This window comes from Epinephelus lanceolatus, chromosome 14 (assembly GCF_041903045.1).
Source record: "Epinephelus lanceolatus isolate andai-2023 chromosome 14, ASM4190304v1, whole genome shotgun sequence".
Taxonomy (NCBI): domain Eukaryota; kingdom Metazoa; phylum Chordata; class Actinopteri; order Perciformes; family Serranidae; genus Epinephelus; species Epinephelus lanceolatus.
In genome coordinates, this window is record NC_135747.1 from 23,312,229 (window position 1) to 23,369,574 (window position 57,346).

A 57,346-nucleotide genomic window follows, 5' to 3' on the forward strand; every position below is an offset into this window, starting at 1 on the left:
CATATGACTCACAGTTTACCCATGAAGACAAACCTTGTGAATCCCCACGATGGACCCTCTCACCCTCCACAAACTGCACTCGGTGCACTGTGCATGTCACCTCCAAGTGTGCTAGGTACCCCAACAGAGGGATGATGAAAAATGGTGATGGTAAGGAGAGGCTCTATTGGTACCATCCACAACTTCTCATAATGTAAATGGAAAAATTACTGTTCTACTGTATATCAGACTGAACTGAACCAGACTGCTTGGTGCATCACGCACTTTGCAGCTGCCAACCAGTTTTCACGTGCAGGTTTTCTGTGACTCAGTTTGTGGTAAGTTGATCTAACACATTTCGCTCACTCTTGAAAATATGGACAAATCCTTATTTTTTTGTATTTGTCAGTCTTCAATTATGCTGGGAAAATATATTTTAAAAGATCAAAGTCTTGACTATTAAACCTTGTAATGGGCCCACCTCCCAGTGATTTCAGTTTTTTCTTAAATAGCATACATGATTGATGTATGCTATTTAAGAAAAAGCATACATCAATCATGTATGCTATTTAAGAAAAAGCATACATGATTGATGTCAGGGGTATAATCTGATGGAGTTACTGTCTTATGGAGTTGACAAAACTTTATATATTTATTGATTTCACAGCAGTCATAGTGACTAGTCATTTTAATTTTTGAAGTTGCAAAGAGTTAATGCTAATCAAAATACTCATTTTAAACCCTAAGTCTCATTTAGTGGAACACACTCCCAGACCACATCAGACAGTGTACCACTTACCGCTCCTTTTCACGAAGTCTGAAAACCTGGTTTACCCAGAACTATGTATGCCTTCATGACTAATCCTGCCTGCCTACCCTGTCTGTCTGCTTTAGCTTGTCCCAGGTTTTGTTGCATGCTTTATTGTTGCATTCTGGCTGCATGTATTACTGGCTGATTCTCTGTTTGTCCTTGAATAGGAAATGGTTTGTTTCCTGTGGTGTTATTCTATTTAAGTCGCTTTTATTTGACATCTCTCCCTTCCTCTGCCTCCTCTACCCCTCTCTCTCTTCTCTCTCTCTTCCCTGTGTGCTTACAGTTCTATTGCATGTGCTCCCATGTACTGTCTGGCTATTTGTATTGTTTATTCGTGTAAGTCTCTCCTTGAATTACTGCATGCTTGTTTTATATACCTCCTTGTTTTCAATGGCAATTCAATCAGGCCCAGGGACAGCAGCTGAAAATAAGCTAAAGCGAATGCTGATGCATTTACAGCAATGTGTAAATGTTGTCATTGATTAATGTGTATTGTCCCTGCACAAATAAATCAATTAAAAAAAAAGATTTAGAAGGTCTACAGAGTTAACCTGTTATGGCTGAAACATACCCAATATCAATATCATTTAATGAACAAGGAAGTGAGACAGGAGTTTTTAAGATATAGCTAACCCCCTTTTATGCCTGATTAAATTATGTTTTTGTAGAAATCTGACAAAGTTGACAAAATTCAGGGACACATTTTTATAAGGGCCAACATTTTCATAAAAAATGTATTTTAAAACAAAGATGAATATAACACTACATTTTTACACCTATGCTATCAGTATGTGCTGTTAGTTATAGATTTCGAAGGCTTTTAACACATTTTTTAATTGTATGAAGTTGTGAATTCTTGTCTGAGACAAGTTTTCAGTTTTCTGGCACGGGGGTGCCAGTTTAGAAATTAAAAGAATGAAAGCAGATCAAAAATATTTTTCAAATAATATTCATTTCCTATAAGTAAATAATTTTAGAATTATGTTTCACCCAAGAAACAGAATCATGGTGTTGATAAGTTATTATTTTATTTTATTTTTTGGCAGGACATGATTTGTCCAGTTCTCCAGAATGGGTGATTTACATAGGAATATGCACACTGCACCATGTGAGGCACAATATCACCCTAAAATGACTTAGATCCAACACTAGATTTCCACACAACCCCACAGGGAGGACTATTCTCAGTTAAAATTTTACTGTATTTGTGTGAATTCACTTGCAATTGTGCAAAAGCAGATGCATGAATTGAAAACATGCAGTGGGGTGGAGCCCTGAGGCAGTTGGTAATGCAATAGAGTAGAAAAAAAAGCCACCTCTGTCCTCTAATGTGTCTACCTGGATGATTAATAATGAGATGTATAGCCATGCAGTAGACATGTGTGCAGTGCTCCAACAGCAGCCACACAGGGCTGCACCACAGCGGAAGTACTGGGAACCAGGAACAGCAGGAGCCACGGCGCTGTCATGTTCTGGTGGAGAGACGCCTGCTAACTAACTCCGTTAACCCACCCTGACACACACATCCAGGGGACCATGGGAGGGTCTTCAAGCGTCGAGATACCGGGTGGAGGGACTGAAGGCTACCACGTCCTCAGAGTAAGAGCAGTTTAATGTCCTGGTGACACGCAGTGCGTTTTCTGTGGAGGCAGACAGACCTGATGTTAGCTGCAGACACAGAGGAGGGGGCTCTGCTAGCTAACCTCTTAGCTAATGTTGGTGCTACAGCTAAATATTATTATATCTTCACTCAGTGGAGTTATTTGATTATGACACATGAGAGGTTTCGCTAACATCTAATTGCCTGTAGTAGCTAGCTAACTGTCAGCAGCTAGTTGTGATGTATGTGAGTGTGTTTGTTGTAGGTTAGCATGTCGTTAAGGTGTATTCTCAGTGACCTGTCAGCCTGTTATATGTTAGCCTCCTTATCATTTATGTTAGCAATTTGTCAGGTTGTGTTTAAACTGCATGAATTCATATGACTTGACGTGGTATTTAGTGTTACAGCATGCGCAGTCGTCCTAACAAACAGATAATTACCTGTGTCTGCTGAAACCTCCATGATGCCTGAAGAACCGGTGTGGCTACTAACCGCAGGACACAACCACTCAACATGGGTGTGTGTACCTTCATATAGGAAACCCCTCATTGTTTTAATATAAAAGGTCATTAAAGTTCACCTTTATGTCACTTTTTTCCCAATGATGGAAGAAGAATTCAGATCCTTTATTTAAAGTACTAATACCACACTTTCAAAATACTCCACTGCACATATACGCCCTGCGTTCAAAACCTTACTTAAGTATAAGAATGTAAATATAAACAGCAAAATGTACTTAATGGCAAACTTAAACACTCTTCAACTCTGACCCTAGTCTTATGTTTTTGTGTCTAAGAAGGCATTCACACTGGTGCTATTTGGTCCACTTTAAACGAACCCTGGTCCGCTTCCACGGATAGTTCGGTTCATTTGGAGTAGTGTGAATGCCCGTTCGAACTCTGGTGTGGACCAAACGAGCGACCCCTGGTCCGCTTAAAAACTGGGGGTCTCACTTCACTTGCAAGTGAACCCTAGTGCGGTTCGCTAACAGTGGGAAATGCAAATGGACTATCCAGCGAACCAAAGAGAGTAAGTGACGTAGAGTGCATTTTGGGTAGAAAAAAACAAAGCCAACAGCGCAAACTGGGAGAAGCAGAGGTAAAAAAAGAAAAAGTCGGAAAATGTTTCATGGGCAGACGTGGAGTAGTGAGGAGGTGCATAAATGCATAAGTTTGGTGTTGCTACATTGTTGTTGTGGTGACCAAGCCGGCTGAAGGGGATGGATTTCCGTTTTCGGTCCTAGCCAACTGATGAACCGGGTTTTCTTCTTCCTTATGCTTTTCTCTTCCTGGTCAGTGGTCGTTTCGGGCCTCACCGCCCCCAAACGAGCAGCTGTTGTAACTGTGTGACATTGTCCAGGTAGTTTGGTCCGCTTTAAAAAGTGCAGTGTTAGGGGTGTAATGGTACATAAAAATCTCGGTTCGGTACGTACCTCGGTACACAAGTCACGGTTCGTTTTTTTTCGGTACAGTAATGAAAAAAATAGACAACTATTAAATATCTTTTACTTATTGGTAACCTTATTAAAACATACCACCACAGCAGTTAACTCTTTTTACACAATTTTGCTGCTGTTTTTTTAACACATTTTTTGAATGAAAAATATAAATATACATTTCTGCTTTAACAGTTTTACTCAATTAAAATAAAAAGTATAGTGCAGTAAACAAAACATGCTTATATCTAAAGTGCAGCTTAAACAATTTTACTCAACTCCAATGGCGTTGATTATTTCTTTAGCGCAATGGTCAGGGAAACGCTCTTTCTATTTAAACAACAACGATATCGTAGTTTGCACCAGATTGCTTTTTCTAGTCGTGCCGGTTGGGTCCATGTCATTGGTTCGACAGCCCATTGGTTCGACATCCCATTAGTCCGACTGTCCGCGGTGCTGAACGGCTTGCGGCGGGCATATGGTGCGCCGCGACCAGCTTGAGGCGGAGCAGGCTCACGGCTTATGTGTTTGTCACTTTCTTTTTCATTTTAACCCACACCATGATCTTTTCCTAACCCTAACCAAGTGGTTTTTGTGCCTAAACCTAACCAGACCTTAACCACAGGGCATCATGATGATTTCGGAATGGACTTCGAACAATGAGTTTAATATGGTCAGAACAATGATATGTCGAACCAATGGGCAGTTCCCGTGCCGGTTAACATTCAAACTCGGGTGGTGTCGCTTTAGATGCGTTAGCATGTTAGACGTGTTTCCAAGTACATACCCGACCGCTGTTCTGCAGTGCCGGCACACTGCTTTTGTCTTTTCAACTTGTTTATTTCCATCTTCGTATTTTACCTGAAACCAAAGTGTTCCCAAACGGAGGACTGTTTGCGGGTGGGTCTTCAGGTTCGTCAGGCTCACTTGCCATGTTGTCAAAATGCGAGAATGCGCTGCACAAAGTGAAAGCGGAGATTTACGGGACTCGGTCCGTCACTCAATTATGTCTGTCGGGGAACTAGATATTTTAAATGGTTCGGCTCGCAAAAATGGAATTAAAATAAAACAAAATAAAATAAAATAATATCCTGCGCCCAATAATTCGGTACAGGGTCATGCCGAACCGAAAGTCGCGTACCGAACGGTTCGACACAAATACATGTACCGTTACGGCCCTATGCAGTGTGAAAGTGAACCGAACCAACTGAAGGTGTGAAATTTTTTGGCATTCCCCACCCAATCGAACTGACTCCCCTGGACTATCCTGCTGTGAATGTGCCCCAAGAGACTAATGGAGATAACATTCTTTTGAAAGTGGTTCAGTATTGAGTGAGGCCGCTGCACCCAGCAGTGACGAAACCGGCTCCAGTGTAACCATTGGGGGTATTTGCATCAATTTATGTCCCCTAAAAGGGCTTATTTTTGCCACTGACGGGGTCAAATTGTTATTTGAAGTGTCTGACAACATTATGGATTGTAAATCTCACTCCATTCAAAGTTTACAGAAACAAAATAAAATTCACGAAAGCCATCTGAGTTCATCATTCTGCTGTTTCAACAATCACTAACTCTGGTTTAGTTATTCACCCAGTTATTTGCAAACATATGCTCTATACATGCTAAAATTACTCTTTATTTTAATGGAGTCTGTGAGTTTGGTGATAGCAATTATGTGGCTGTTTCTGGTTAAACATAAAGGATTATACTCAGGGTTGAAATTAACTTTTTTGTTTACCTGCCACTGTGGCTGCTGGATTCCAGCATCTACCAGCCACTCAATAGATCACTGTTGTTTATTTGGCTTGTGAGTGAAGCTAATCCAGCTGACAGCATTTGACTGGTGCTCACGTCCAACCCTGATTATTATCTTTGTGAAATAGGTCTATCTCTGTATGGATCTTTTCCATAATGTTGTCAGATACTTAAAATAACAATCTGAGCCTGTTAGTGGCAAAAACAAACACTTGAAGGGGACATAAATTGACAGTGCACAAATGCTCCAAGTTGTTACATTGCAGCCTGTTTAGCCACTGCCTGCTGCAGCCTCTTCACTCAATGCTGAACCAATTTCAAAACTGTTGTCATCATTACTCACTTAGACACAAAGACATGAGGAAATAGGACCAAGGTTAAAAAAAAAAGTTTCCCTTAAAGTATGTGAAGTAAAAGTACTCATTGTACAGTAAAATGTTCCCTCACAGTCTAGGATGTTTTAGGATTATTATTACTGCTGCATTAATGTGTATTTTGCATTCTGCTGCTATAGATGTTTAAGGTGGTCTAAGCTCAGTACACGGATCTTAAATGTAGGATAAAGAGAGAGCACTAGTATTGGCGCTGGAGTGCTGTTTCAAGAAACAACTGATTCCAATCTGTGACTTTCAGGAGGCAGCCCTTAACACGACGAACGATGTAATATAATCTAACAGAGAACGACTTTGTGTCCCTCCTGATCTGCCTCGTTCGTTTTTCCAATGATATTTCATTGGCCTTTACTCACAGCTTCTGACCACCAGCTGTAATTATTCGGTAATTATTTATCTTGTAGCTACACCTCAGGATGAACACTTTCATATTAGTGTCTGACCATTTTGGCTATTGGTAAAGCGCTAGTGTCTTATTGTTATGATTTTACAGGTGCAAGAGAATTCCCCCGGTCATTGTGCAGGACTGGAGCCTTTCTTTGATTTCATCATTTCCATTAGTGACACTAGACTGGTGAGTATAACCTGCTCTAACAATGACAGAGGACTGCTTTATGACAGATGATCGGAACATTGTGATCTCTGACAGAACAAGGACAATGACACCTTAAAAGAGCTGCTGAAGATGAACGTGGAGAGGCCCGTCAAGATAACGTTATACAGTAGCAAGACGCTGGCAGTGAGGGAGACGACCGTCACACCAAGCAACATGTGGGGCGGACAGGGGCTGCTGGGAGTCAGCATTCGCTTCTGCAGCTTTGAAGGAGCCAATGAGAATGTTTGGCATGTTTTGGTGAGTGTGCCGCTCTGATGAGGAAATATCCTGAAAGCTGCTGAGATATAATACTGGATATGATTTTTGGATGTTTAACCATTCGCAAGCTTGGAAATTTAACACAGAAATGTAATTGTCATTCAAGATAAATATAAATGAGCTTTCATTGCTGTCACCTAATGTGTTTGTACATGGTGTTGGAGTCCAGGAAGTGGAGCCAAACTCCCCTGCAGCTGTTGCTGGTTTGAGGGCTCATACTGACTACATTATAGGAGCTGACACCGTCATGTGCGAGGTATTTGCTTTCATGTGTAAGATATTTGCTTTCCAGATCAGTAGTAATATTGACTTAACAGGTGAATAACTCTTGTTCTTTCAACAGGGTGAAGATCTGTTCTCTGTAGTGGAAACACATGAAGGGAAGGAGCTGAAGCTTTATGTTTACAACACAGATACGGACAACTGCCGCGAGGTGGTCATCACTCCAAACTGTGATTGGGGTGGAGAGGGCAGGTAGGAGGAATTTTTACATCTGAAGTCAGTCGAAAACTGTGAATCGTGGTATAATATTGTTTTCTATCAGTTAACAAAATGTTGGACATACAAAACCCTTAAAGAATGCACTGTACAGTCCTTCCTACTGGCAACACGCATACAGCACCATGAAACCATAAAGTTTCAGGTGTAAATCCAGCCCTCAACTTTTGCCGCATGACTATCACACACCTCCTTAACATCTTTAGATGACAGAAAATAATCCCAAATAGTATAATTTTCACATAAATGCTTGGTTTTACCTGATAAAAATCAAGTATTGGTCAGGACACTTTTCATAAGAGAGAAATGGTTGTAGATAATTTATGTTTATACACTTAAAGGTCTTGTCAGCGATTCTATTCCAACACAGTTAAATTCAGCGAATATCTCCTCACAGTCGCTAGCTGACAGTTGTGTGTGTGCACAGAAAAATATCTGCTCTTTATATGCAGCCCTGCCTCTGTAAATGTAGCGTGTCTGCAGGTCCTTAAAAAAGTCTTAAATTCAATTTTATAAATATAAGGCTTTACAAGCAGTTTAATAGTCTAGTCTAACAATGATTTTATTTATTCCTCTTTTGATTTATTTTTGTAAAAACGAGTCAAGCTCAATTCTGCATTAAAGTTCACATGTCTGATGTTGCAAATATTTAAACCTACCACTGGACCTAATACTGTCTTTTAACTTTATACTTGCACTTACCTGTTGGCAACATGTACATTAACTTAACTCACTCCTTTAACCATATTCCTACATAAAACATACCTCTGCAAGGGACCACATACACACCACTTACCTCGATACTTACCTGCAGTGCACGAATAAGAAAGATATGCTTTGTAGCTCAGACTGAGCTACACAACATTATGTCGGCTGCTCTTCCACATTCTTGCCCATGTGGAGCAGAGCTACACCATGATGGGAATGAAACATAAATAACATTGAGATATTTCTGACACTTCTGAAGGAGCACCTGGTTGAGTTGAGTTCAAGTGTCATCAGTCTTTCACCTGAACCATTTCCTGTTTCAGTCCACAATATGTCTTCATTTTGGGTTTGGTAGTTTTGTTAAGGTTATTTTCACTTCTTAATTCAGTATTTTTAATAACGGTGTTCACAATTCAATTTTTTATAATTGCAATGTTGTGTATTGTTCCTAAAAATAACATTTATATAAATTTGTCAATCATTATTTAGTCGAGATTATATTGAATCCTATTTGACCCTGAAAAAAAACATAAAAACAGTTGTGTATCGTTTTACTGAATTTTAGTTTCATACAGACTTGTTTTTTCAGTCGTCTGTTACATATTTTACTTTTAGATCCCCTTTCTTTTTCTGAGTAAATTTTACGGAAACTTACAGTAAAGTTAATTTTCTCGTCTAATGACAGATGGACTCAACAACAATAGCGTATTCATGGAAAATAGTCACTGACTGAATGGGTTTTTAAATTATAGCATGCTAAGCAGCTACCGTACCATCATCTTTTAAAGTCACATGTTGCAATTTGTATCCCCCAGAGTGGAAGGTTGTTATCGCATATCATCTTTAAGGGCACTATGAACTCTCTGTGTGAACATTTTCCTCTCCAATATTTCCATCTCTTCAGTCTAGGATGTGGGATTGGCTATGGCTACCTGCACAGGATACCTACACTGCCATTTGAAGAGGGCAAGAAAACCAGTTTCTCTGCACAGACTCCCAGTGAGCCAGTAACTCCTCCGAAAGATGGCTTCACAGAGGTAGCTCAGCATCTTAAAGAAAAGACGTAATTGTCTACACACCTTGTGAACATTTACTGAGATGATGTAATTTTGGTTACCAGGTCCATCTCTCTGCTGTCATTCCAACCGTTCCAGTTGCTGCGTCTTCTTCTGCTACGACTAGATTAGAGCAGTCACTCGCTGGCTTGTCAGTGAGCTCTAATCTGACCGCTGTTGTTAGCGATCTACCGACAGGTACACAATCATCTCTAAATTTTCAAAACATCCTGTTGACCTAAATTCAACAACATATTACTTTAAGAACTAAAAAGAATTGACAGTGCAAACAAACAGAATAACGGTTTTGTTAAAAATTTTCAGGAGCTCCTACTGTCCCTCTGCCCAGCCATGTCCCCTCCTCACAAAGCGCTCCCCTGTCTGTCAGTCCTGCCGCCACACTACCAGGTTAGTAGAAAATATTTTGGGAGGCTCTGGCTCCTCAGGTGTGGCACCAAAGCCAGCTACTCTGAAGCCAAACATGCATGACATCTGCTAATTTAACACTGTCTAATATACATCATATTTGTTGCACAGGTTTAATGCCCTTACCTGGAGGTCTTCCACCCTTTCCTCATTTACCAAATCTAAATATCACCTTGCCACCTGGTGGATTACAACATACAGGTATTGTTTTGTTCTCTGGAATGTACTGGGGTTGGTTTAGATAATCCTGAGGTCTGGTGTTATTCGATATTTTTCTTACTGTCCACAAATCCCATAAAAAGACGAAAACCTAGGATGAATTGTTTGTATACTAATAAGTAATACATGTTTAGCCAAAGCATGGTATAACTCAGTGGTTCCCAACTGGTGGGTTGTGGTCTCATTCTGGATGGACCCCAGGTGACTCGCAAACGTGTCAAGTAAAAGGGTTATTCTGCTGCAAGTTATGACTTTAAAGACATCTGTACAGTAATAGTAATGGTCTGTTTGTGTTGTGCTCTACAGGTCTTCCACCCCTCACCCTGCCAAGTGTGGTCCCTGGTGTAACTCTGCCTCCACCTGACTTTGTTCTTCCCCCCGTCGCTGCAAATGCACCTCCTGCTGTTACAATGAATACCACATACCCCCCCTCTGCTATCCAAATGAACAGTTCACTGACCAGAACCCCCGTCGCACCATCAGTGGCCACCCCTGAATCAATAAATATCACAATAACTGCTGACTCATCTTAGCAGAGAGCGCTGTTAAAAGTTGTCGGCTTACACAATATAGCCAGTCTATTAGCTGCATCACTCAGTTGACAAATTGCTCCTACATGCCGTTACGATTGTCGTACGAGCTCTGGTATCTGGAGGATACTTGGAGCTGGTGCTGGTCTGCTCACATGAAGCGTGAATGTGTGTCCGGCAGAAGCTGGCTTGTTGATGGCAGTAAAAAGAAAATTACAAGAATAATTCAAGCCTCTCAGCAGAGTTCAAATATTCACTCTGCTGCAGAGCAACTTTTAAAATAGCTCATAACTCAATAGTAATAGGTATTAACACAAACTATGTGGGCTTTTTTAAGCTTGGCTGAAAGAAAAGGTGTAAAATATGTGGGAACAGGTTACTTTTAAGTGTGTGGGTCAGTATGTTGGCTTTTTTTTTTAGGACTACGGAGCCTTTGAAGGGTCATAATTACCCCTTTTCCACCACATGGAACCAGTTCTGTTCTGGTTCCCATTTAATTTTGAACCGTTCAGAGCATTTCCATCAAAAAGTTGGTTCTCAGGTCAGGCCAAAAAATAGGTTTTCCTTAAATTGAAGTGCCAATTGTCACCACATCAGTGGGCGTGTCATTTTCTACAGGTTGGAAAGGGAGGATGGGGGCAGCAGTGATGGAGAGGTCACGTGAGAAATCAAAGAGCGTGCAGTGGTCTCATGAATAATTAGTCCATGCGTGTTTTTGGGGGGGGGGGGTAAGACATATCTGTACTAACAGAACAAAAGTTTGCAGGTAATGAATGTAATCAGCCATTTTGCTGCAATTGTTTACTTCCATAGTGCATTATGCGACCTCTTCTGTTGATGACACATCCTTCATTGCAATGGTCCTGCTCAAAACTGGTGGCAATGCAGGCTGCCTCACAAGATATACCATGAATTGAACCAGTTAAGGACCCAGAGCTAATTTGGTGGAAAAGGGGTAAATGTTTTTTTTCCCCCTCAACTACTTTTGTGCTTCCTAGCAATGTTTTTGCAGTCTCCCTGATCCACAGGAACATTTTGTATATTGGTCCAGTCAGTTTTAAAGCACAGTTTAGGGAAATATTGTGCAGATACTACAGAATGGAGACCTGATTGCTCATTACTCCTCTTAAAAGAGCTTAGCTCCAACAGTATGCAGCCACTTCCTGTGAGTGCAGCTGCTCTTCCTGGCTGTGAATATGGTAATTGCTTAGACTAAGGTTGCAGTTTTGGTTGTAACTATGATGCTGTGAATATGGCTACTGTAGCTGTAAAGTGACTACTCTTTACTGCTCCTGTTAATGCTTTCACAGCTAATGCTAACCACACAGGATATAATAGATGTATTTAACACCACACTTAGCCAGCATAACCATGTCAGTTCACTGCAAACATTCCACCCCTGCATGCAGATATTGTTACACTATTATATAGATTAACTTGTCATAATCATGATGACCAAGGTATATACATGGCTACATCCAAAACCACAGCTACCGTCTGTCTCAATCAGACTTGGCAGCAGTCAGTGAGAAAGCTGTGTCGACTAGCTCTGCTCTATCCAGCTGCAATGATAGACCGGGCGACATACAGCTAAGGGTACACCCACACGAGGTGCTCCCAACTAGCAGCGGTCATGTAATACATAATAGTGTATTCATAATACAGCTCAGCCTCTCTATGGATCAGAAGAAATGCAGAACATATTGCGAGGTAACACAAAAAAGGAGAGAAAAGGTGGCTCTTTAAATTACTGGAGGTCTTCAGGGGAAGGAAGAGTGGTAACTTATACTACTGGGGATTTCTCTTAGAAAAGCAGGTTTGCTTGCTGCAGCGCTGTAGCCATTAAAAATGTATAATGGTGTTGATTTTGTACAAAAAATGATTTGTATAGTGTTATATCGTTACCTTGATTAAACTGATGTATTTTCTCTATCTCAGCCTCTTGTCTCCACTTCATATTCCTGTGCTCATCTCATCATCCTTGCTACACCCTGTAACAGTGCAGTACCAGACAAAGCCACAGAGTGTCAGTGTGATTTCAGAAAATGGAGACAAATGGCAGCAGATTGCAGCCTAAACTGTTCAGTGGGTCATCAAGTGAATACGGATGTTAACTTTAGAATGAACAGGCTGATTTTACAGTACCATTCAGTGGGAGAGAAAAACGTTTCCTGGCATTTATTATTCACTCTTTGCAGAACTGTACAATTTGTACCCGAAGTGGAACATACAGCCCTTGAAAAAGTAAGAGCAACAAAGCAGCAAAATGAAACACTCCAGGAAACTAGTTTTGCATGGGGAAATTTTAACTCTTTGTACACATTACTGCTGCAGTTCAAAATTTGAAAATTCACCTGTACAGCATATACAGTTTCCAATTTATCTGTTAATTAATATTCCTGCATAGGATTCTATACATTGTCATTTTTCTACATTTGGTTACTTTGTGCATTAAACGTTAAGTACGCTGCCCCAACCTACATGTCACTAGATGCCACTTTTATGCTACACATTACATTCTCATGGATAAGTAACTCAAATTAAAGCCTAACATTTGTGAAAAACAGAACATTTAGCCAAATCAATAGTGAAATCTTTGTAGTTCTACATTAACAATGACTGTCCTCACAGTAAATTAACTTCTAGCAGCTGAATCATTTGCACCCTGGCAGGACCATGTTATTTCAACTAAACGGCGGGCTGCCAAGTCTCCCTTCGGCCCGTTAAGGCTTTATCCATCTGCAACATCTGAACAGAGTGTCCAGTCACATTTTCTTCAAGGTTCGTCGTCAGTTTCAGTGCTTTTATCGGACCCTCAGGAGATCCTTTTACCCATGTCCTTTTAAAACATCCCCTCACCGTCCCTCCGTTAATCAAGCCCTGGTAAACAAGTAGAAGCCTGGCACAAGTCAGAGGAGGCCAGGTGAGATCTCCCCCATCGGTGTCCTGCTCCGCCTGTTGCTGGCTGCTTTCCTCTCCCACGAGCCAGAGCCTCTGAGAAGCTCTGCAGGCGTGGGTGCAACTTGGTCAGTTTGCCTTTTTGTCACAGTACGTGGCTGTCAGTATGAGATGATGCTGGAGGAGGCAGGTCCTGAGCCAGCAGCATTCATCTGCAGGTTCCCAGAGGAGCTTGACCTCCGCATGTGAGGGAGCAGGTAGGGGTCGCTTCCCAACTGGTGAACGTCGATCCTGTCCTCCTTCCTGTATGCCAGGCACCGCCTTATGAAGGCCTGGAGGGGGAGGAATAGTATTAATTTGCAGGTCAACAAGATATTTTAAAGGGGACCTACTATGCTCATTTTTTAGGTTCATACTTGTATATTCAAGTTCACCCCTACCTTTGCTTCATTACTGGAGACCGGCTTGACAGGGAACTGAACGTCTGTAGCTTTCAGTATGGTGTTCTCCTGCAGGATGTCCTGTTGTGACTGATTGTGGCCAAAAGGCTGAAAGAAAAAAGGGACGAGCAATGCTTTATAATTACGCAAGAAATTACAGAAACATTCAAAGGTAGAATCTGTATCGCCCTCCTTACCTTCCTTCCATAGAGACACTGAAAAAAGATAACGCCCACAGACCACACGTCCACCTTGTTGGAGATCTTTGGAGGTTCTTTACCAACTACAAAACATTCAGGAGGCAGGTACCTGGACAGAATAATAAAAAACATCAAGTGAAAAGTAACTTGGCACACTTACACTGTAAGTACTGTCTGCTTTATGCTGCTACATTTATTTAACAGTTGTTACTGGTTACTTTTTATACCAAGATTTTACACATAAAACATGGCTTTAAAAAATACGATGCAGATATGAAATTAAACTACCCCAGAGTACATACATCAATTTAACTTGGCCCCACCACGACCAACTACAACATTAAAGTATTGCTTACATGTTGATTATATAAAATAAAAGTGAAAGGGACCACTTTGCATGACCAGTGCTGTTACTTCAGATACTTATTGATAATACTTACGCACTTTTAATTAAAGAACGGGTCTTATTTATTTCTAAGTATTTTTATCATTCTGTAGTTTTCCAGTGCTCCTTTTAGTTGACGTGTCTATGTTTTAGCATCAAAATGCTATTTTCTCAAACATTCTGCAAACATTTTTCAACTTGACCTGACGTGGGTTTCTGCACGATGACGTTGCTACATATAAACCCCCTAGCCTGCCCAATGTGCCACTTCATCACTAAGCCTAACTGTGTATTATCAATCTTCAAAATTAGCTATATGACATTATCTAACCCCCTAACTGGCACAGAGGCTACTGCGTGGACACCACGTCAGTTGGGATTCATCAAAATGACTAAGACAGTGGTAGACAAGTACCTCCCATGTTTCCTGAGGCATAATTACTTTTTTTTTTTGTCAAAAGGAGTCTGGTGGCTTTAAAGATGGATGAAGATAAATGGATATCATGGCTTCTTACCGGTCAAAAAGGGCTGTCTGACGGCAAGGTAATGATATAGTGATATAAATATTACACTGGCACCTCACACAAACCCACTTACAAAAATCCAAACTAAACCTTAAGACGACGTGCCTGCCCACACTATCTTTCAGTTGTTGTTTGTTAATTCTGTTGATTGTGCAATGCTATTTCGGTTATTTTTTTGAAGATATTGTAAGCTTTTATCATTTACTTATATTCTGTTATTTATGATTGTTTTTATTTGTTCATTCCTGCTTTTTAATTTGATCATGCCTCTGTTTTAATTAATTTGTTTGGGAAGCACTTAGGTCAGTGTTCATTGTTTATAAATGTGCTCTATAAATAAATCTGACTTGAAATGACTTTTAGTCATCATCTTATCAGCGCTTGCCACTCTAACGTACATCACAGCTTTTCTGCTAATGGCTGAGCAGACCTTTCCATTTGAAAAACCTGGAAAAGACGCGGAAGGACCCACTCTTTCAGTGAAAAAAACCAACGCAAATTCACTATAGCTCTGACCATGTACACACACACACACACACACACACACACACACACACACACACACACACACACACACACACACACACACACACACGTACGTACACGTACACACACACACACACACACACACACACACACACACACACACACGTCTCTGGTCAAATGATGCTTCCCTACAACAACTGAGTTATGAAAGGAGAAGTGGCAAAATGGTGTGTGTTTCCACAAAGTCATTATCAGTGAATTCAATGTGAGGTTAGGTGCCCAAGTGACCTATAGAGGTGCTGGTCGCAGGTCCAAATTGAACACTAAATCATTACTTAGAGTATCTTTATTGTGTGGTATTGCTACATTGTATGTGGTGTGTGTATATGGGACATTGTTTCTCACCAGTAGGTCCCTGCACCCTGTGATGTCAGGTCCATGCCATCCACGCCATAGTTGTCATCATCCATGATTTTTGACAGACCAAAGTCTGTGATTTTGATTTCCCCACAGGCTGTGCCGTCCACCAACAAGATATTGCCTGGAAATCAAAGTAACAGAAGTTAGTACTAAAGAGGAAATGGCGCACTATCAGTTATATGACTGCAGCCCACCACACAACTGACACTCAGTTGGCACAATATGATTTAATGTAGAGTAACTGATATTATTGAATTAATATGTCATCAGTTACCCAGAGGGGCGTGTTTACCTGGCTTAAGGTCATAATGGATGATGGGGGGTTTGATTTCATTCAGGTATCTTAGTGCGTTCACAATCTGCATGACTATAGACCGTGCCTCCTTCTCAGACATTAGCTTATGCTGTTTCAAGTAGAAATCCAAGTCATTGCCTTCGCAGTACTCCATGACAGTGCAAAACCTATTGAACGGGAAAAGACTTGTTAAGAATTATGACCCACATTGAACAGAAATGAGCTGAAAAGTGCTGGAAATGGATGAACAAGAATACATCGAGTGCACTAACGTGTCTGTGTCCAGTGAGAAGTAGTCGTAAAGTTTCACGATTCTGGGGTGGTCCAGCTCCTTGTGTATTCTGTACTCTCGACATGCATGCCTGTGGAGAGGAAGGTAATTATGCTTGTATTAGCTATAAAGCATGAAGGTGGAGGTGCTGTCTCCTGCACTGACAGCCCAGGGTTGGGGCTTATGGAGAGGAATAACAATACGCTGAATGTAAAAGACATCAGAACAGCTTGTCAAAGTGTGTCACAACAGTTTAAACATTAATAATAGTATACTGCAGGTGAGGTTATACATTTCCACATTAGTCTACATACTTGTGATAGTTCTCCTTTTTCTCTTCTCTCCAGTTCTTGTTAAGTTGGTGGATTTTCACAGCAGCATATCGTTGCTCAATCAAGTCAAAAGCCTGCACAACATACGGACAAAACATTGGCTTATACTTGAAAAGCAATACCTGCTAAGAATATTATTTCACTTTAACACCCCTGACGTCAACATTTAATTACTTACCTTGTAAACTTCACTGAAGCCCCCTCGTCCTAGAAGGTGTAGGAGCAGATATCGTTCATTCAACGTTGGGTGATCTTTAAATCTTTGGATGGAAAAAACAACAGAGAAAATAAGCTTTGCTGAGCCAATACATGATCAATGTGGAAAAACACAAAAGAGCTTCATGCAGTGGGCAGTCACTTAATATTACCACTATGGATGAGGATATTGGCCCTGTGTGCACATCATGTTCCAATGTCAATGCAGCAACTGTCAGAGAAATTGATTCAGACTCACTGTGAGCTGTCTTCATTATTAATTCTCTTCAGCTCCCGAATGTGAAGGTTGCGCACTCTCTCCAGACGCTCCAGCTCCGCCTGGATCTCAGCTTCTTCCTATAAATGATTCAAACACGCAAACACACAAATGCACAGAGAGAACTTCAGAACTCTCGACTACAAGGAGAGGAGCTCATCAAAACCCACTTGTACACAGCCGACTAGTTCTGTATAAAATATTAACGGTTGACTTAGTACAGAGTCTGTCAGGGGCTGCCTGTGATGCTTATTCATCGGGAAAACAATGAATACATCGACAAATTACAGGCTCGCTCCATCTTTGGGGAGATTCACACAAAAGTGAACAGTGGTTCAGCTCAGGAAGCAGGAGAATCAGGCTGAATATGTTCAATTATCTTTATGTTAAGGACAAATATTTGCTACATGTAACAAGATACAGACTCCAACAAGGGTTTAATTTCTAAACTGTGTAAAAGCACCCTTTATCATATACTAGGTCCTGGAGAGGATTAGGTTCCAAACTCTGCACTTTTTTTGAGAGATATTTTTTGTGGCTTATCTCTATTTGATAGGAGAGCTATAGTGTGAAAGGGAGGGAGAAAGGGGTAATGACATACAGCAAAGGGCCCTAGGTTGGAATCAAACCCGCAGCCGCTGCGGCAAGGACACAACCTTTGTGCATAGGCGCGTGTTCTACCTGGAGCACGTGGGCGCCCCTAAACTCTGTACTTTCAAGGGTACCGACTGTGTTACATCAGTAATACTGAGTACCAATTCACATTACGTAAATCGGTGCCAAATTTTGGCACCCAAGAGTTCACCTGAGTGAAAACATCAGGCTCAGACAGGAGGCAGAAGTATCGTGAAGCACCCCAAAGTGAAGACGCCTTCTGCGGAACACCATGCCCTGCTTCTGTGCTTTGGGGAACTTCACAGTGGAGCTGCTGGGGAATTTGTCTTCCTGTGCAGTACAGGCACATGACCTCATGTATTGATTCATTTCACAAGTTTCTCACTTTATCCAGGACTAGGGTTGGGCCTACTAAGCTCTGCAGAGCCGCAGGCTTGAGAAAGGAGGCGGAGGTGCGGCTGAGTGCTCTTCAGCCTTGAAGCCAGAAGGCCACAGAGCTCCAGTGGCTCCTAGTGAGCCAAAACTCTAATTGAAGCACCGATAGTTTTGGTCTATTTTCGATTTTAGAAATAGCCAAGTATCACTACTTGTTTTGATGTTGTTGTTTTTTTTAAATTATATACCATTTCCACATATTTGTCAGTCAGACAAGCACAAAGACATACAGACACTTAACTCTATGTGTAATAAGAGAAGAGAGAAGGAGCAGGATCACTTGTTGCGAAAAAACAGTACAGTTTAGTACCGGTGCCGAATTCAAGGTACTGGCATCAGTACTGCTTTTGGTTTAAATGTGAACGGTATCCTCGTCCTAGACAAATTGAGTAACTTGTGAAATAAATTAATACATACATAATTAATGCCTGTAATGCACAGGAAGTCAAATTACCCACTGAAACAAAAAAAATGTTTGAATAAATTGGGCAAACCTTTTTGAGATGTCCAAGTCGCAGTTTGAAGATCTCTTCCTGTTCATGGTACTCTGCTAATGTCAGCCTTTTCGGGATGAGAGAGAGAAAAGTTTCTTAGATTACTACATTCAGTTATTCACTTACTGCCCATACAGTCCTGTTAAACGTGCTTTACAACAGCAGAGTATGCAAAGGAGTAATAATAATAATAATAATAATAAGTAATGCCAGGAGTAAGCTGAACCTACAGCTGAGGTAGGCTGGGTTTTAGAAAGGGATCACTTTCTGCTCCATTCACCGCCTTGGTTTTGCGTTGCTTTGGCTCTGAGTTTGTGGTTGGTGCTTGGGAGTTGCTGGAGGACGGAGGTTTCCTCTTGGCCAGAAGTTTTCTCTGCCTTTCAATGTCCTCTCTCTGTTGGTTTATCGACTCTTGCTGTCTGCAGATGGAAAGCAGTGCTTTTTGTTAGATGAGATTATTTCCATTTCCATACCTGCGCTCCACTAAAAAGTCTAGTCAAAACATTTAATCTGACACCATGATAAATATAATCAGCAGTTCTGAAAGTTGTAATGTTACTTTTGGGCTGCGCCTAGAACATAATTTTCCAAGCTGAATCTGATTCAGATCAATTACATGCCTTGAGAGAAGCAGCCAGACACTAGTGGTGGGAATCTCTAAGCACTAGCCTATATAATTTTTACTTTTTCTTTTTTCCCCTCATAGTGTGATTACTTGCTACCTTTCAAACAGCATATTTGTAATGATCTATAATTAAAATAAAAAGGACGAATTTATTTCTATTATGTATTATTAATACAACAGAAGTAACAAATAGAAGAGGAAGGTTACATTCGCCAACATATTCACTGCTGTTCCTATTATTTATTTCGTGGAAGCTTTGATGTCACATATTCGATTCTCTGGTTGGCAGCATCTACAACAAGCTGTTTTTCTTACAACCACAAAAGCAACACGAAATATGGTTTCTCATGTTTACTGTGTTTCCCAAATATTTTAGTTTAGTCAGGCACAGCTTGCAAACAGTGTGGCTTTCATCCAGATCCCCTTTCCTTTCAACTTCATAGAAACCAAAACGCTTTCATTCGCTAGCTTTTAAGCCAAGGGGTGCCAGTCAGACTCTAGTCTAACTCACCAGGGGACTCATTTATAAAACAATGCGTAGGATCCGTACTAAAAATGTACGTACAGACAAAAGCCAAAAAATATTAGAAATCCTACAATCAGGTTTCCACCTCACCATCTCTGTTGCCTATTTCCTGTCTCCAAAATGTTCGTAAGCAAGGGTCAAAGTTTGTCCCATCAAGTCTGATCGCATGTGAAGTGGCATATGCCTCTTTCAGGCCTTATTTTATGCGTATGCAATGTTTATGAACAAGACCCCAGATATGGACTGTAGATATAAACCTGCCACTGGTCAGCTGATTTAGGCTGGCATTGTCCCTCCCTTCCACTATCTGCATGTTACCATATTCAAAATAGTTTTGATAGGTAAGATCTGGATCATGCAATAGAACATGCCTGCGTTGCTGTTTCGGTTAACTGCTGTCAAGATCTACAACAAAGATAACAAACTGAGGGAAGCCCAGACTCCATCTTGCAGGAGCCTCATGTCTGATGTTGATCCGTTTTCTGTCACGGCCAGTTGGAGTGGATTTGCCACATGTTGTAACTCTGGCAGCAACATGCCCCAGTGACACTGACTTAACTGATGTACCTATCTGTTCCACTCCACATGAGCTTTGGTGATATCATTAGGTTAGCAAATACGTTGCTGGCAAATATGTTTCACCAGCCATTTTGTTCAGTCATAAGGGAATGTACAGCCTGGTCAAAGTTCCGAATTGTTTGAGAGAATTGCGCTACACAAGAACTAATTTTTTCCTCCACCCCTACCGCTGAATTGTTACAGCCTACATGTGACATGGATGTTTCTGAAAAAGAGAGTGTTGCTCCAAGTATAACTAAAGCTTAAAAATTAAAAATGTAGTAACAAAAATAATCCTAAAACAACTAGAAAAGGACAACATCAGTCAGTCAATTTCAGTAAAATCCTCTTACTTCACAAGGTTCTGAAAGGCATAGCCATCAGTCCACTGCTCTGTGAATGACGCTCCATGTCTCACTGTAGTGAAATGGCCTAAACGAAGTCTGTCCTGCATGCTTTTCTCCCGACAGGCCTGCTTCTCTTGGGTGCTCTGAAGAACAACACAAAGTAGGGGTTTGCAGACATACAGTAAATGCTGTGTGTTTATAAAGCGTTAAGAAAATTTACCTTCTCTATGAGCAACTTCTTGCTCATGGTGATGCATTTATTCAAGCGTTCCTTGTACTTTTCAAGTAATTTTTGTTGTTCATCTATCTGTCTCCTGAGATCACAGTTTGCCTGTGAAGCAGAAAAAATGGAATCAGCAGCTGTACAAATTTTATTATTTCTCCAATCCATCACTTACTTACAAAACTTAAAAAATACCAAACATCACCTTTTCAAACATTGTCCAATTTATCTGCGTTTAAGTTACACCGCAGCCCAGTCAAGCCTTTCAGCAAGGTAGTGAACAGAGTTACACCTTCTCCTTACCCTTAGCAAATCGTCTATTCTCCCCTCCTTCTTCTCAAGGTCTAGATTCTTTGTGCTTTCAAGGGCAGCCAACTTCAACACTGTGAGGTCAGTCTAAAGTGGAAAACGACAAGAAAAATGTTTTAAAAACTTGCCCAGACACATTTGAGAGCATTTGCAAAGAGCCGGTGGCGTTCAGGCGATCTACAATCACCTCTCCTCACCTGAACAAATTTGACCGCTAGTTGCTTTGGATGCGTCATGTGGTCCCCAAAAGACAGACTAGTAGGAGATGAGCTATTTTGTCTAACCTGCAGCAGAAGAGAGAGCATTTGTCTATGACAGGGCAACACCAAATGGAGCAGCAAAGAAGATCTTGAGTACAAGTTTTGGCGTAACTTACAGCAATACCCTGAGCGGAGTGGGAATGTGAGTTCTGGGGCGAACGAATCACTGGTGGGAGACCTCTCACAGGACTGGACCCGTTTCCTCCCTGGAACTAAAAGGTTAAAAGAGGAAAGGTGACATCACTGCCAAACATTTGATAACAGCAGACCCACTAGTGATTCTTTTTCTATCACATTACTGTTATTTTAGAGACAGGAAACGGATTATGCCTCAGTGGCTGAAAAAACGAATACAGCACACATCATTCACTCAACACTTCCTTTCAATGCACACATCACAAAACTGAAAACTTACATCAAAATAATCACTTATTTTGGGTCCTCGCACAATTGATTTCCCTGTGAAGGTAAAAGAGGAAAAAGAATGCTCCTTAATAAAATATTTCACAGTAATACTATTAACAAGATCGGAAGCGTAACAAGTTTAACACACTTACCTTGGCTACTCTCTGATTGGATCTCAGGTTTCCTTTTTCTGCCTCTGGTTGTTTCTGACTGCTTCTTCTCTGGGGTCTGAAAGAGAAATTTTATTTGACGATGTTTATTAAAGCAATAACTCCACAAAACGGCTGTTTTGACTTTTAGACTTGCTGCAGCAAAGAGGACAGAGGGGACAGTTTAAACTAGAGATGTCACCAGAACCAATACGTGCGTATCATGTCAATGCCAACTTTCTGAAAACGTGAAGGTACTCATTTTTCTCCTGTACCGTAAGTACCAGGGATGCAATTCTTCCAGACCTGAGGGGGCAGCATGTACGCCTACAAGTGTTCTAGTCAGCCGTTAAATGTCAAAAGAAGAAGATGAACGCCTACAAGCATGAAAGGAGAACTTGTTGAAGACAGCGACAAGTGCAGCTGAAGTGACCGCTCTGCATCGACTCGTCGCAGTTTTGTCTTGAGGTCAGCATAATTTTTTTACTGCCAACTCAGCACTGCACGTTTGGCATTGTGTACTGGTCATCCAGAGTTAAAAAATGTTCAACTTTGGGTAAAACGCTACACTCGTCACTGTCAACCACTCTTTCAATCACAGTGGAGGAGGGGCGGGACAAATAGCCTACCATAAACGCTGTCACATCATACACGCACTGAACAACATCAATAGAAAAGAAATGTGTTAACATACTGTATATATATTGATATATTTCTGGACTAGTACTTTGCATTTGTTTAAATTACATAAAATTCAATTTTTTTTCACTCTTTTTGTCATTAACACACAGGTCCGAAAGACACACACATGCACAAACAGGACCTATACATGCTCAAAGTAGAGAGATGTCAGAGTGGGGAGCTGCCTTGGTCAGGCGCCCCGAGCAGTTGGGGGGTTCAGTGCCTTGCTCAAGGGTACCTCGGCAGTGCCCAGGATGTCAACTGGCACCTCTCCAGCCACCAGTCCATGCTCCATATTTGGTCTGGACGGGGACTCGAACAGGCAACCCTCCAGTTCCCAACCCAAGTCCCTATGGACTGAGCTACTGCCGCCCCAAATGTATTTAGTAAAGAAATATATGTTTAACTACATGAGATTAATTGTTTTGTTCTTTACCATGGTATCGCATTGGGTATAAAGAATTATAGAATTTCACTGGCATTGGTATTGACTACTAACTGCCTGGTAGACTAAACAGACTCAATTATTGATTTGTTATTTAGTTACCACAACCGATTTTAGCCATAACATTAACTGATTTTACTCTGACTTGTGTGACTGTTCTGATTGCAGTTTTGTCCAGTGTTTATGTTACCCATAACTATGGAAAATACAACAGCTCTTATCAGGACTACTTTTAGCTGTAAGATTTCATCATATACTCACCGAATAAGCAGGAGAACTGCCTCTTTTCACATCTGACCCCTGTGTAAGTGAGAAAGACAAGAACTTCAGACAAATAACATGAAAAGGAGCAGCTACACATAGCGGAAGGCATTTTACTACATCAGTACTTTATTAAAAATAGACTCAACAGTATTCTTAAACAATTGAATAATTAAACAGCATGTTTCTCAAAATCATAGATTGCCCTCTTGACTTTTTTTCATCACAAGAACTACCATTTCAGACACTTTGTGATGACCAAAACCAACCAACTTTGTGCCTCCAAAGCATTTGACAACAGGTGCTGGTCATCCCTCGTGCCTCATTATAAACCATGTCATGGGGGACTGCACAGCAACAGACGTTTACAGTTTTTATAAATATAGCAGAGTGTAAAGGTTAATTCAACTGGTCAAAATACTGGATCAAAAATGCTACAAAATGCTGCTTAAATATGTTATTCCAGCCTTAGATGAATTCAGATGAACAATACAGAGGCAAAGTCTCTCCCCTTCCAGTGTTTCCCCTATGGGATATTATGATATGGTAGTCAACAGCGGAAAACACATTTTTGATCCCATCTGAATTGTGCCATGAATTACAGTGTGTTGTTTGCCAATTTAAAAGATAATTTTGCAAGTTAAGAAATTTGCAGATTGTTGTGGGTTTGTTGTACTGCCACTTCGCTTTGTGTGAAACCACTTGATGGACCACATCTCTCTTCTCACCAACACCAACATGGTCGTTACCTGGGCACATTTCACTTCAACGAGGGAAAAAGTATTAAAAATTAAAAGAGGTGAAAATCAATGTCTGGCCATGCTGAGAGCTGCAGCCATGGGAGAGGAGAGTAAGTTCTGTAGGTAGATCCCAATACCAAACACAGGTATAGTGGCCTCAGCGAGAGGAGGTCATGACGTGACTTTTTTAACTTGCAAAACTATCTTTTAGACTGACAAACATCATGATGTAATTCATAACACAATTCAAACGGGATCAAAAAAGTACTTGTGTCTCTTAACTACTGTACATATGTTCTACGAAATAAGGTCCTGGTGTTCCACCAGAAGGGGAGCGACTTCGCCTCTCTATAACACTACTGCAAAACAAGACATGAGGTAGCAGTGAATTGGGAGTGCTGCTACAGTGTATAAGAAGAACATAAAACATGAGCATGGAAATACAGTTTAAGGCTTATTAAATACTGGGACACAACATGGTGGTTTGCGTCACACACTGTGCCAATGCAGGGAACTAAGATGGAAAGGAAGTCTTTGTTGGCCTGAATGCAGTCTGACACACTTCCCATCAGGGAGATTTAAGTCTGTTAAATTCAGATGTGGAGGTTCTCAAAGTTGTGTAGCCAAATGGCCAAGCAGATAATTTGGGAAATGTATCAAAGACTGACACAAAGTGTCAGGATGATGATGTTCATGATATCAGCTAGTTGAAATACCAGCTGCAAAGTGCAAATAAATTTTTTTTTTAGAACATTTAATGTGATTTTCAATATGATGTTTAAGCCTATGGACAACATGAGCTGCATGAACAGCATTAGAGTAAGCCATGTTAAATATCTTAAGTATGGTACTGTTATTGAGACAGCAGACATACGATATATACAACTCAGTCGCACTATGACACAGATATTTCATGACATATACACAACAACCCTGGTCTGCTTTCAAGCTATGGAAAACTCTAATCTAGTAGGCCACTGTAACTCATTTATTGGTCCACACAGCTATACACAAGAATATGAAGGGAATATCAATGTTAACTATAAGCCATTAACTAATTTAAAATAATGATTTGTCAATCGTTCAAGTCAATAGGTTAGCATACCTCTGACTCCTTGTCGCTTGAGGATCCCAGGCTTCCAAAACTGTGATTTGAACATTCATTATTGGTCAAACCCTGGTAAAAAAAAAAAATTAAAAAAATATCAGGATATGGTCTGAACTGGATTTTTAGAAATTATTATGCTAAAACAATGACCCAGCTTAATATTTACTCACTTTGGTTCCCCCGCTTGTGCTACCAGTGCTGCCCCCTGTGCTGCCACTGACCCCGCCCATAAAGCGTGCCTCCAGCAGCTCCTGTCTCCGGGGGTCCAGGCTGTGCAGCTCCTCCATGGTGCCTGGGAGGATTAGCAACAATTCACAGTATGTCTCAGTTATTCAAGGATCAGCTTAATTGAAGCCTTTGAATGCTACCACTCAAGAGCAGATGACACAGTAGCAATAAGCTTGGGAGCAGGATTATAATAAAGGCGGCTTATTTAGTTACGTATACAACCTCAAACTCTGGCAGGTGATAATATTTTAATCTAGATCAGAATATCAGCCCAAATTAAATATATGCCCATTCCCCAGAGGCATAACCAAGACAGGTTTCACTCTACCTTTGTGTCGCACAGAGCAAGATTTTCATTATGTGTACTCCTACACCACAACTACATCTACTAGAGCAGCTTAATAGGACTCCTGCAAAAAATAAAGTCACCAAAATAATTTATGAAATGCAGCGTACAAGTCCAGAAGTAACAGGCATCTCTATGCCACAAACACTATTATACTGAGAGTCCGACAGCAATGTTTCGACTGCTAGGCACTGATGAATACTGTGCTCCTGTGGGACTGTTACGTGAGCTCCCTGGGCTTCGTTGCTGCTGCTGACTCACAGGGGTCTGCCCACTAAACCTGTGCTTTAATGAGACAACCATTTTGAATCTACAAAGGAATCAATTTAAATGGAGGAAAACCTAATGTATTGAGAAATTCTTGCTAATAATAACTACAAAATCACAGCAGCTGGGAACAGACCATATTTGTGCTCAAAGAAAGGTTGGTCGAATGATGAATGCGCAACAAACATGTACAAATATGCTAACTTTAACATCCATGTAACATCAGTGTCTGAACAGCTCATTTATTTACAAAATGTTTAATATAAAACTGCAGACTTAACAAATATACTAGATAAAGAGAAGTTGTGAAAAGTTAAATACTACTTGGGTATACTGTCCACATCCTTATTGACATGCACACACACACACACACAAGTTTCACATCTCAAAACAATCTTCAGTCATCGTAGAACTTGACAGTATTTGAGCTTAATTTAGGCCAAGTGTTGTAGTGTCTGACAGAGCCTCAGCTAGAACAGCTTTTCAAAAAGCCTTTCATTATATCCTCTAAAACAAAAACACTGTCTGCTATCAAGTTATACATCACAATGCGGTAGTCAGCACATAGGCCCACATCAGTGTGTAACATGAAGCCTTTTGAGAAATGTGTTTTAACAGGTATGAATCACAAAATAATATCGGCTTGTGACTATGTTCCAGATTAGCACAAGAACAATGATCATGTACATAGATTTGTTAAATAGATCTGCACTTGAATAGCATCTCTCTAGTCTTCCAACCATTCAAAGAGCTTTTACACTACATGCCACATTCACCCGTTCACACAGATGTTCATATACTGGAGGCCAAGGCTGCCACACAAGGCGCCACCTGCTACTCAGTTTAGATAGTCACACACATTTCTACACTGGTGGCACAGCCATCAGGAGCAATTTGGGATTTAGTATCTTGCCCAAGCATACTTCAACATGCAGGAGCCAGGGATTGAGCCACTGATCAGTCACCCAAGGTGTCCAAAACAAAAATGCAAAATAGCATACGTAAAACCAGCTGCAAAATGTATTTACACTTCAGAGATTTAAAAATTCAGGTCAATTCTTGAACAAAAACTAATATTTTATTGCCAGTGTGTCATTAACAACTCAGTTAACAAGCAATGACCCACCAATAATATACAATGAGAATATGAACAGCAGCAGAGATAAAGAAAGCATCCATCGTATCTTTTAAAGAGCCACTGTGGGGACAGTTTTGGATAAATCTTGGATAAATTTTCAGATTTTCTGACAGAGTGTTAGACTGACTAACCTGCTGGTCACTCGTCTGTTTATTAAAAAACTTAACTGTGCAGCATCATAGGATGGAAATGGGTGGCCGCCAAATTGAAAACAGGCTCTAAAACCAGATTTACTGGTACGTCATGGTTACCAATAATACTCTGTACATCATATGAAATAGTGCACTGAAATGCAACACAGAAGCAAAGGAAATGTTACTTGAAATTAAATTATCAGATGCACAAAAGTATCTAAAGATAAGAACAATGCATCATAATTAAGAGCTGCATGCAAGTTAAACCTGGACTCAACATAATGATATGGTTTATTGAAGGATTTACCTGGATTAGGTTGCTTTTGTTCAACTGCAAACCTCAATTGTTCATCAAAAACCTCTCATTATTATCTCCTCCACACATTAACCACTCACTACATTAGAAGCAATGATCAGATTTTCAAGAGATTGGCAATGTCAACTAACCTTTGCCCTCACACTTTTACCTGATAAGACCTAAAGATCACATCAACAGCCACTACCCTCCCATACTTAAAGACACTTGTGCAGGTTAAAAACATGTTATTAGGACAAATCTTACTAACAATCAGGCAACAGGACAATTTCCTCTTCCTAAAGCATCTCAGAGACAACAAAGTAGGCTTGTCACATTTCCTATGATGGGTCTGTGGCTTGTAATCAAATTTGCCATCTCTTTTGCCGAAGGAGTCATCGGTCTTATACAACTACAGGAACAAACAAGACTATTTTGCAATCAGTATTTATATAGCAGTGCTAAATATTTTGTCCAAGACAAAAAGAGACAACCTTTCTTACCCAGTTTCCAACCATTCAAATCAAATGCACAATTTTCACCTTTCACCTCACTGTAGTACGACTACCAAGTATAAGTCATGTAGTGAATACATGACTGGTATGTTGTGTTTACGGTTTCATCATAAATTCAACATAAGCACTGCAATATCCACGAGAAGCAGTTGTTGAAGGTGTGCAGTTGTCGGAGTTCAATCGGCCCTGTTAAAATTATATGATTTCACCTATAAAAACTATAATCTTTACGAGAGGGTGTAGCTCTAAAACCCTTCCTCCTGCTGCTGCTCCTTGGAGCAATCTTGGGTCTTGCTAAGATGGCTCCATAACCATATCTCACTTTTCACCCAGTACGCTTCTGCCAGTTTCACATCATAACTACAAATCAGCTGTGTTGCGTTTCTCAAGGATTTCCCTTTGTTTCAAACATGAAGGCCTCAGTGCACAAATATTATCTATATCCCAGCCCCTGCAGGAACAAGTGGTTGAACCCTTATAACTCTTGCTGTGGATGTCATTTTAACTCTGTGCTGCTCAACAGAGTGACCACCTGTTTATGGCAGACACTTGTAAAGTCTTAAAAATCCCTGGCATAAACTGGGTTGGATTCATTGGCAATTTAAGCTTTAAAAACACAGACAACAGTGGTCTTCCTAGTATTAATATTTACCATTATAAGTGATGTAGGCAGCCATACTGATTGTCAATCAATGCATGCAACAGTGATATTACAAAGAAAGCTAAGGTAAAGTCCTCCATCATTACAATATCCAGTGAAAACTACTGAGGGTGCAAGAAGGCGTGATTAACACAAGTGACAACTATACTGGGCCACCAAAAAGGACCAGTTATTTGATTGCGTGTGTTAGCATGCTGCACAGCCCAAAGCAGCATGTATCCCATGGGTGTCCCCTCATTATTGTCGTGGCATCTAGCGTTACATGACGGTCCTTGCTCCAAGTAATACTAAAAGGTCAAACAAGGCTACCTTACATCCTGTGCAGCAGCATCTACAGCAAAGGGCTATCCTTAACACCATACTTAATGTTACATACATACAGTCATGTTTAAAGCCGATCTAAGACCCTTATGTACCGTTAAGAGGATGGTAAACGTCAGTTACACATGCACATATACTGTGACCACTGTTGGTAAGGAAACACCACGGTCTACAAACAAAGGATTGCAACGCACACCTAACTTATCCGGTCATATCACGTTAACCATCACCATAAAAATGCTTGATATCTCTTCTTGCATTTACTGATCCATTTTACATCTGTAACTTAACTAACGTTAGTGTTTGCTCTTGTAACGGCAGCATGCTTAACGAAGGATGCACCGAGCACAGCGGTTACCCTTTCTGCTCTCGCATAGGTTTAACGCCATTATGCACGTATTTCTCTTAAGGTTACTGCACTGGCCTGAGCACAGAAAGACGGTCCTGTGTCTTCACTGCTACTAGCTAGCCAAACAGGCTCAATTGACTTTGGAGCTGACACGTTAGTGTAACGTTAGCTAGCAAGCTGGTTTCGCCACCAACATTTGCTCGGTCGTTTTAACACAATTTCCTTTCGTCCTGCACAAAATGAGCTAAACGAGCAAGTAGAAAATATATGTACGTCTTAATACGTTTAACGATACCTTCCTGGGCCTTCACCACTGCCGTGATATGTTGCTGAAAACACAGTCCGTGTTGGGGACGTGGAGAGCTGGGACCAAAGATGGCGTCCCCTCCAAACTTCCACTACTTTGGACACTCATCAAGCTACTTTTCGTGTGTTGGTACCACAGCGCACACGGTTAATCTTCCACACGGGCTGTGAAATTAACCGACTGACATACCACGGTTGTTTCTCACATGGACACGACGGCTGCCACCGGGTGAAAATGTGTAATAATTATCTGTTTTTAGGGCACAAACCTCTTCACACCTCAGCAGCGCGTCCTGGCTCCAGGGCCACCTCTCCGTCTTCAAGTGGTTGCCTATGAAACGTCATGCATCGTGTGCAAAATTTTTATCGCGAGGGTGATACATTTTTTCCTCACGTCAATGACAACATGAGGACTGCTCTTAAATTACATACACTGCACACATGATCTATGCACGACCACACTTTGTGTACAAGTCGTACTGGTGGGAAAATCAATGGAGATTATGATGTTCAATAATTAAAATAATTATCTGCCATTTGTATTTAAAGAAACTAAATAACTGTTGGACGACATCAAACGATTATAAAGTCAAGAAGTCAAGCCATCATTTCGACCTACTTCATCATTTAATACCTTATCATTTAGAGTAATTGACAGATTATCTCGTAATTTTGATTTAGTAAGGGACTGTACTTAACTTATCAGAGGAGGGGGTGGCTGACATATGACTTATTTTTTTTCTTTTCTTTTTTAGTCCCCAAGGCTATAAATATTTTTCCTTGAGCCTCACTGTTTGTCTGGAGGAAACGCATGACCCTCCCTCCACTAAACAAGAGTGACAATATAATTGGCACAACAGACATTATTCAGTTTTAAAAGATTAAGCTTTGATGTTTGAAAGTCAAAAGTTGAAAACAAAATCCTGGAGTTGAAAAATGTGTTTTCACTATTGTCGTGCATGCAGGGCTGCAGAATTTAATGTTTTACACAGGATCTGGTTAGTGCAAACAGTTTATTTTTGGCAACATTTTGAACGTGATATGTAGAATTAGGCAGAATTTATACTTCATATGAGTAGAGAGAAGTCTGCTAATTTATACAATGTAAAATGTCATAGGCCTGTGCTAATAATGTTAGCATCTTATATTTGTTTGGAAAACATGTTAAATATAAGACAGTTCTTTTGTCAGTGAACCTTGTGAGTTGCAATAGAGCCACATTTGTGACGTTTCCTTTGTTAAACGTTGCTGTTGTCCCTGGCTAGAGAGAAGTCTGCTAATTTACACAATGTAAAATGTCATAGGCTTGTGCTAGTAACATTAACATGTTGTATTTGTGGGGAAAATATGTCCAGAAAAAAATAAACACTTTGTCTGTGAATGCTGCGAGTTATAGCGAGGCCGATTTGTGTACCTCCGCTGCAGACTAGTGTTTTGGAGGTGTAACTGCAGAGTGACAGACACCACTGCACAAGTATAAATGCTCACAACCGTGTCAGCCACTTGCGTAAGCTACAGCGTAGGGTCTGCAGCACAAGTATAAATCCCCCTTTAGCTGATTTTTAAGAGGAAAGCCTACATTGTGCATGATATGCTGAAGGATCATTGGAATTTGAAATTCCTGTCATCTAAAGTAGTATTTCCCTTCTATAATATGTAGTTAAAGATGAAAATAAAGGAATCATTAAATAATTATCAAAGTTTTCCATTTGTAGAGCCCAAAGCTCCCCAAATATAAATCATATACTCACCTCATGGATATTAATACAGTGATCTACAGTACATAGAATAATATAACACCACAGCTTAACCTGACAACATGTTTTGTAAATTTATTGCACACAGTTTTGTTGATACAGACTCCTTTGGTAGAAAAAAATTATTGAATAAATAGGTACTATAGTATAAAAAGTATAAATATACAAAAAGGCAAAGAGCTCCAACTTAGGCTGTGCATGGTGTTAAGATGGTGAAGGTGGATATGGTTTTCTGAACTTGCTCTGCATCCAGACCCGATGCATTGCAACTTTCTTTCCTCTGTTCACTTGAAGTCGTCTGTCCTCGAGATTCTGAATTTCTTGCAGTCCAGCGTTGGAAAATAAATCATGAACCTCATCTGTAAAAATATACATAATAACACTCAGTAACCAGGGCTGTACACTAGAGATCGAGTCCCCCAAGAACAGACTAAAATGAGGTCTTAAATTGTTTTGATGAATTGGATTTTAAAAAACATAATTTGATTTATTTAGTTAACTGTTAAGATATATTTGTTAGTCAATTTTATTTCCCAACATGGACATCTACATATTGTTTTAAAGGAGCTCTATACAATATTCAGAGTGTATATATGATTCAGAGGTTGTCTGCACACGGCCCTCATCACTGAAGTGACTGAGACGGTGGCTAGTAGCTAACAGTGCTAACAGCACAAACAGTGCTAACAACAGCAACGGTGCTGACAGAACTAAATGTGTTAACCAGTCCCTGCACCTATCTCTGCTGTCCCAACATCAGCGATAACCGCAGTATGGGCACAGTGCAGAGTGGGGGCAATAAGCTGGACACACAGGACTCACATGCACTGACATGCACATGCGCCTGGACCATAGATGTATACTAACTACATATTGGACTCCTAGATGGAACTACTCAGACCAATGGAATTGCTCGTCTGGTGCATGAGCCAAACAAATTTCTAACAAGTTTCTGGAATCGAACCTGCAGCCACTGCAGCAAGGACACAGCCTCTGGACATGGGGCGCACACTCCAACAGATGAGCCAGTGGGCACCCCATCATAATTAACCTTGTCTGCAGTTCAAGGTATCCTGTCAACAGTTATTCAGATGTTTCTTTCCTAATGGTGGTCTATGGGGAAAATGCTATTTGGGCCACAGGGCATTTTTTTCCGCTGCAATACCAAGAGTGGCCACTGGAAAAATTTGCTGGGGGGGCGTGGGCCAACCCGGCAACCACAACAAAGAACAGAGAAGCTCGGATCACACAGCGGGAGTTCTTTGTTCAGGATACCATCCACTATATCTTTACAGAGCAAATAGTTGTTTGCTGCTTTATTAATGCTCAGAATATCACTTAGAGCTCCTTTAAAGCCTTTTGCTCACTGCCAGGAGTTAAATTCTAGTTGGAAAAACAATTATTTATTTACTGGCCTGAAAATAATCAAGCTTAAACTGTGTCAACCTATTCCAGGACCCCCCAAAAACCTGGCCATGTGGTACGTAAACTCCCCCAAGGTTCCTAAAACCTCCAAATGCTCAGAAAAAATACCAAGGACATAACCCCAGTGTCCTCAGTGATAGCTCTGGTCTTATTCACTGCATGTAGAAGAACATTCAGATCTCGCGGTACAGAAATACCTTTAGTAAAAAAGTACACGCAGGTTCCATCTCCACGTGTGTAGAAATTCTCTGATAAGCACCGTCCTGATTGTAAGACATTAATAGAGTAGATTAAATGTATAAAATTGTTAAAAAAACACCCATCAAAAACAGAATCGTGTACAGAATATAAAACAAATTACGTGAAGTAAATAAAAGTGGCTGTGTTCAGGTGTGTGTCACTATTTGGAGGCTCACCCCTCTTAAACCTGAGCTGTGAGAAGTCATATCTCCCATAATCACGGAAGAGAAATATCCCTCCATGTTTCAGGTATGTAGATAGTCGGTTCACAACTCCTTGCATTCTGTCAAAGAAATGTCAATTAATGGAACGATAATGTTGTACGACAGGATTGTATGTAGATATATTCATTTACAGACAGCTAAATGAGTGAAAACTTACAAACGAAAATGTCTTACTGTACATGGATAGTGCTGTGGTGCCAATATAAGGTAATACTAGAGCCTTAAAATTACAATATGCATACTGCCATCCCTTTAATGTCTAGCAAATCCCCGCACAGATAATATGTTGTACTCACTGACATAATACAGTTAGATTTATACTGTAGTCTGTAATGAAATTCAGACAAAGCCCAGGGACAGTGAAGGTGGGTTGGGGGTTGTGAAGGGGTCCACAGAGGAGCCTGGCAGGTGAGAAATGATATCAGGTTCTCCTTTGTCTTTTGATCTTAACCTACCGCTCCGGATGAATGGAGGAGAGCACAAAGACCGCCAGGATAACATCCAGGCTCTGTGGAGGGAAGGGAAAGGAGGCCATCTCCTCACAGATGTCATGGACAAAGGCGTGACACACAGAGTCATCGTATCCTGGGTGGTCCTATATGAGGAAAATAAAGTAGGCTAGATCCCAAACTGTTTTATAGTCACACAAAGTCTCCAGGTGGTAGCTCAGATACAAATTTTAGCAACTGGGTTTATATTGCAACCACAGTATGTATTATGTTACAAATTTCACACCTAAGAAATGTATGTATAGTGTACTTTTGCACTTATTTTAAGTCAGGTTAAAATGCAAATGTACTTAATCTCAATGAATGCTGCTATAAATAATCCAATAGATGTGCTATATTGTAGAGGTGTGTCCTGGAGTCACATGACAACTACACAAAATCAAAAAACATTTGCAGCTCAACTTGGACTTGAACACCAGTGACTTATGACTTTACTTGGACTTGAGCCTTTCGATTTGAAAATACTTGATGCCTTACCAGGTGCCCAAATATTTGAAAGTATGCTATTTAAAACATGTGTCACAAATCAATTAAATTTGCCTCATTTCCGGAATTAACTAATGTTAATGGTTTAACATTAACGCATTTGCGTTAATCTTTCCCAGCAAGTCGACACTTAATTCCCCAGATCTACTTTGTTTGATCCAGTCTAACAGCATCAAATCAAGTTGCAGGAGATAATCATGAAGCGCTAACGTTACATTACTGAGTGCCAGTTCGAAAAAATTATACCAGATATAATTTTGTTCACAAATAAATCTACGTGGTGGTCCACAAAAATCGAAATGTAGTGTGCAAATCAAGCAGGTAGAAAATTATAGACAGAGACACAACAACGTCCAACAAACTTGTTTTAACAAATAAATACAAATTTTTAAAAGCATTCATGACTTTTGTAAAGTTAAGATATCATTACTTAAAAAGGCTTTACATTTGGTGAAGAATGCATTTTGATTTGTGCAGGACTCAAAACCCAAAGCTTAGGACCTGAGACTGGACTCTGGACTTGACACTTACTTTTGACTATGCTGTAAAGCCCTCTGAGGCAAATTTAAATCTTTAACTGTGTCACATGTACTTCTAGATGTTCCTGTTTTACCTGATTAATGGTTTTACATATTTACTGTTTTTATTCATTATTGATGCTTTTATTTATTTTCTTTTACGTTTTTACTTGTGGCTTTTATTGTTTTTACTTCTTGTTGCCACTTTTATGTAAGCTTCTCTCTGGCTTTTCTGTGTCTAAGTGCTTTCATTTTTTCTATTATTGTACTCGGCTACATTTTAAATGAGGTCTCTACCTCAATGTATTTCCGAGTTAAAATAAAGGAAATTATAATAAAATTGTGATCTGTGATACTGGGCTTTATAAATAAAATTGAATTAAATTGAAAAACAATGACTTGGTCCCTTATATTATATAGACAAGAGTGACAGAAAATAAAAGTTGTCTGGTATAGATAATACAATCTCAATCATGCAAGAAAAATTTATGTTACAAATCTTTTTTTTTTTTTCATTAAATATTACAAGGAACAATAAACTGAGTGAGTCAAATGATGAATAAATCTCTTTCAATATCAAAGCAAGCTACAGGATGTGAAAATAAATATATTCCATTATTTCAGAATATAAACATATTAAAACAGATGATGAGTTTAAATCAAATGAGTTATTTGCTGAGCCAAAAGTAAAAAAAAAAAAAAAAAAAATCACTTTAAATGCTAAATGGACTTGCACTTGTACAGTGCCTTTCTAGTTTTCCAACCACTCAAAGTGCTTTTACAACCTTTTCAAATCCTGTTCAAAAATGTCATGTACAAATGACCAGACTCTCTTTGCTGCTTCTTCACATATTAATACTAATTGGTTGATTCAGATTCAGCTGTAGCTACTAGGCAGAGCTTTGAGTTATTCTGCAGTATGCACATTGTGTGAGGGAACAATGGTCTGAACTATAAAATCTAATATGAATGGATATGCTGGAAAGCTCAAGGATTGACATTAACAGCAGCTTTACAATGAATGAATTAAACGCATTACTTCATCAAAAGTTAATGTATTCTGTCTAAATATTTTAGCACTTGATGACATGGGGGGCTTAATCATGATCTGATATGACTGCAAGCACCCTGAACATATTGTCCGTATGACCACAGTAAGTACTATAACTACATCACTGCTGGTTTAACATTATACAGCTTTGGCTGTTTGGCTGCTGGATATCAGTTACTGTTGCTTTGAAGAAACGTATTAACTTTTATACAGCATATAGCCTACTATACTGAGCAATATTAGAAATGTTTACCTTGACCAGCTGAATGGCACATGTGGAGAAGTCACAGCAGTATAAAAATGCATCTGTTCCTCTGTGAAGCAGAAAAGCCAATATATCAACCCTTGACTCAGTATCATGAAGATCTCATAAGGATTACACCTATCAGCCAAAACATCAAAACCACTGACAGGTGACATGAACAACACTGATCATCTTGTTCCAATGCATTGTTCTATTGGGAAATCTTTGGTTCTGACATCCATGTGGATGCCACCTGACACGCTCTACCCACCTTAACACCAGTGCAGACCATGTACCTCCCTTATGCCAGCAGCACTCCCAAGTAGCATTGGCCCCCCAGCAGGATAACGCACCATGTCACATCACATGAACTGCCCAGGAGTGGCCCGAGGAACATGACAGAGACCTCAAGGCATTGACCTGGCCCCCATATACCCCAAATTCCAGTCTGATCAAACATCTGTGGGACATGCCGGCATCCCACCTCCCACTCAGATCATTCCTGAGCAGTTTTTGTGATGTAAAAAATGTGTACAAAAGGTACAGGACAGCACTCCAATTATAGTGTTTATTGCCACACAAACGTTTCGGGTGAAACCCTTGCTCAGCGTGCACAAGCAACAAAGTGAATGGATCACACACAGGTGTCACTTATCAATAATCAGGCTGACACATTTTTACACATACACATTTTTTACATTTTACATTTTTCATTGAGGATTCAGATACTTCTGAGGGTTGAGCGTGTTTGTTTGGACTTCTGACAGTTTTTGTGATGTGGCATGGTCACTGTCCTGCTGGGGGGCACTGCCATCAACAAGTGCCATTGCCATTGCCATAAGGGGGTTTACTTGGTCTGCAACGGTGTTCCGGTGGGTGTAGCGCATCAGGTAGCATTTACATTAAATGCCAGGACCCAAGGTTTTGCAACGGAATATTGCACAGTAACAAGATGATCAATGTTATTCGCTTCACCCACCAGTGGTTTTAATGTTTTAGCTGATTGGTGTATGCACTGAAGCCAACATTTTACATTTACTTATTGTGGAAAATAACTCCCACGCACTGTCGTCTACATTCAAATTTATCGGGAACAACGCTTCGGTGCAGAGACTGATTAACAAACGGATGAAGGTCTCTGTACCGAAACACTGTTCCCAATAAATTTCTTATGATTTTAAGAGTAGAAGACAGTGGGCAGGAGTTTTTTGTTCTACTATAAAGTGCTGCAGGGATGATGTTTATTTGTCGGCTAACCTGGAAGTTAGCATTGCTCTGGAAAGAGGCGTGAAAGAAGCCATCTACGTCAAATTGGAACGATCATGATTGAACAGAGGAGGTGGCTTCCAACACCACTTATCACCCACCTACAATGTAGTCTTGGGATCCCTCCCCAAACACCTGGGCCCATCTAACCCTAACAAAGCACACGATGGTCGGGTGGGTCGACAACTCACATGTGACCTACACAACTCTGTAGGGTTCAAACCCAAACAGAGTTTAAAGCCTGCGACGCTGTACCAGTCGGTTAGAACTGAAAAAGCTTCTTAGATGAGAGGTGAAACATCTTCAAGAAACTCAAGCAAGTCCAGTTGCCTACAATATAGCACTTAAGACTACCATGACCCAGATGACTGAGAATCTTCACCAACCAATTTCTCTGGTTCCCTCGTCAAAATGCCAATGGGATTTTTTCTTTGGATTACTGCAGATAATAAGCTCTGTGGCAAACAAAGGTTTAAGATACTTACACATGTTGCTCAGCAAGATAATCTGTACATACAAATGAAGACCACTTTTATGATTTCTAAAGCCTATATGCTATCACCAAAAGTAAAAATATAATGGCAGGCTATAACCAAACTAAACAACGAGCACGTGACTTCAGTGTCACCACCAGGACAAGGCTATAAAGTCGTGTTCGGCGTCATGATGCCCTGTAGTCTCATTAAGCCACATGTTGGCACCCGCCTTTTATAATAGACATTAAAGCTTCAAAATTTACGAGTGAGGTATTTACAGACGTATTTTAATTTGTACAACAAAATGGGAAAGTCTCTTGAGCGTGTGTTAACTGCAGACCTTCTTTCAGGCATCTAATGAAAAACCCATTCAAAAAACCCACTGACTTCAAAACGGGGGAAGCGTGAGTGCTAAAATGCTAACTCATTTCCAGGTTTTAGGACTCATTCCTGCAGGACTCTATAGTTGACTCATGGTCTTCTCCTATGCACTGGTCAACCTAAAAGTTTTGCGTTTTGACCTTTATTTATTGCCTATTGCCTGCCTCCCTTAAAAAAAAACAAATGGACAGGATATTGCAGAAACAGGAAATGAAAAGTGTTAACATGCCACATTTCACAACATTAAATGAGTCTTCATTCTAAAAAAGGGAGAACGTGAAAACCTGGCATACAAACTCTCACTGTGTGCTACACTTGTGCACTTCTCTGCACCACTGCTGGTGGGTTGATCCGCACCTCTGGCTTCAACTACAGCCTGCGGTGCCTTCCAATACCAGCAAAATGCCTCCTCTTTTCTTTCCACACTACTGTCTTTACCCAGTCCTTGATTTTAGTGCTGATATCTCGCCAGCTATGCCATTAAGCCATTTCAAAGCCACTCTGCAGGAATCCTTGTCTAAAGAAGCACAAGAGGGCCTTTTCACAGAAGACATTTTGACATGTAGGGACACAGTAGGGAAATTAAATGTGTAAGAAGGGTCAGGGTCCTGTTACTGAGCACGCTGCTGACTCACTTTCACACTGTCATGGCTTACTGGGACACTTGATTGGACAGTGCCTATGTAAAGCCTGTGCTTATCCTGCTATGACGAGTCAAAATGTCTGCCCATTAATGCCTCACAAATTTTTAATACGTTCCCACATCTGTTACAACTTGTATTTCAAATGTAGTATTGCAACTGTTTCAATTGACCCTTCAAAACTGCACATGTGCAGAGTGTTGAATGAACGAATATTTTAACAGTACAAGCAATATGTGCACATTTCATGCAATGGTATAAATCTTGCTCCAACTGAGATAATATGTTACAACATATTATTCATGATGAGACACAGTTTTGTGCTGATTGAGGATATGTAACCAGACAATGTCATGGTCTATGAACAATAAATGGTTAATAAAACAGTATTTTACAGGACATTACTGTGTGTATTTGAAATGTTTTGCTTCTGTAAACATATGAAGGACTGAAAATCTACACATGATCTACATTGATAACACTGAAATGGTCAAACTTTAATGGATTAAATGGAAATATCTGAAATATTTACTCACTTTAAGGAATCAACAATGGGAAATACACTGTTACCGACCCCACATCCAACCTGTGAAAAGAAAATATATTTTGTCGATATTTGTTATCATTTGTAAGTGCTGTTATCTAACACCAAATTAGAATAGCAACTTACAGCCTACTACTTTTTATATCACTATTGTATAATGATCCACAAGCAGTAATCTTTATCAATACATTCAGAACAGAAAATCAATACATGTGACTTTTGAAAACCTCCAAGATCCTGAAAGATGCATGCCGGCCAGGGAAAGTAGTCGTCTGTGTGGCAGCACAGGACTCCTGGTGGTTGGAGATGTCTGTATTTCTGTGATGGTGTGTGGTGCCATTGTGTTGCTGGTGTCTGTTGTCTGTTTCTGTATTGGATCCAGTAGGCTGTAGGTATGACGCCTGCTCAACACCCAGACACCTGTTTGTGGCTTGACTTTTTGCACCAGAAGGAAGCAGCTCTGGAAACTCTAAAAACAGCCACTTGCGGTCTTTAAAGAATTTATCCTGATGCATCTCGTAAAACTTGTCCCAGTATTGGTGAGCCTCTGTGTCAAATTTACCTGCGTGGAGGAGATTTACAAGTATATTTTTTATTTGCAGTATAAAACAAACGTAACTGACTTGGGAAAATATTATTGCAGAAATACAGTCTTGCCTCGTTCCTCTTTGGGAATTTGTATACAGGAATTTTCTTCTGCCTTCTGCCGTGCATTTTCTTTATCCTCCTCTGTCCAGTGCACATGATCCCTAAAGCATTACAAAAGCAACTGTTGGATATTTGTTCAACTACAATAACTCACAAACTGCAACAAATATAAAACTGTGACATATGTCCACGGTTGTGTTTTAGAGTCGATCAGAAAGGTCTTAACTCTAACCCTGAATTTCAGCTCAATGTCACAAGCACACAAGGTCAACTGCACTGTAATCCTACTATCTACATGAGAGGCATATACTAGTGTGTGACAAATTAAAGTCTTACTACAATACATCACTGACCACATGTTGTGCTTAAAGATGTCATCAGGACTGGTGAGAATCCGTGAACCCAGTGGAGCTGAAGGTCTTCCTCCTGTGCCCTTTAGCCTTGAGGGCCATCTGCTGACAGCTTTAGCCAGTTTGGCTGCAGAGAAGCGCCGCAGTGTATGCATTTACTCTGTAAAAATGCAGACAGAGTTCAGTACATGGGAAATGGAGCTGTTTAATGCAAACAAGATAATTGTTTTTACTCTTCTAGCAATATTTTTCTGCTGTATGTTGTCATCAACTTAATACATTTTCTTTATCTAGTTTTTTAGAAGGACAATTTGCAGTTTAATATAAATACATTCAAGCAAACATGAGACACATGAACATATATTAAATGCCATAAGACAAAGGTCCCTGTGTGCTCAGTTAGGAACTTAACAGTGAGCAGCATTTATTTTTTTTTTGAGAACAAATTTCATTTTGTATTTCACTGGCCTTTCTGCAGTGACCTAAGGAGTTCAATTCAATTTCAATTTTATTTATAAAGCCCAATATCACAAATCACAATTTGCCTCACAGGGCTTTACAGCATACGACATCCCTCTGTCCTTAAGACCCTCACAGCGGATAAGGAAAAACTCCCCAAAAAAACCCCCTTTAACGGGGAAAAAAAAAACGGTAGAAACCTCAGGAAGAGCAACTGAGGAGGGATCCCTCTTCCAGGACGGACAGACGTGCAATAGATGTCGTACAGAACAGATCAGCATAATAAATTAACAGTAATCCATATGACACAATGAGACAGAGAGAGAGAGAGAGAGAGAGAGAGAGAGAGAGATGCAGGTAATGACAGTAGCTTACAACAACATTAATGAAAGTAATAATATTATAGTTATAGTTCTGGCTACTGTGGTACAATATGTTGAAAGTATGTATTAGTATCAGACAGTATACTTGTGTGACAATAGTCATATGTGTATAATAACAGTAGAAGTATGACTAATGACTAATGATGGCAGCAGCAGCAGGAGGCATCTGGCAGGACCACGGCAGCAGCACAACCACACACGTCACACTGTCCAGGCACCGCTGCGGTATGAGTTATTCTGAGAGACAGTGGAGCACAAAGGCTCCGGAGAAGAAGCCGAGTTAGTGACATCCAGAATGGCCGAGTTAGCAAGATGCAGTAATAGGATGAGAGTGAGAGAGAGAGAGAGAGAGAGAGAGAGAGAGAGAGAGAGGGAGAGAGAGGGAGCCCGGTGTATTATAGGGGGTCCTCCGGCAGACTAGGCCTAAGTCAGCCTAACTAGGGGCTGGTACAGGGCAAGCCTGAGCCAGCCCTAACTATAAGCTTTATCAAAGAGGAAAGTCTTAAGTCTAGTCTTAAATGTGGAGACGGTGTCTGCCTCCCGGACCGTAACAGGAAGATGATTCCACAGGAGAGGAGCCTGATAGCTGAAGGCTCTGGCTCCTGATCTGCTTTTGGAGACTTTAGGGACCACGAGTAACCCTGCGTTCTCAGAGCGCAGTGTTCTGGTGGGATAATATGGCACTATGAGCTCTCTAAGATATGACGGAGCTTGACCATTTAGAGCTTTATAAGTTAACAGTAGGATTTTAAATTCAATTCTGGATTTTACAGGGAGCCAGTGCAGAGAAGCTAAAACAGGAGAAATATGATCTCGTTTCTTAGTTCCTGTTAGTACACGTGCTGCTGCATTCTGAATTAGCTGGAGAGTTTTTAAGGACTTACTAGAGCTACCTGATAATAGAGAGTTACAGTAATCCAGCCTTGAGGTAACAAAAGCGTGGACCAATTTTTCTGCATCTTTTCGGGTCAGGATAGGCCTAATTTTCGCAATATTACGCAGATGAAAAAATGCAGTCCGTGAGGTTTGCTTTAAATGAGAATTAAAAGACAAATCTTGATCAAATATTACTCCGAGGTTTCTTACGGTAGTGCTAGAGGCCAGAGCAATGCCATCTAGAGAAACTATGTCATCAGATAAAGAGTCTCTGAGTTGTTTGGGGCCAAGAACAATAACTTCAGTTTTGTCTGAATTTAACATCAGGAAATTGGTGCTCATCCAATTTTTTATGTCTTTAAGGCAGTTATGGAGTTTAGTTAATTGATTACTTTCTTCTGGCTTCATCGATAAATACAACTGTGTATCATCCGCATAACAATGGAAGTTTATAGAGTGATTTCTAATGATGTTACCTAAAGGAAGCATATATAGAGTAAATAGGATTGGTCCGAGCACAGAACCTTGCGGAACTCCAAAACAAACTTTGGTACGTAAGGATGATTCATTACGAACGTCAACAAATTGAAAACGATCAGATAAATAAGATTTAAACCAGCTTAGTGCTGAACCTTTTAGGCCAATTAAGTGATCCAGTCTCTGCAGTAGAATTTGATGGTCAATTGTGTCAAACGCCGCACTAAGATCTAATAAAACAAGAACAGAGACGAGTCCTTTGTCTGAAGCAATCAGAAGGTCATTTGTAATTTTAACTAGAGCTGTCTCAGTGCTATGATGCACTCTAAATCCTGACTGAAATTCCTCAAATAAATTATTATCATGGAGAAAATCACACAGCTGGTCTGCGACTACTTTCTCAAGGATCTTTGACATAAAGGGAAGATTAGATATTGGTCTATAGTTGGCTAACACCTCTGGATCCAGGGTGGGCTTTTTTAGGAGAGGTTTAATTACAGCTACCTTAAAAGACTGTGGTACATAGCCTGTTAATAGGGATATATTGATCATATCTAATATATGAGTGTTAACTAAAGGAAAGACCTCCTTAAGTAGCCTAGTTGGGATGGGGTCTAAGAGACACGTTGATGATTTAGATGAAGAAATCACTGCGGTCAATTCTTGAAGAGAAATTGGGGAGAAGCAATCTAAATATATATTAGATTCTACAGCTGTGTTTGAGGTTAGATAGGTAGGCCTACCATCCGAGGGCAGGAGGTCATGAATTTTGCCTCTAATAGTTAGAATTTTGTCATTAAAAAAGCTCATAAAATCATTACTGCTAAGGGCTAAAGGAATACAAGGCTCAATAGAGCTTTGACTCTCAGTCAGCCTGGCTACAGTGCTGAAAAGAAACCTGGGGTTGTTCTTGTTTTCTTCTATTAATGCTGAGTAATAGTTTGCTCTGGCATTGCGGAGGCCCCTCTTATAAGTTTTGAGACTGTCTGTCCAGATTAAACGAGATTCTTCCAGTTTGGTTAATCGCCAATTCCTTTCAAATTTTCGCGATATTTGTTTTAACCTACGGGTTTGAGAGTTATACCAAGGAACAAACTTTCTTTGCTTTGTTAACTTCTTTTTAAGAGGAGCTACAGAGTCGAGCGTTGTTCGCAGCGAGCCTACGGCGCTATCAACAAAATGATCAATTTGGGAGAGGTTAAAGTCGGCACGGGAAACCTCTGTTACTGAAGGTATTGGTATTGAATTTAACGACGAAGTAATCTTTTCCTTAAATTTTGTGACAGCACTATCTGATAAACATCTAGTATAGTAACTGTTGCTAAGTGGCGTGTAATCGAGTAAAAAGAAATCAAAAGTAATCAGATAATGATCTGATAGCAAGGGATTCTGTGGAAAGACTTTTATTTAAAAAGAATACAGTTTAGGAATCCTAATTTGTTTTGGTTATGCAAATTTAATATCGGTCTACTGAGGAGGCTTCATAACAAGGAGGTTGTTGTTTTAGCAAGATAAATATTAAGGTTGAGACAGAACATCCTGTATCCTCGACTGTTACTGTTATATGTTTGGATCTTTTGAAATGTTTTCATATAACCCCCTGACCTTCTAGTGTGTTCGTTATTGTAAATTAAGGCCATGCAGCCAAACTTTGTTTAAACCCACAGGACTTTATTTCAGATTCCGTAGGGATCCCAAAGTTCCTAAAGGTAGCAAATGGCAGGCATTTTTGTAAATGTGAATAATATGATGCACAATACAGCTAGGATATTTCTATTTGACCAAACAGAATAGACAAAAATAAATAAATAAATAAATGAAAAAAAAATTAATTAAATTAAAAACATGGAAGTCTTTGGTTTGAATATTTCAGTCAATGTAAGCATCAAGAGGTGGGCGGAAAAATTGATACAGCTTTGTATTGCGATATCATGTGTGCCAATATTGCATCGACACATGGACGCCAAATTTTATCTTTTATTATATGGATTATTAATATTACAAATAAAAATGAAACTTTTGGGAGCCTACTAGAATCATAAAATCACTTGTCTTTCAGTCCAGTGGAACATTTTGCTGCAATAAAAATAATTTAAAAGAGAAACTTTATTTTTTAAAACTTAATGATATATTATTATTATAGATTATATTGTATCTTGACTTAAGTATTGTGATAATATCATATTGTGGGACCTCAAAAGTTTGTAAAGTTTCTTTTCTAATTAAAAATAATAATTTATGAGAGCTGGAACAAACCAATACAGAATGCGTGATTACAATACTGTTAAACAGTGTGAAATAGGATCATTTTTCCAAACATAAGACTTAATTTTGGGTGGTTTGTGTATTATTCTTCATGGTCAACGTACCAACCTGGAGAAGAGGGCGCTAATGTTCTAAGATGGATGCCGTGTGCCGTTATTCCTTTCGTGGAAGAAGAATCTTGTAGAAGACTACAAATATGGAGCGGGAGAGAGCAGGCAGCTAACATGGCAACTTTTAACTACTGATATCCTTTCTGTGTTTTCATCCCAGGACAACTACCAGGTTCAGCTAACGTCAGGTCATAAATATCGATATAACCAGGTACGACTTTATAACAAAGTACTTGAACGAGACGTCGAGGTGCTGTAGTTCACCGGTGCTAACTTTAGTTAGCGTTAGCTTTCAACTTATCGTGTTAGCTAGCGAACGTTAAAACCACGGAGGAGGTTAAGTGGTCTCGAGAAGATGGAGCTTAATGAGGGGCTCTAACGTCATCACTACCTCGGACTGGGAAATCACATCGTCCTTACCTGGCTCTGCCTGTGCTCTCGGGGGTCAGCTCAGGTTGTTGCCTCCTGTCATGCTACCAGACAGTCCTGTTGTAGGAACAAGTGCCACCTGCTGATGGCGCCGTCCCGGAGAAAAAGAGCCGCAAACGCCACTGAGCTGCTGGACCGGAGGAGTAGAGGTATCAGGGATGCTGGGACTTTGGTCAGGCACAATATGAAGGTCCTTAGAGGTATCCTCCTGCAGGTAATGGAATAAATGGTGCTGTTAGATACTCACTGGAGCAATGAATGCTTTAGTTACTAATATACTCTGTATTATTGTGACATTGCAGGACAACAGGGGTTTCATTAAAGCATGGAGCAAGACCTCAAAATCCACAATAACTTATGAGAATGGTAAAATATACTTTGAAAATTACCAGAACTGCTACAGCTGGTGAGTAAGACTAATTTACATTACATGTTTTCAGTCTTCAACACACAGATAATACAAAATAACACATTTGAGTTACAGATAAATAGCAGAAAAGTCACATAATTCATAAGTCAATTATTATATCTCTGAAGAAATCAAAATCTGAGAATTACAGGAAAGATATGAGGAATGAATAATTCCACACCATGATTTAATCTGAACCTTGTAACTCATGAAAGTCATGAAAGACTGCCTTCCTTTATGAATTTGGTGGCAGGCTTTGTCACTCTAAATACATAGCTTGCCAGATAAAATTTTCCCTAGTTTATTGGGGTCATCTACAAAATTAAAATGATTGCTCCCTGTTTGGTTAGAGCAACATGAAAACATGCATGTACAGTGGTGGAAAAAAGTTTTCGGACACCCTTAAAATTTTACACAATCTCAAATATTATCATGAAATATTTGTGGAAAAAACTTTTTTGTGTTTCAAAAGGTGTGGCTGCATTAGACAGATACAAACAAATACAAATTATATTGTTTTGTTTATTGTTTACAAGAAAAACTAACAAAACTAAATTCTTGACAGTTTCAATATGTCAGTTCTCAACAATGTCGGTATCAAAGTCAACAAATAACAGAGAATGTGTTCAAAACTGAACAAAAAATAAATAAACCATCACATCATCAAATTAATATTTAGTAGTCCTGCCATTGGCACATAGTAGAGCTCTAATCCTGGCTGGCATGTTCCCCACGAGCCTTTCACACTGTTGAGGGGTAATCTTGTCCCATTCTTCTTGAATTACTGCTTTTAATTCTTCTAAATTCTTTGGTTTATGCTTTGAAACAGACCTTTTGATCATCCACCACAGATTTTCAATGGGGCTCATGTCCGGGGATTGAGCTGGCCACTCTAAGACCTGGATACTGTGCTCCTGCAGCCAAGTTCTACTGGCCTTGGATGTGTGGCAAGGGCCATTATCTTGTTGAAACATCCAGTTTTTACCTCGACGGAACAGTGCACGCGCAGAAGGGAGCATGTGGGTTTCGAGAATGGTACAATACTTGGTAGAGTTCAATGTGCCATCACAGACAGTGAGATGACCAACACCAGCAGCACTCATGCATCCCCAAACCATGATACTGCCTCCACCATGCTTGACAGTAGGTACTGTACATGCTGGAGATAATGCTTTGCCTGGCCTTCTGCGTATCCTCACATTAGTAGGAGGAAGATAAAGCTGGAAACTGGACTCATCTGACCACAAAATCTTCTTCCAATTCCTGGCTGTCCAGTTCTTGTGTGCCTGGGCCCAACGACACCGGGCTAACCTCTGTCTCTCATTGATCAGGGGCTTCTTGATAGCCTTGTAGGACTTTAAGCCATGATCTAAAAGTCGGCCACGTACAGTGCGGGTGGAACACTGGACACCAGTTTGGTTTGACCACTGCTGCTGAAGCTCTTGTGATGTCATTCGGCGGTTTTGCCTGCACATGCGGATCAGGATGCGGTCATTTCTTGCTGAAGAAACCCTTGGACGCCAGATCTTGGTTTGTCTTCCAAGCTGTTGGTTCGTCTGTATTTCTGCAGAGTGTATCCAACTGCTGAAGGACTGCATCTGCACTTCCTGGCTATCTGGCGGCAACTGTACCCTTCCTGGCTGAGAATCTTTATCTTCAGGCATGTTTCCTGCATTAGGTTCCTTGTTTTAGCCATTTTTGTGTCTGAAGAACTTTCAAATGTGCTGGCTTTATGTAGACACGAAGCTTAGCAACAAAAATTGTGTCTTTTAATAAAAAGAACGACCTTCATCACTGGTACCAAAATGACCCAATACTCAAAATTTCTTATGTATTTTTATGGAACCAATCAATTTTAAGTTTTTAATGGCTGTCTTAGGATTTATTTAGTATTTTGGCTGTGACTGTACTAAAAGAAATTGCACTTGAAGACCTAAGAGTGATTTTTAATGCAATATTTCACAAATGCATGGGGTGTCCGAAAACTTTTTTCCACCACTGTATATCATCAGGATGTTTATGTACATGGCATTCAGGTGTAAAAATGAAAGGGACACTGACAGCAGAATAAAGGGTTTAAACTCTTGACACAGTGATTAAATCTTCTGTTTTCAGTGTTCATTCAGAGCCTCAAGTACTGTACAAACTGCCCAAGAGGTCTAAATTGGAGAAATTCGAAGATGCCTTGCTGTGTCAGAGCCCACTTGTGAGTGATATTAAACAAACACTTTTTTGGATTAACACTGAATTTTCAATGATCAGATTTTAACAACCCAGATTCAGATTGTTGTGACTTTTGTCTCGTTGACAGGACAAAACGTTAGCCTCCCCCTCTGATCATAAACCCAGCCTCTTGGCTTTGACAGCCAATAACTGGCTGTATCGCCTTTCAGCTGAAACGGGAGAAGAGCTGCAGAGAGTTTACCTCTCTCCAAACCATAAGTTCAGGTATGGTCAAAGCCCTGACTTCTCTGTTCTTAGAGTTAAGATTAATAATTGTATTTTTAGGTGTAGTTCATTTAAAACATTTTAACCTCATTCTGTGTTGTTTTTTTGGTAGGTATCTTGGCTGGGATGTTTCTCAACAGATGTTTTATGTTAAATCTATTCAAAACAAAGAAACATCTTTAGCACGACAGGTAAATTATTTTGTGTTTTTTTGCCATACTGAAGAGTGTCCACGCTCTTTCTTGAGCGTAATAGAATCTAGGATCTTTCTGTACATGTATTTTCAGCAGTTCATGAACTTTGACAGGTGCATTGCATACATCTAGGAAAGCTGATGTCAAATCTTGTAATGAGTCAGTTAAGGAATTCAGGTATCACTAGTCAAGGGCTGCAACAAAAATAAAGAGATCAAAGTGACATCTTTGAATTGCTAGTTTTGTCCCAAACCCCAAAACATTATATTTACAATAATCAGAAACTCATCAAAACCAGTAAATCCTCAAATTTGAGAAGCTGGAACATGCAAGAGTTTTGCACTTTTGCTAAACAGATGACAGAATTGAGTCCCATGAATTTCTTTGTTGATGTAATCTATCAACTAATCCATTTTTTTTCTAATTCAAAGGCAGGTATCACTCAGAATACGGTGTTGCATCTGGCTATCTTTAATGTCTTCCCTTTACAAATTGTGGGCATTTTGGAGATCAACAAAAAGGTATGCAGATTTCTCTGTATAGTAGTTCATTATTCTTTTTTCAAACGTGCCCACAGGAGTGAAATGTTAAAAAAAAATTAACTTTCATCCTTTCAGGTGTTTGGAAATGGCGTTACCGACGTTGTTCTGTCTCAAGGTGTCCTTGTGGTGTCGTACAGCAACAAGTCAGTGAAGCTGTACAGCTTTGAGCACATTGTCCAAAAGGTATGTCTGTATTTTTTTTATCCTGAAAGAGTTTCCTGCACACTGTTGAGCAGGCTGCATACATAAATACATAATACATATTTAATCAGATTTCTAAACATTGCATCAGGAATACATTTGTTGGAAACTGAATATTTGCAGGGCTGTACTGAATGTGTTTTTTTTTTTTACATTCAAAGCATTAAGTGAGGTTTTTGAAAGAAGCTTCAAATGTCTGTCATCATATTTTATGATGTCATCAGCCTTAAAAAATAAAATAAAAATTTAAAAATTCTGGTTCAAAATCCTCAATTTGAATTAAGTGATTCATTGACCATTCATTGAGTTATTTTTTTAATTAAATCAACTTTCAATAATGAAAAAATATAATTAATGGTGCTGTTAGATTGCTGCTGGACTGCCCTGTTAATACAGGTGCATGCTTCCCTTTGTTTGCGGCAATCAGAAGAGCAGATGGTTTTTTGACCATAGAGAAAATGTTGGGTTTTAAAGGTTAAACACCCACAAATATGCAGCCCTGTCCGCCTAGAAACATACAGTACATTTTGAGGGAAACGTAACAAAAGGAACAAAAGGAAAGGAAATGTTCCTAATTAATGTACCTGGCATGACCAAAAATAGTGATAGTAAACCTATTAGCAAAGCAATACTTCGCACATCTATTTCCCAGCAGGTGCATAGGAGAGGTATGAGTAGAACAAAACTTCTAGAAAAGACTTCTGCACACTGTCCAACTTGCAAAAATAATGATTTTAATGGTGCAGCGTTTCAGTGACTAGATCTTCATCAGTCTTCATCACTGTTTGCCTGATGAAGGTCACTGAAGTCACTGAAACGTTGCAGCATTACACCATCCAGCCATAGTGACTACAGCATCATATTTTTATTACATTTTTCATTAATATGTAACCAAAATCACAATGTTTCCCCTCATCCTAACCAAAGTATTTGTGTGGCCTAAACCTAGGACTGGAATCTGTATGCAAACCTGAATTTCTGGTATCTAAGTCCTGCCCCTTTCTGCCCGCCGTCCTCCCCAAACACAACCTTACAAAGCCTGCATGACACATGAATGTGGTGTTTTGTTACCTGAAAGAAACGTCTGTGAACATAATCCAGGCAGTGATTACTTTGCCACAACAGCATAATTAAGACAGCAGCTTTGTAACACACACTGTAATATCCAGAAGACAGGTTTGCAAATATGGAATGAAGCAGAATATTTTTTCGACAAACGCATATTGTGAATTTTGGAAATGACTACATCTTGCTTTTTACAATAAATTTTGACTTTTGGATTTCACGACATTCTGGAGTTATTGGAAATGTTTGGATCACTTGAGTCAGACACAATGCTACGCAGCCACCACTGGAATCTAATTCTACAAATACTATAATCCTAATTATAGTAGTGTAGCCTAATCGTTATCTGCAACTATGCAGACATACAGAGTTTCAACAGAATAGATAGGTATGTAAAAAAAAAAGCTGCGCAGCATTCGAATGTTGATCTAGAATTTGAATGCCAACGTTATGAATGAAGCTTCAAACTGTTCGGTGCAGCCCTAAATATTTGCATAGTCAATATTTTATTATCCTCCTGGCTCATCTTGCTGCTGTCTGTTTAAAGAATATTTTCTTTGTTTTCAGTACTTGACAGAGAAGTTAACGCTTGGAAACAAGAGTTCACTTCTTGGAGGCAGAACAGTGGGAGATGTTCCATTTGGTATTCCAGTAAATATCCAGATCACTGGTGAGTCAGATTATAAGTCTAGTGCTGTGGTTTCTTATTGTTAAAGATTTTAGTAGACCTACTTTGCTACCGTTAGCAGGAATGCTTTTCATGCAAAAGTAAACATTGTAGATTTTTTGGTTGTTGTCTTGTACAGATTGTCTCCCTGTGCTTTTCGAGGTGTCATGCGCTGATAACTGTGTCCAGATCGGAGGCTACCCATGGCACTACATCTACACACCACCACAAAAAAAACACAAAGGCTCTCATCATATCTGTTCACTCAAGGACAGCATGATGGTGAGTTTAAAGAATCCTCTTTAACCATACACGATAACATGACATTTCCATTACAGTTGTGTAATCTGAGTATAAAACGTAGCATAAGCTTGACTCTGATGGATAAATATCCCCAATCTTGCTCTGTGATAGACCACTAAATTGGGCAGGGCTTATTGAAAGTGTCAGGGGAAGAAGGGCCACAGCTGTTTGTGACAGTCCTTGTACTCTGCTGCCCGGCAGAGCAGGACAAAACCAAACCTGTAATCGCTATTCAAAAACCCATAAAGTGGTTCAGCTACTTTAGTGCAGCTGTTTTGTGCACGTGTAACATAAGCCTCTCTGTATTATTCCTGATTTAGTGCCTTTCATGACACTGCTCCTGTTTGTTTCTTACCAGAGACAACTGTCAGCAACGAAGGCTGCATAATATATTTTGTGGAAAAACATCAAATCACATTTAAGTTGCTGCACTTTCCAAAAACACAAGAATTATTATTATCACTATTATTGGTAGTATTATTTAGAAATGGTACAATACCTTTTAACTGATAAGCAGAAACCTGATTGTTAAACTGATCCTCCATCTGTATCAAACACCACCATCACACCCCTTTAAGCTCTAAATCGTCACCAGAAACAGTGTCTTACACAACCATAATTGAAGTCTGCAGTGTCTAAGCTGTAATCAAACAATAGAGTTTGGGTGGAGTAACACGTAAATAAGTCAAGTCTTGCCTTTCCCACAATGGTGCTTGCACAGGTTGTTGATGCTTTGCAGACAAATCTAGTTGCACATCTCAAAACAAACTTGTCAGTAGATTCAAAGATTTTTTTTCTTTAAAAACTGCAAGAGGAAGCAATCTCAGAGTTACATGTTCATAGTACCATGTGCATTTTTCAGTGCCATTAATAATGCATGATACTTGATCATTTTATGACAACAGGCAACAAATGGAATACAAAATATGAACTGCTGCTCTCTAGAGAGCGATGGGATCTTCTTTCACCCTGACGACTCAGGAAGAATCATTCATGTTGGACCAACCACCATAAAGTGAGTACCACAGTCAGTGTTGTCAAAAATATCAATTTATTGATAGATATTGATTCTGAATTTTGTGTAGTATTGATACACAAGTACCAGTTGTGCTTTCAAGCTTTCTCTTACTGTTAACGTTGAAGTCATTCTGCTGGTCTGTGCCCCCAACCAAGAAAAGAAAAGTCATTGTTGTCATGTTAAAGCCTTCTTATATTTATCTTTTATGATAAATTTTAACTTGAGTGCCCCCAATTTCAGTTTATCCCCATAGTATTGAAAATTGAATATTGATATTTTTCAAGGTGTTGCATCAAAGTTAGAAAACAGCATCATGACGACACCAACCACAGTCAGCCTTTACATACCTAAATGAAGACTGTGCAAGAAATCTTTGGTAAAATATCTGTGGTGTGTGGAGGCAGATGTATCAATGAATCATGAGGCGTTCCTATTGAATGAAGGATTAAAGCCTCATTAAGTGGTTGATCTAAGCCCCTGTTAATGAAAGCAACAACATCATGTTCTTTGATACATATACATTTTTTTCATTATCTTATTATGCTGGACTTTTCTTTCCTCCAAGTGTCCTAAAAATTCTTGGTGAACTGAACAGCAGTTTGCCATCAAAGGTAGTCGAGGACTTCTCTATGGCAACCCATCGAAACAACAGTGTAAGTGTCACATTTCACTCACTTCAGACTCAGTTTACCTTGATCATAAATCAGTCTCATGTAGAGTATGTGTCACATGTGCTCTATTACATTGGTGAATAAATCTTGGTGTGGTTAAAATGTAATGTTTCTGCTTTTCTTCCACTGCAGCCTACCTCACAAGTCACTGTCACCTCATCGGGCCGCACAGTGAAGAGACGATTTCATCAGCTGGATGATGACCCAGATCAAGAGGTACTAGAGTGATTACGCTTTTATTGTTCGAGTATCTCTGAAAAGAAAATACTTATTTTGCTGTTTTTATCAAAAGAAGGAGGATGTTCAAGCACACAGTAGATCCAAGTAAATTATATAGATAAATAGTATGCATCAGGGCTATTCAATTACGAATTCAAGTGGGCCACATTTTAAAACCTGGAAACGTCAAAGAGCCAGACATTTTCAGCAGCCTATTCAAAACCTTTCTTAGCTTTTGGTAATGACACATTTTATACAAATGCAAATGAATGTAGTAAATTAATAGCAAAAATCTATTATTGGTCCCAGGCACTTTACACAGTGCAGAAACAGAATAAAACACACACTATCTGTCTCTACCAGTATCTCCCTCCCTCTCCCCCTCCCCTCTGTCTCCCACACACACATACGCCTCACCTCATGAACTTATCCATCGAGGTCATGGAAAAGTGTTTAGGAAAAGACATAGGACAAATATTTTGATTATTAGACTGCAGACCACATGTTCTGAAAAGCTATAAAACTTTGTCAGTGGCATTGGTTGATTTGTGATGGATTCCTAAAACAGATAAAATATAATTAAGAACCTAACGAAAAGTTTGTGAAAAAAGGTATGTTTTTAGTTTTTTACTGTTGTAGCAGACCATAGTTCATGCGGAAGAGAATTCCAGAGAGTCGGATTATAATGACTAAAAGCACCACGAGCTGATATGAGATTTGATTTTAGGTACAATGAGTTAACCCTTATTTGATGATCTAAGGCAGGGATGTCAAACATACGGCCCGTGGGCCAGAACCGGCCAGCCAGAGAGTTCAATCCGGCCCACTGGATGACTAGGCTAAGTACAAGGTTTTAAGGGCCAGGTTAAAACGTGATTAGACCGGGCCTCTCCACCGTAGGTACAATATACTTCTCTAGATAAAAAGACACCCAAATACTTACAGATATTAAACATTGTGCAAAATATTATCAATCAGCAGCTTCAGCACAAAAAGAATCTGTAGAAAAATTCTGTCTTAAAACAATATAAAAGGAACTGTATCACCAAAAAATGTGTAATGACTGAGTGGTGGACTGAAACAGCACCTATTTTTTTGAAGACATCTCAGGTTCATGTGTTTTATGAAAGGATGAATATTTACAGAATGTACTGTATTTGTGCTTGTTTACATGAAAAGAAAGAGCTGTTGTTATTTACAGTACAGGTTATTTTTTGATGGTTTTATCGGTCCAGCCCACTTGAGATCAGCTGGGCTGTATGTGGCCCATGGACTTGAGTTTGACACCCCTGATCTGAAGGATCTCTCTGGTGTGTACTCTGTGGGAACATAGGTGGGAGGTGCTTAACCATTAAAATATTTAAAAACAATAAGAAGTATTTAATAAGAGTTATGTGGTCAGACCTTTTAGTTTTTGTTAAAATTCTGGCTGCTGCATTCTGAATAAGCTGGAGTTTATTTAACGTCTGCTTTTTCAGTCCAGCAAAAAGTGCATTACAGTAGTCCAGCCTACTGGAAATAAAAGCGTGAACCAGCTTTTCAGAGAGTAACTCAGAGTAACTTTTGATATATTTCTGAGGTGATAAAAAGGCAGTCTTAGAAATATTAGAGATGTCCTTCTGGGGGTTAAGATCAGCGTCTAAAATCACACCCAAGTTTTTGACATGCCCTCATAATTTTACAGACAGGGGAGTTAACAGAGGTTGAATTTCATTCCTCAAAGCTTTTGGTCCGACTAACAGAATCTCTGTTTTGTCATGAATAAGCTGTAAAAAATTCTTCACCATCCAACATCGTCTGATATCTGTGACATACTCTCTTTGAAGGCGAGGAAGCAAGTCCAGTCTCACAAATCATTTAACGTTAGCTGTCTGTATTTTAAGTTTTTTGTTACTGTCAATGAACCTCACGAAAAGACCAAAACCATCAATTAATTGATCCTGTTAACAAGTATGGGTCTTTTTATGATATTTGTTTAGTGTTAAACATTACAGAAGCTTGATAGAAGGTGAGAGAACACTTGAGATTAGAGGATATACAGAGGTATTTAGTAGTCCATTAGCCAATGTTTGTGTAAAGCTGTGACTTCTTACAAGTCCTCAGGCCACATTTTTACACATGAGAAGAAGTTTCAAGGGTCATCCTCCTGTTGAGTTTGACCAAGATCAGACCAGTGGTGACTGAAACACCACCTGAGATACAGACAACCACAGTTACAGCTGAATAACACAAGGTCAGAATTATGTTTCTTCATTAGACCGCTGAGGGACTGCTTGCAAATATGCATTTTATTCAAAGTACAGGAAGTTCAAGATGATAGCTCGATTTCAATATTGAATCAGTTCTTTAAAGAGACTGCTAATAAGAAGCAGGGTATGGGATTTATGTATGTATTTGGTGTAGGCGTCCCTGTATAAACAACTGAACACATCTTTACAACAACGGGCCTTTGATTTTCACAGACTTTCCGTATGGTGGAATACGAGGATGAGCTGGACCTTCTGGCTGTGGTGGTAACTAATGGTGAGGAGGGAGAAGGCAGAGCACGCATCCGACTGCACGACAACCAGAGCGGGCAGTTACTGCGGATGGTTGATCTGGTTGAACCATGGGACGAGGTGAGTGACCCAACACGACCTGACATGACCTGATGTGACTGTACCAATACTAAACTGAAGTGTGCGTGTGTGTGTATGTGTCATGAATTCATGTGTGCTCTTGTCTTTTGTTTCAGACTTATCGACATGAGTTGTTCTTTGACAAAGACACAATTGTTCACATTGAACAAAAGAATACCAACTTCTGCTGCCATGTTTACAAACTCACTGCTGACAGGAAATAAGTGGTGTTTATGTTTTAAGAGCATGTAAATATTTGTTTACAACTTGTGTTGCTATACAGCTGTTCTTTAACACTCATAATGATGTGTTTCACATCTGGATCACTGTCATTATTTCTTCTGGGTAAATCACATTTGATAATTATTGCTGGTTATTTAAATCATTGTAAGTAACACTGTTTTACTGATTAACATATTATCTTACATATTTTTTACACTATTTCTCTTAAATAAAAGTAGTATATTTTACGAAGTTAGTCTGTAATTTCTGCCTTCTGTGTTTCCATCTTGCCCAACTTGACCGTGAAAGCCCTTGCACACCTTCCGGTTCCTTGTAGACAGGTGTGTAGGAGAAAATGTCCACTGTCCTTTTACGCACAGTAAACTTTATCATAGAAATACATTTCGCTCCTTAGACCTTCATCAGTAAAGCAGCATGCTTTGTATTTATGAAGTAGAATTTATTGCAAGTAAAAGGACAGTGTGGAACTGATCTATTTTCCATCATGCCCATCCAAATATTAAGATACTCAAAAGTTGCTTCCATGTATTATATATGTGCATTATTGGGTATTTGCTTTCACAACCCACTGTGTTAGTGTGTTATTTTACTCCATAAATAAAGTGGTGCAACCAGGCTATTCGTTTGAAATTATAGGTTTTGCAGTGTGGTATGTTGAAGGCCCCACAAATAACTTATCAAATCAGCTTCTTCTTACTGTGACTTTTCCCCCTGAATTTAGAATTGGTTATTTACACTCACCGGCCACTTTATAAGGTACACCTGCATTTAGGCATGTAGACACAGTCAAGACAACATGCTGATGTTCAGACGGGCTGGTCTGAGTTTTTCATTAAACACCACAGCCTACCTGAGTATTGTTGCTGACCGTGTCCATCCCTTTATGACCACAGTGTACCCATCTTCTGATGGCTACTTCTAGCAGGATAACACGTCACAAAGCTCAAATCATCTCAAACTGGCTTCTTGAACATGACAATGAGTTCACTGTACTCCAATGGCCTCCACCTTCACCAGATCTCAATCCAATAGAGCACCTTTCTGGGATGTGGTGGAACGGGAGATTTGCATCATGGATGTGCAGCTGACAAATCTGCAGCAACTGTGTGATGCTATCATGTCAATATGGACCAAAATCTCTGAGGAATGTTTCCAGCACCTTGAGGAATCTATGACACCAAGAATTAAGGCAGGTCTGAAGGCAAAAGGGGTTCAACCTGGTACTGGTAAGGTGTACCTA

At 39.8% G+C, this 57,346-nt stretch overlaps 4 protein-coding genes across 6 annotated transcripts; 2 read left to right on the forward strand and 2 right to left on the reverse strand.

Annotated features, from left to right (window-relative positions):
• The first annotated feature begins 2,068 nt into the window (after nucleotides 1-2,068).
• On the forward strand, nucleotides 2,069-12,217 carry LOC117248011 (Golgi reassembly-stacking protein 2-like). 3 transcript variants are annotated; one of them, XM_033612736.2, is made up of 11 exons: nucleotides 2,069-2,392; nucleotides 2,793-2,910; nucleotides 6,469-6,549; nucleotides 6,625-6,828; nucleotides 7,019-7,105; nucleotides 7,193-7,323; nucleotides 8,960-9,092; nucleotides 9,176-9,308; nucleotides 9,435-9,518; nucleotides 9,648-9,737; nucleotides 10,062-12,217. In XM_033612736.2, exons 2-11 carry the CDS (start codon nucleotides 2,854-2,856, stop codon nucleotides 10,286-10,288), a joined length of 1,227 nt encoding a protein of 408 aa, XP_033468627.2. In that variant the 5' UTR covers nucleotides 2,069-2,392; nucleotides 2,793-2,853; the 3' UTR covers nucleotides 10,289-12,217. The 3 variants fall into 3 exon arrangements, with proteins under 3 accessions (XP_033468627.2, XP_078030627.1, XP_033468618.2); XM_078174501.1 differs by having other exon boundaries at nucleotides 2,826-2,910; XM_033612727.2 differs by lacking the exon at nucleotides 2,793-2,910 and having other exon boundaries at nucleotides 2,146-2,392.
• Nucleotides 12,218-12,437: 220 nt separating this feature from the next.
• tlk1a (tousled-like kinase 1a) lies at nucleotides 12,438-30,006 on the reverse strand. The gene is given in 24 exon segments (XM_033618011.2): nucleotides 12,438-13,515; nucleotides 13,624-13,731; nucleotides 13,821-13,932; nucleotides 15,624-15,759; nucleotides 15,931-16,100; nucleotides 16,206-16,295; nucleotides 16,519-16,610; nucleotides 16,715-16,796; nucleotides 16,991-17,088; nucleotides 18,553-18,619; nucleotides 18,783-18,971; nucleotides 20,615-20,751; nucleotides 20,829-20,939; nucleotides 21,135-21,227; nucleotides 21,338-21,424; nucleotides 21,517-21,612; nucleotides 21,816-21,859; nucleotides 21,958-22,033; nucleotides 23,342-23,380; nucleotides 25,187-25,258; nucleotides 25,360-25,481; nucleotides 29,739-29,775; nucleotides 29,777-29,815; nucleotides 29,817-30,006. Coding segments are annotated over 24 exon segments (2,310 nt in total). The 5' UTR covers nucleotides 29,859-30,006; the 3' UTR covers nucleotides 12,438-13,344.
• Nucleotides 30,007-31,559: 1,553 nt separating this feature from the next.
• Nucleotides 31,560-45,638, reverse strand: mettl8 (methyltransferase 8, methylcytidine). Its single transcript, XM_033618086.2, has 10 exons — nucleotides 45,500-45,638; nucleotides 40,513-40,669; nucleotides 40,169-40,260; nucleotides 39,739-40,073; nucleotides 39,504-39,553; nucleotides 36,213-36,273; nucleotides 33,851-33,990; nucleotides 33,348-33,454; nucleotides 33,129-33,194; nucleotides 31,560-31,865 (listed from the first exon to the last, which is right to left on the reverse strand). Exons 2-10 carry the CDS (start codon nucleotides 40,662-40,664, stop codon nucleotides 31,711-31,713), a joined length of 1,158 nt encoding a protein of 385 aa, XP_033473977.2. The 5' UTR covers nucleotides 40,665-40,669; nucleotides 45,500-45,638; the 3' UTR covers nucleotides 31,560-31,710.
• On the forward strand, nucleotides 45,153-56,333 carry dcaf17 (ddb1 and cul4 associated factor 17). Its single transcript, XM_033618085.2, has 14 exons — nucleotides 45,153-45,722; nucleotides 45,811-45,914; nucleotides 48,033-48,123; nucleotides 48,229-48,365; nucleotides 48,478-48,556; nucleotides 48,991-49,080; nucleotides 49,177-49,284; nucleotides 50,935-51,037; nucleotides 51,174-51,316; nucleotides 52,243-52,352; nucleotides 52,921-53,008; nucleotides 53,159-53,242; nucleotides 55,708-55,863; nucleotides 55,980-56,333. The coding sequence occupies exons 1-14, from the start codon at nucleotides 45,594-45,596 to the stop codon at nucleotides 56,085-56,087; spliced, it is 1,530 nt and encodes a 509-aa protein (XP_033473976.2). The 5' UTR covers nucleotides 45,153-45,593; the 3' UTR covers nucleotides 56,088-56,333.
• Nucleotides 56,334-57,346: the final 1,013 nt, after the last annotated feature.

Bases quoted from the DNA above. Each gene is read 5' to 3' on its own strand.
- mettl8 (XM_033618086.2), bottom strand. From the start codon at position 40,664: ATGCATACACTGCGGCGCTTCTCTGCAGCCAAACTGGCTAAAGCTGTC. The intron at 33,991-36,212 runs GTAAACATTTCT...TTCCTCATATAG, and splicing joins GTGCCATTCAGCTGGTCAAG to GACCACCCAGGATACGATGA. The intron at 33,455-33,850 runs GTAGGTTAAGAT...TTTCTTTGACAG, and splicing joins TCCTCCATTCATCCGGAGCG to AATGCAAGGAGTTGTGAACC.
- dcaf17 (XM_033618085.2), top strand. From the start codon at position 45,594: ATGGCGCCGTCCCGGAGAAAAAGAGCCGCAAACGCCACTGAGCTGCTG. The intron at 45,723-45,810 runs GTAATGGAATAA...GTGACATTGCAG, and splicing joins TTAGAGGTATCCTCCTGCAG to GACAACAGGGGTTTCATTAA. The intron at 53,243-55,707 runs GTACTAGAGTGA...TGATTTTCACAG, and splicing joins ATGATGACCCAGATCAAGAG to ACTTTCCGTATGGTGGAATA.
- LOC117248011 (XM_033612727.2), top strand. From the start codon at position 2,330: ATGGGAGGGTCTTCAAGCGTCGAGATACCGGGTGGAGGGACTGAAGGC. The intron at 6,829-7,018 runs GTGAGTGTGCCG...GTTGGAGTCCAG, and splicing joins AGAATGTTTGGCATGTTTTG to GAAGTGGAGCCAAACTCCCC. The intron at 7,106-7,192 runs GTATTTGCTTTC...TTCTTTCAACAG, and splicing joins CTGACACCGTCATGTGCGAG to GGTGAAGATCTGTTCTCTGT.